Source organism: Rhipicephalus sanguineus, chromosome 11 (genome assembly GCF_013339695.2).
Source record: "Rhipicephalus sanguineus isolate Rsan-2018 chromosome 11, BIME_Rsan_1.4, whole genome shotgun sequence".
Taxonomy (NCBI): domain Eukaryota; kingdom Metazoa; phylum Arthropoda; class Arachnida; order Ixodida; family Ixodidae; genus Rhipicephalus; species Rhipicephalus sanguineus.
Window position 1 is genome coordinate 1824795 of NC_051186.1, and position 72089 is coordinate 1896883.

General features: G+C 45.1%; 2 protein-coding genes across 2 annotated transcripts in view; both read right to left on the minus strand.

Annotated features, from left to right (window-relative positions):
* Positions 1 to 13758: 13758 nt before the first annotated feature.
* LOC119373222 (neurofilament heavy polypeptide) lies at positions 13759 to 41901 on the minus strand. The gene is made up of 6 exons (XM_037643230.2): positions 41773 to 41901; positions 38639 to 38728; positions 32261 to 32374; positions 30601 to 30660; positions 28243 to 28428; positions 13759 to 14095 (listed from the first exon to the last, which is right to left on the minus strand). The coding sequence occupies exons 1-6, from the start codon at positions 41831 to 41833 to the stop codon at positions 14055 to 14057; spliced, it is 552 nt and encodes a 183-aa protein (XP_037499158.1). The 5' UTR covers positions 41834 to 41901; the 3' UTR covers positions 13759 to 14054.
* A 17439-nt stretch (positions 41902 to 59340) lies between these two features.
* LOC119373675 (uncharacterized) overlaps positions 59341 to 72089 on the minus strand; it is a 13374-nt gene continuing 625 nt past the window's right edge. Inside the window, exons 2-4 of the mRNA XM_037643738.2 lie at positions 70725 to 70844; positions 63726 to 63905; positions 59341 to 59492 (exon numbers count right to left, since the gene is read on the minus strand). Coding sequence (XP_037499666.1) covers positions 59401 to 59492; positions 63726 to 63905; positions 70725 to 70844 — 392 coding nt within the window. The 3' untranslated portion in view covers positions 59341 to 59400. The remainder of the gene's footprint in view (positions 59493 to 63725; positions 63906 to 70724; positions 70845 to 72089) is intronic.

The following is a 72089-nucleotide window of genomic DNA, read 5'->3' on the forward strand; positions in this document are numbered from 1 at the left end:
ATACAAAGAAAAGTACGGTACGCCAGCGCGTACCGACAAGAATAGTAAAGTTTGACGTCTGCAGATTTTCATGGGTGCGAGGGTGGGATGGCCGGGTGTCGACGTGATCGCGTGATAGAAAGGGGGGGGGGGGCAATGTTGTGGGTAAGTTTTCGTTATTAAGAATCAGGGTAGTGTATGACAGCGGCCTTACCGTTCATTCTGTAATTTATCTAAACAGGGATTATTACTAGTGTAGCCGGCTGTAAATACACCTCTATCAATTTTGACTGAAGTAAGACGGCAGTTTTGCAAACATAGGTACTGGAGAAAACCCAGAGTACGATGATGTCACAAAAACAAACAAAAAAATAAGGACGGAGGAAAACCGTTCTTTCTTTTCCGTCCAGCGTTCTTTAATTTTAACAATAGTAACACGTTGCACACGCGTTGGATAGGTGGGTGGTGGTAAACCTACAATGTAAGGAAGAAATTAATAAATGTTTTACTATTTTATCTTGAAAGGTCATAAAATACCCTACGGTATTTCTAGAAAGCACGTTTCATGCAAAACATACCTTGTACAATGCATCGTGCGTCAAGATGTACAACAATGCCCTATGTGAATTCGACAAGTACAAGGCCACGTTGAATTTTTCCATTGGTCTGTACAGTCAGTCTTCGGACAATATGTTTTCCTACAATAATATTCGAAGCGAAGCACTATTCGCTTGACGCAAGCAGCATATTCGCTCACAAGGTGAACAAAGAGTATCCGAAACGTGTAACGCTACTTAGGCTACAGGAAAAACATTCTTTTTTTTTCCATAGAGAACTAAACGTAGTATCCCTAAGGTTGCAGATCATCAAAAATATTCTTCAAAATATTTCTTGTAAGAAAAGCTTTTGCAAGAAAAAAAAACAATCCTGTGGATTACTGTTGCGCCAACCAATTTCCAATAATGGAATATCAACATTATTTCCGATTCCGTAATTCGTTAACGAGATGCGCTAGCATAGTCTCACAAAGCAATCACAATGGTGTGAATGGATCTGAGATAATGACAGAAAAAAGTTTCATCAGTTGCACGGATGCCACTATGACGCTGTAGGCAACGGCATTGCGATGAAGCTTTGTGTATTTCGAAGAACAAAAAAAAAACAATACAACCTGCACAAATGCAGCGTAATATAAGTCCGTGCATTAAGATATTTCATATCCATGCCTCAGATTTCAGCACGTTGCAACTTTTTGCTAAATGTACTGATGCAATCTTTCGACGCTGGGAAGGCTAGAAATATCGATGTGACTATGGCTGCGCCCTTTGACCAATGGGACAACTTATCTTCGTGTCAGCTACGTGATGTGGCACATGGAACAAGCATATAAACTATTACTTTGCCTTCTGAAACTATACCAGTGTTTGGTATTGAAAAGCCAAGGACAAAAAAAAAAAGAAAAAGGGAGAGGGCAGGGAAGTTAAACAGACACCTGTCCGATTGGCTAGCCTACGCTGCAAAAGCAAAAATTAATTCGGCACTAGCAGGATCTGTTGTCTTTCCTTTAGATGATCTATACGGCGTGCGTACATCTTCAATACAAATACGTGGAATCAGTCAAGCCCACCAACTACTTATCTGCGCAAACACTCTAACTCACGGCAGAAAGTAGTTCGCGCTAACCTGACATGTTTCATGTAATTTTGATGCACAATGGTAGGTGTGAAGAAATGCCTATAATGGACAGTGACATGTATATAGCTCTGTACTCTAAATGAAAGCGGACATAAGACAGTTAGGGTCTCAGCCTACTTTCTAACAATGTGTTAACTTAAGAGTAGCTAAAAAAAGTATTTCGATAAATTTAATTGAGCCACATGCTTTTAACCGGTATCCCCAAATATAAAGCTAACAGCGTTTCTAAATTATCCGCACTGATATTGCGCAACATCATACTAAAGTTACATCGTATCCCTTGCTGTCTTTCACATTCTTCAAGTATCAAGGGCGTTTCAAGAAATGTGTCTGAAAATCCTCAAAAAAAAAAGAGAAATGAAATATTTGCTCGCAGCCTTCGTAATTATTTTTTCTGTAGTGAGAGACATCTTAATAGGATTATAAATGACAATTTGGCAGTAAATGAAACACATCGTTCAATTAACTTTTTAATTAGTGAAGACAGGCGGTTCGGCCAAATGGGACAATTGCTGTCCTTCTTGCAAAGAGCCCATTGCCGATTTCAGCTATTGAAAAACCGGCCTCTGGTAATCATAGCGGAGTAATGACATTAGACGAAAATCTCCGGTGAAACCGAAGTCAACGCTCCCTTGAGCGCAACTTGCAGACGACAAGAATGACGTCACAGCTCATGACGACAATTGCAGTGGTGCTTAACGTACGTGCGCCATGCGTGCTCTGATCGGAAGCGGAAGCCGCGCAACCATGAAGCGAAGCCGATCGATGGTACATACATGGATACGACGACGCTTGCTCGTTCTTCTAGCCAGAGTGCGGCAGTCGTGCTCCTCCGTGTTTCGCCTTCAGTTTCCCCGGTGGCATGGATCAGATTTCACTACTCGGTAATAACTGCCAGTGGCCGCTTTTGCGAAATCTGAAAGCGGCATGGGCTCTTCTGAGGACCGGCTGCATTTCATCCATTTCATCCAACATCATGTCTCCACTAACTGAAAAGCTAGAGAGAGAATTAAACTTTATTGAGGGACCAGGCGCGCGTGCTCTTCGCCCAGAGGTGGGTGACTTCCTCATTCCAGGTAGCCATGGCTTGCAGCTGACGCTCGAGCCCTGTCCACCAACCGGAGCTGGTCCTGAGGGTTCGCGGACGTCAGCAGCGCCTCCCACTGGTCTTCCGGATTTTCGTCCACGTTCAGTTCGTCTATGGGCGGGATACTTGGGTTGTTGCGACATCCCCATACCATGTGGTACAGGGTGTTAGCAGAGGCCGGGCAGTATGTGCAGTGCCTGTTAAAGTTGACGGGGTACATTGCGTGGAGTAGTGTACCGTGCGGGTAGGTACCCGCCTGTAGCCTTCTCCAAGTCACTGCTTCCTCTCTAGTAAGCCTTTTATGAGCCGCTGGATAGTGGCGTCGTTGCTTCCTGTAGTGCGCGAGTATGTCGGAGTACTTTCTTGGTATTGGTTCCTCTTCGTTTTCGGAGTCTGAATATCGCTGCGGAGTAGCGCGGTGTGTACGCTCTCGGGCTGCGGCATGTGCCGCTCGGTTTCCCGCTAGGGATTCGTGCCCCGGTGTCCAGAGGATACTTGCATCTTTGAACTCGCACTTTAGGAGGATTCGAAGGGTTGATTTACTTATTGATCCTTTTTGAAATCTTCGACATGCTTCTTGCGAATTCGTCACTATGGTTACTGAAGAAGAACTTGTACTTATTGCTAACGCAATGCCAAGTTCTTCTGCGGTAGCTGCGTCATTTGCATGTGTCGAAGCGGCAGCGAGTTCCCTACCTGTTTCATCCACCACGCTAGCTGCATATTTGTTTACCCCACGATACTTAGCAGCATCCGTGTAACGCAAGCTCTCTTTGTTGCTATAGTTCGCGAGCCTCTGCTGTAACAATCGTGCTCGTGCTTGTCGTCTTCCCTTGTCGTGTTCCGGGTGCATGTTCCTGGGTAGTTGACACACAAATATTTTATCTTTTATTTCTTGGGGAATACACTGAGGCAGGTGTGCTGCTTTTTCCACTGTATAGCCAAGATTCTTTAAAAGTGCCTGCCCCGTTTTTGTTAAATAGCTTATTTATTTAATGACTGTTGTCATTGGTGAATCTACTTATTTTAAGATGCCTTCCGCCATAACAAAGCAATTATGAAGGCAGCGTGAGAGCAAGGAATTTTCCTTTTTTTTCAGGATTTTCGGACACATTTCTTGAAACATCGTTTATTGCGCCCGAAGAGTTCAACTTTTGCGGCTTTCATAAAGCATATGAAAATCTCAACAAAGTCTTCGCACATGTTGCCTTGATCTGCCCGATTTAAATCAAAGACATCCAAGTTCCCATACGTCACAGATAAACTTACATTGCAGAACTTTAACGTGTATCCTACTCTCTCATATTTATTCAAAATGCACTCGGAATAGCTTGCCTATTCCATGGGAGAAGGAAGGAAACGTTGAATGAAACTTGTATATCGAATGAAAGCAGGAAAAGTAGGTTTTTAGGTAGACGTTGATGATCATTAGAAGTCATCTAGAAGCATCGCAGTTTCCAACCTGTCATATTTCTGGTGCACCACATTTGCACAAAATATTTGCTCGTTGAGAACTTGAGTTCTCCCACAACATTGCAAAACGTAACCTGAAATTTGCATATATCACTTAAGAGCAATGTTCACTTTTAGGGCGGCGTTGCATTCACACATGTTTTAGTTCACATTAAGAATTGGCGATGCGTCACTAGATATTGAGAAAATTTCACGCCGATGGTAATCACAGTACCCACCCGGAAGTGTGGCATGGTGCGGCATGGAAAACTTTATTAGGACCTGAAGGTCAACGCTGGCTTCATACGGACCCGGAAGACCAAACTTTTTAGAGCGCCGCTGTTAGGTGCCTATTCCTACGTTGAGCGGCGTCGCTGTCTTCGGTGTAACCGATAGAGCGAAAGAGGACGAAAGAGAGCGAACGCGGTGCGCTGCGATCCGCTGTGTTAGCACGTCTGGAATGCCTCATGCCTGTTCATGCTTCTTGTGATAGACGAAGCAACTTAAAGCTTGCGCGCGCGACGCCAGCGTTGGATTTCACGTAGCCACAGGAAAAAAACAGAACACAGCGATAAAAAGTTAAATTATGCCATTGGACAAGGTAGCTAGTATTGCATGCTGCTGGGAAAAGTGCCAAGCAAGGAAGCAGAAATAAAAGGTAGAGAGAAAATAAGCAAACATGCACGCTGATAAACGCAGGATGTGAACAAAATTAAAAATTCAAGGTAAGGGCGAAAGCTCCTTGTCAGTAGTATTTTGAAGGATTATTCGAACGCTTAAAGCAATACAGAAAGCAGACAGGACAATGCCACTATTCTGAATCTCCAAATGTTCACCACCCCTCTACTGAAAGACATGTCGCAAATTTACACAGTTACACCACAGAAATTGTGTTGTGCTATCTATCTTCGTACCGTCTGTTTGTGCGCCGTTTTTTTCCATGCTAAATTTATAGGTGCATTGTTAAGAAATTTCCCACTATTATTTCGATAGAAATATCGAATGAATAGAACATCACTTACCCGCGCAGAATTGGATGCAATTAATACATCATTTAAAACAAGATTTGGGTTTATTCGAATGTTGCAAATCATCACGACGCGGGGCCCTACAATATTTAGTCCCGAGGCAGCACCACTTGTTCCCTGCATTGCGGCTTGTATGTTTTCTTTTTTTTTTTTGAGATAACCGTCTTAAGCTATGCCCACCTGAAACGTTAGAAAGCATATTCTTTACCATTATGTATGCAAGTGCTTCATCTCAATTTATTTTCTGCTCCTCCTTCCAAATCAATATATATAAATGCCTGCTACTGTCGTAGCAGTTATTTGCAACGATTGTACGTCACTACAAAATACTGCACTCTTTAATTATTTATACCATTTAAAACTGGCGTATTTCTTATGGTATACAACAATGAAACGTTACTACAGAAAATGCATGTTCTCAGACTTTTTTACTTTGTACAATATATTGTTGTTGGTGAATTCTTTACAAATGGGAGCCTTACTGGAGAAGAAATACTTTGCGTATTGCGTTTTGCTATATGCAGTGTAAGGGATAATTATCTGGTCAATTCCTATGAGGAAAAGGGGAAAAGAGAAGAATTGCTGCTTCTACACGTCACACATACGGAGCCCAAGTGCAGATGGTTTGGCGGTTAGCCCGCGGCGCCTGGCCATACACATACGAGAAAAGATACATACGACCCGCTCCAGCTTTCGGAAAAATTTGGCTACGATACAAGGCTAAAAGTGCCCCCCTCTTTTATATCGATGGACGCCACGTCAAAAAGAGAGAATTATGCTGAGTCTAAGGAAACAAGTTATGGGGGACAATCTAAATACATCCATCGACGTATACCATAGAATAAACAACTTTGCTCTTTTTATTTCTGAGAACAATGTTCAAATGATTGGCGCTTCAGGCGCCACAGGTGTGGCTTTTTTGGCTGCATGTGGCCTCGAAGATGCTGCGGCACAATTTATGGAAACGAACGGGTGCTACCATAATCTCACTAGGCATATACTGTTGTATTTACTTGTGCTTTTTATTCTGAGTAAATGTAGCTACTGGTCGAACGCGCGGCAAAAAAAAGTACGATTGCCTGCGGTCAGCTGTCGATAGTTGTTATATTTACTTATTTCACATAAGCACGAGCAATGTGAACTGCGCTGCAGCCCTTGCAAAATAATTAGGTTACAAAATGATTGCTTCGTTTTAGGCTTACCAAGAATTCTTGGCGAAATCAGCAGCATTCGACCGCCGAAATCCGGATGTGAATAAGTTGGAAATTTCCAGCCACGCTGGTCGCGGACGGTGTACGAATGGCATGAATTGGAAATATCGGTCATTTTAGGCGCCATATTTTGCGGAGAAGACATATTTTATTCAGTTGTGTAAATCCGTCAATCGACTATCAGCAAATCCAAGTGCCACTCACTGGTCTACACAACATACCAACCGTTGAAAACTTAAAATTTCATCATCACGTGTATGCGCTGGTAGCATCATTTACCCCAACAAAAAATCCATCCATAAAAAACGTCATTTATCATAACTTACCTTCCACTGAAATCACCATGACAACGGTCATCAGGAGAACAACTAATACAAACTTCATTTTAAGGCTGTATTGTTCAGCTGGTATATCTCAGTCGAGAATACGCGCCAATTCCACACCACTTTGCACGCGCGTTCTTGCCAGCAGTATCCCGGTTACCACATCACGAAGTTTCACGATATCTAAGTATGTCTGTTTAGCGAAATTATTCCCAAGTAACCTGTTTTTAGGGGCGAAGCTCCTTAAGGCGGCACCCGTTCGTCCCTCGTAGTCGTCATCGTCGTATTAGTAGTAGTAGTAGTAGTAGTCGTAGTCCGTAACAAGTCTTACGCTTTGACCTCCAAGGTGGTGCCGGTGGGAGATTTTTCCTCTGCGTTGTTCAACAATAAAAAATTCGCAGCGTGCGCGTTAACTAAAAGCCGAATTCTTCTGTCTCTCATTCCCCATTAGCAGCCATTGGCATGTTCCAGTAGGAAACGTTAGTAGAAGTAGAAGTGTAAGTGTTAGCTAAAAGCCGACTTCTTCTGTTTCTCATTCCCATTAGCAGCCATTGTTTACCTCCAAGGTAGTGCCTGGTGAGATTTCTCCTGTGCGTGATTAAACAATAAAAAGTTTGTTCAAAACGCCGTTGATTGATGAAATAAACCAACGAAAGACGCCAGATGTTTTGTATAAGCAAAATGAAAGAACGCTAGATGTTTCTAAAGCAAAACGAAAAGACGCCAACTGCTTAACGAAAGACGCCAGATTTTTCTAAAGCAATGGTTTTCTAAACAATGAAAATTCACAGCGTACATGTAAAATTAAAGTGAGCTGCAAGTCGTCATAACTCATCGAACCTTTAGTATAAACGCGCCCGATCTCACGTCGGTGATGATGTACTGGGCAGAATTCACGGAAGATTCACGGTTTACCGATGAACCTCCGCAGCTTCGCCCACTCATCATCATTGACTCCGTGGACATGCTGTGATTCTTTTTACATAATGCGAAGGTTAGTTCCAGTACATCTTCATAATAATGCAGCGGCGCAGTCTCAGCAGATTAAAATAGCCACTGCAGGCTTTTTAGCACAATGTCTTTAGCACAATAGGATAACAACATTCACGTGAAATGGCTTTAACCGTGCGTTTGCGTCAAGACACTGCCAGGTACCCACACAGCTCACGTGCTTCTGATAAGAGGCTGTTTGCAGCGTATGAGCGCATAATGATTTTGTTGAAATAATAGACAGTTTTACTTTCACGTACGTAGGGACTTCACGTACGCAAACGTGAAAAGTCACGTATGTTACGTGCACGCCATCTGAAACGATTTTAGCTACACGTACGCGACGTGCGCCAAGAGGGACGAACAACATATTGCTTGTTCCTGATGTCGCGAAAACTAAGCGAGAAGCTGTCCACGTGTGCAAGAAACGCATGCAAAGAATCGAATCTCACGTACAACCTTGAGACCAGCGCGCGGCCGCTATGTTCTGCGCATGCGCACTACTTACGCGTAGAAGCTCTACATAGCAAAGCCTCTACGTACGTGAAACTAAAACTGTCTAATATATTGTCACGTTTACGTGATGGAGAAGAAGACTCCAGCAGAACTCAGAAATACGCAACTTTATGTCGCCAAACTTGTGGCAGAAAAATGGAAAGACACAGCAAGGCACGCAGTGTAGTGATGCAAACGAACGGAGCGTCGGCTGTCGATAATGTGATTTGCAGTAAAGGGCGGTGGCATATACACATACGGCATCGAACATTCGAGGCTTATTTCTGGTGGCTGCGTTAGTTAGAGAATAATCTCAACTGCTCGTGTTTGCGCGCTCAAGGCGTCTGCAGGCGTCGTTTCAGTTAAGGAAATACGTCGACTTCAGCCGTTTGCAACTTGAATTGAACGACGCGCTTCGTGAGGCGAGATGGGGTTAGGCGATCCGTGAAAATTTCCTGACGAAGCGTCTGTAATAGGCGCACAAGCCGAGAAGTCGGCGTTCTGGTCGGCGGGCGGCCGGACGTCATCCATGGCAACTGTATTCGGCGGGTCGGAACTCCAGATTTGCTAATGAAGTGGCCCAAGAACAAGGGCTCCTCGTACGCGAAACGGCGCTTTTCTGGCTGCAGGGTGTGTCTGGAGGTCTTGATTGCTTGAAGTACAGCTTCAAGGCGACGGAAGTGTTCGTCAAAGCTTGGCGCGAACACAACAAGGTCGTCCAAGTGCACAAGGCACGTCTGCCACCTCAAGCCAGCCGGCATTGTATCCATAACGCGTTGGAAAGTCGCCGGTGCCGAGCAAAGACCCAAAGGCAAGACCTCTAACTCGAAGAGGCCGTCCGGTGTTATAAAGACAGTATTTTCTCGGTCTCTCTCGTCGATTTCGATTTTGCGAGAGCCGGTCTTGAGGTCCATCGAAGAAAAGTACTTCACGTTGTGGAGTCGATCCAGGGCGTCGTCTGTCCGTGGGACATGGTACACGTCCAGGTAAACGCCGGTATACCGAGGGTTATAGCGGTGACCTGAAGGTGGGCGGGGTGGCGTCGGAGGAGTTTGGCGACTGAACTGCGACGGCGCGGGGCTTTGGTGATTGCTCGGAGTAGTGACAGCATGGCGTGCAACGGCAGCATAGCTCATGGCCTCCGGCTCAGGTTGCCGCGGTACAGAAACAATGCTGTAATTCCTCACGAACGACGGCTGCCATGGAGTGCACCTGGGGTTGTGAGGCAGGAAACATGTTTCGCAGCTCTTCACGCACGACCGCCCTGATGTTCTCTCGCACTTCGTCGGTGTCCAGCGCATGTGCTTCCCCGTAGTTCGCCTTCGGCATACGGCGGTTGTATTTCTAGGGCATTTCTAGGGCATTCTCAATCGTTGTGCCTTCGGAAATGAACTCCGTGACTGCCTTGGACGAGTTGCGTACAAGTCTGGAACTAGCTCTTGCGCCACTTCCCGCATCAACAAGCGTCCTTTGTGCTTGAGCAGCGCGTAGCAAGTTTCTAGCTGCTTGCCGTTCTTCCTGTGGCATTGCAATTTCTTGCTATCGCATTCATTGCTTCGGCCTTGAGGCGTAAGTGCGACTTTTTTGGGAAAATGCGATAACGGCCTGTATTGGTGGTGGCATTTGCACCTGAATTTACGAGTATTGTTCATCGGGCCGTCGTACCCAACATAATGGCGAGCGTGCCCTCTCATAATCAGCCAAGTCAGGTATGCTCCGTGCAGCCGACGTCATAAGCGGCCCCAGCGCTTTACTTTATAAATAATCTGCGATGGGAGAAAGGGCCCGGTTTGCGGAGATGGCTGCTCGCTTCGAGTCTGCAATAATCACGCGCGCATACTCTTGGGAGTGTAAATTATTCAAGTTTCGAAGACGTAAAGAAATCAGGGGCAATGTTATGAATGACTTCTCTCGGCACCGCTCATCTCGCCACCGTTTAATAGCCAGCGTTCGTGGTCATCGAGGTAAATCTATTCATGGTTAGCTACGTGCGCTGTACCCTCTATTCCTAGGAAGACCATGACAACTTCAGCGAGTCCTAGGGCAAACGTTTAGGGGCATCGAACGCAATATTATTTGTGATTATGCGGTGCACAAACCTTATTTTCGCACTGTTTTATTTGAAAACAAGTGGAAGAATGCGTGCAAATGCTTGACCGCACACTCCATATTTCAAATGTATTGAAGCATTTCACCTTTGGTTAGAACACTTTGGTAATCTCACTGTCCGAACGATCATTTTGCACAATGTTTGAACGGTGGTCGCCATATCGCATTAGGAAAGGAACACCATTAGGAAAAGCTTTTCATCTCGTCCACCAACAATACTTCGCGTCATTGTACACTATAAGGCTATTGTAACTTGTAGAGTTGTCACAACCTAATATTTCGCTAAGCCACGCCAAGTAGTATGCGGTGCAGATTACTAAAACTATATTTAGGTTACCAAATTTCCCTAAGAGTAAGATTTCGATCGAAGCCCTTCGTATACTCGCGAATGCCGGCCATGTTTCTCAGGCTACCTTGATCTGGTTTCCCGCCCATATGGGCGAAGTCTGCCCGCACTTCCCCAACCTTAACGAGGCAGTGCACTACGCCACACGCGACGCAACAACCCGTGCGAGAGGAGCTGACCTTGTCGAAGAGTTCGCGGACCTTGATCGACTTACGGGATACAACGAACTGACCAAGACCTTCTACTTGGCCCGGCGATGCTACCCTCCGCCTCGTGGTAATCTATGCAGAGCTCAAGCGATTACCTGGAGACAACTGCAAACTAAAACTTATCCTAATGCACTGGTATATATATCACCGAATATACCCCAAAATCTATAACACCAGCATCTGTAAGGTCTGCCAGACAGACACAGCTACGCTTAAGCATATGCTCTGGGAATGCGAGGCTAAAGCCAAACGTATTAATCCCGATGCTGTCTCGGCGAGGTGGGAAGCCGCTCTGCGGAGCTCCAAGCTCGCCGACCAACTCTGGGCAGTCCAGCAGGCCCGTGAAGCGGCGGAGAGGCAAGGCCTTGACGTCCCGACATGGGAGACCAGAGCCCGGGCCGTTAATCTGCCGGACAAAAAATAAAGTTCTTCCATCCATCCATACGAATATTCAGGTTCTGCGAGGCAGCCCTGATGAGGCGTGCAGAAACTCACTCTTTACTGACTCCCCACATTCAGCACTGCATACAAAGCATGGCCGGATCTCCTGCCTTCGTGGCGTGCGTTGGCTTTCTGGATAACGCCCACGTTCTGTGGGACTGTCCGGGTATTCGTGCATCCATGGGCAAGAGCCTCAGGCACATACCTACCAACCTAAGACTTGTGGCCCTGAAAGATTGGATGGCGGGCCCTTCCCCAGATATCATGAATGCACTACTCGAATATTTTCAACCTCTGGGCCTGTCAAATGGCTAGGCATTGCTTTATTAATGGACCCGGACTGAGATTCGTTTACATTTAATAAAGTTGTTCTCTCCATCTCTCTCTCTATTGAACTATGGACTTCCGAAGAATCACATCATTCATACTAGAGCGAAGCGTTTGGCGGCAGCGTGTATACCATGTACCTCCAATGGTGCGCTCTCTGCTCCATTTTTGATAAAGTGAGCAGTAAAATGACAAGCTCTACCTGAACACTTTCAGCCACACAAGATATACGTAAGAGAGAAATTTCTTTGATAAGCAATTATTACCATGATTGCGTTAAAGAGGTTGTTTTGCGAAAATTCTGGTTTTGCCGTGAATATCGGCGTCGTTGGTTGTGAGCGAAAAAACAGCGTCGTCCGTGAGTGAAAATTTCAGAAAGATGCAGATAAATAAACTGTAAAAAGCTGCCGTTCCAGTGGTAATAAACCCGGGCTTTCTGCGTGGCAAGCATGTGTTCCACCACACAGCCACGCCCTTACTTGGAAATGCTTCCCGAAAAAGAACTCCATACGAATGTCATGTAATCCGAGGAGTTTTCTTAACGCATGTAATGTATGTGAATTGCAGAACGACAAAGAGGATCAGTGGCACACGCATTACACAGTGGTAAAACATATTTAATCACCATCGTCAGCAACAGCATCAACACAGTGAGCAGATGCACAGATTCTCGTATTGCGCGTAGTAGGTGTTTCGCTGATGTGCAACCGGTAGAATTATGGCGTAGCGGCCACTTCACAATTGTGCTTGCAGTAGGCAATATAGGGCAGTTTTAAATAGCAATTGTTCTTCATACAGGCGTTTCTTTCTTTGTGACATCGTTGAGGTGTCCACCGAGAGACGAAGGGAGGCTACCGTTTGAGAAGGCAATGCGAATGGCACCCACTTACACCACCGCGTTCTAGATTTGAAGCGAAGGTCAAGCATCCTCCAACTTTTTAAACTAATATCTCGAATTGGACAACTGATGTTTTAGTGTGCTCCGGCAGAAAACATGTGACGCTAACCAATTTAGTGCATTGCCATCCTCATATACATTTCGGAAGACATTATTGGCGATAAAGTTGAGACTGCGACGGTCAATAGTCTTATTGTGCGCAAGTTCATTAAAGTGGGTTTCTGTGTCAGCGTGTTGATTCGAGAGAGCTCAACAGCCAGATGCATTTTCTCAAGCGACAGTGCTGATACTCATGTGCTCTACACGCACTCAGTGCGCATTTAAATAGACAATGGAATTACTGGACTTACTGAATGTCTATCTGGGTGTCCCAAAGCAACGAATATCCAATGAATGGCTCGCAGATATATTGTGCGCACCAGGTGCGCGTTGTAATGGCGATGGACGGTGGCTTATGTGCATAATGAAAACGCTATAGATAAACTCTGCTTAGACACGAATCCACAACAAAAAACTACGCACCATATACACAGAGATTTTAACGGTACGTGGAGATTCTGCATCCTCATTAGTAGGCAGAAGCTGCGTTGGCGTTTTTATTCTGGGTTAATCTGTGGTGCGATCTTGTACGCATTCCAAATAAACACGGAGGCGTGGCGTCACATCCAGCTGCACGCGAATGGCCCATATGTGAACCGTGACAGACGTCACGGCCCTGCATTGACCAATCGCGTGCGGTCACGTGCGGCTGGATGTATTGCCATGCCTCCGTGCTTATGTTGGAACGCGTACAAGATCGCACCACTGAGCGACTGAACTCTGCAATCAGTGCAGTTTGCAAAGGTTCGAAACAAATAAAACATTGTTGAGGGAAAACTTTTCAGCTCAAGCGAAGAGGACCAGCCATTTGATACGTGATCCTTTCTCTATCACTGAGCACCGCAATGCTACTTCGGATTGTGGAAAAAAAAAGTTGGAAGAATTGCCAAGTGCTTTAATAGATTACCAGAGCTGGTGGCAAGTCTCTGATCACAGCGCTGTTTAGTCCAATAATCAAGACTTTGTGTAATAAAAACCGTAACAATATATTTTCAAGGTAGACGCGATCTTCATTTGGTTTATAACGAGCTTTATTTAAACGTGCACATTGAATTCAGTTTAATTCATATTTTCATCTATTTTGCATTTGCATGGGTATTGTAGGTTACTTTTTTATTCTGATTTTAGGGAGAGCACATTAGGACACTTTTTTATGACGCACACATGCCGTTCGCCTAATGGAATCTTGATGGGTGTCATTCCTGTACTGAACAGGGAAACCTTGTAATGGTACTATCGTTGCCGGAATTAAAGTGATCAATAATATTTTTTACTTGAAATTGTAAAAGATATATGTAAGAAAATACCATCAACAACAGTCATGGCAGTTCAGGTCAAGTATATGTCTCCCCAAAAAATCCTTCTTTATTTAACACCCAAGCAGGCTTTCTTCGCATTTATACGCTCTGTAAAGATAAGGTGAAGAAATACACATATAATCAAGTGACATAAAGACATTACGCATTGCAATAATCGGGCACACAAGAGAGGGAAGGAGTTGATAGATGTTCTAGAGAAGTTACGTGATATAAAGTGTCGGGCCGCTGGATTGAATCTCCGCCGCACCGGCCGCATTTAGATGGAGGCGAAATGCTAGAGGCCCTGTTACTTAGATTTAAGAGCACGTCAAAAAACACCGACGGTCGAATTTTGCGGAGCCCTCCAAAACGGCGTACCTAATTGTCGTATCTTGGTTTTGCGGCTTGGAACCCCAACAAATATTATTATATAAATTTCAGAAATGTGAAAAAAAATATCTTCATGAGAAGATATTTTTGTTCCGCTCCTGTATATCTGTATCCTGCATATCTGTGCGGAGCGGAGCGTAAGCAACGCTAAGCTAAAAGTATCTGTTGACGCATATGTGGACGATGTAGCTGCACTCGCCCTTGTCGGCACTTGTGGCGCAGTTTCAGTTATACTGCCAAACTCTCCAGCTCGATCAAAAAATTACGACGCCGCTATCAAACATATCGATTCGTTCCGCCAGCGCCGACCGCATCACGCCGGCCGCGGCATGTACTGCTCGCTTTGTAATTAGCGGCCTCCTCTACGTCGTCGAATATTAGAGTGCAGCTCTGAGGTGCCCGTTCCTGCGTTAAGTGGTGTTGCGATTGCCGGCGTGACCGATAGAGCGGAACGAGGACGAGAGAGAGCGAAAGAGAGACTGCACCAATGAGTTTTCCACCATGAGAGTCAGTGAGTCGCTGTGTTAGCATCTGAAATGCCCCGTCCCTGCTCGCGCTTCTTGGGACGGCGCGACGTATGCCTCTCGTGCACGAGCCCGAGGATGAGGGTGTACCTACCAGGCTTGGGAAAAGAAGACGTGCGTTAGTGTAAAAGACAATTTGTGTGTGGAACGCTCTCGCAGACTTTTAAGGGCACTTTATGGTACGGCGCACGTTCGCGTCAGCCAGTGGCGGTGGAAGTTAGTGACGCCAGGACCGCCACGTGATGTTGATGCGAAAACCGAGCATCCTCTGGTCCCATGCGCCCTGCGTCGCGTTGCCTTGACGCATGCGCATTTGCTCAACTTATCGCAAAATCAAGACAGCTAAACAGCTGCGCTCAGAATTCGCACTAGGCAGTATCATAATCGTTGGTGATTTTTTTAGTGCTGAATTCTTGTTTTCACGACCTCACCTTGGACTGGGACTTTCTTTCGGTTAATAAGGCCGTCATCGAATGCTCTCGCGTGGAGGTGGCATTTGAAGTGCTTTGCGACGCCCCTTATTCGCCGCTTGTGGAACCTAGGACAAACGATTTGTTGCGGACGACGTTTCAATACCGCCGCACTGCTTTGCCGTTGCAACAGTGTACTTCAGAACTTTCGCCGAATCAAGCACCCTTTTTACGCCATCTGCCATCTTCGTCTCCTGCAAATGTTCCTTGTTGCCTTTGGCCCTTTTTGGAAATTCGCGAAGGCGCCAGGAGACTGCTCGTTGCGAACCTGTGGTCATTTCCTCTTACACTGTTTCGTGGCGAGCACGTCCGGCGTGTCCAGTGTCAACCCTTCTACCATCATTGATATTCTAACTGGTTCTACCACCGAAAACGAAGTCGCCGGTGTCACCTGACTCCTCGCACCAGACGACTACGCCTGATGCACTGAGCAGCTCCGTCGCCGACACGTTAGCCGTTCCTCAACACGCCCAGCCTCTCTTCGACAAGTCCCGTGCTTCATTTGACTGCCAGCGTGCTTCCCGCGGTCGCACGTCAGCTGTACGTCACCGCATCAACAGGCTACCAATTCACCAATGCAACAAAGACCTTATCGTGTGTCCGCGCCAAAGCGCCAAATTATCGACGACAAAGTAGCTGACATGCTCAACGCGGTGGTGTCCAGCCTTCGAATAACCTTTGGGCATCTCCAGTTGTTCTCGTTAAGAAGTATGGCTCGATTCATTTCTGTGTTGACTACCGTCGTCTTAACAAGATAACTCGAAAAGGCACTTACCCCATACCGAGTAATGAATATGCCCCTGACTGCCTCCAAGGCGCGGAGTTGTTCTCTTCTATCAAATTACGGAGCGTCTATTGGCAAGCCCCCATTGCACCTGACGACCAACCTAAAACGGCCTTCATCACACGTGATGACCTTTACGAATTCGGTGTCATGCCTTTTGGTCTTTGCAACGCGCCCGCAACGTTCGAGTGGTGTTGACACCACGCAATCTTTTGAAAAAAAAGGAGGATTACCTTATTTTTAGGTCTGGCGGTTCCATGCCGCCAATTTCACACCGGGTGAGTGCTCTCCCAATCGAATATGAACTTCGTTCCGCCGAGCACCAGGCCGGAAGTGCGTTTTTTCCTATTTTACCGGTAGGTACCCGGCGGCAGCAATTCTCTGCCTCCCACAGCAGCGGCGCATGCTCAAATACTTCACCAAGGCTGTGTTGGGTTAAGGTGCGCCCAGGGACCTTCACAAAAGCTTATGGGGCCACCTTTCGAGATGAGTACCCATTAACAACCGAGCGCCAGGTAGGTGTACTCCTCTACCCCTTGGGAAAATCCTGTGGGTTCCCTGTCGGCACTGGGAATCGAACCCGGTACATCCCGCATTAGAAGCGGACGCTCAACCATGTAGCCACCGCTGCGGTTCAGACCACCATGCCCTTTGTTGGCTATTCACGTTGAAGGACCCATCCGGCTGTTTAGCTCGCTGGACTTTGCGGTTGCAAGGTTTCCACAAGCGTGTTGCCTGTAGGTCAGGCCGACGCCACACTGGTGCCTTTGCCTTATCACGCTCGCCTGTGTCAACCGAAAGCGTTGGCTGCCTATCTGCCGTTGACAAAATACTTTCGTTCCCAGCAGGCTGCAAGATGGCGTCTGAGTAACGCAAGAGTGCCTGGATCAGCGCTTTTCTGGAATGCATTTTCAGCCCGTCGACTTTTCCTTCAGCTTCTAGAGCATTCCCCGTCAAGCTTCTCACTTTAAAATGTGCGATAGCCTCCTCTATCACCTTAACTACATCTCTGACGGCCGCATTGATAACTCGTCAGGTTTGGCGACATTGCGCATATTTGGCTGCTTTTTTTAGGCCGATGGCGGGAGAAAGAATGCCTTGTCTACTTGGATAATTGTGGCGAATTTTGTGTTGCCTCAATTTCAACCTAATTATCAATATCTTGGGACGTCACAGCCGCTGGCCTTGGAGTAGGCGTGTCGAAACATGGCGACGAAGGCGTGCTTCTAGCTCCCAGCACTGAATATGGCGCCGCCATTGCACAAAATAAAATACTTTTGGATGAGTGGCTGTGACACAGGTGGAAAAACTGGCATGGTACCTCATTTCGCAGAGCACCTATTGCTAAAAGTGACATCAAACTGTGATTGTAAATCAATATAGGACAACAAAAAGCGCTCCGTATCCAGGATACTCTGCACTCACTCCATTAGAAATCAGATCTGACGAACGGCTCGCGTCGTTTCTTAGAATTAGATACAGGCTGCTACACGATACTATTAATTGCTGGGATTTGTGATCACGCGAGTAAACGATTGTGGAAGTGAATAAAATTTATGGTACAATCCCAGCAACTGTGATTTGGAGCACACTCATGCAGTAATCATTTTATTTTGTGACTGGTACTTCTAGCCCTTTTAACAAAAGTCACACAAGGCGCGTGAAGAGAATGTCATTTCTGTAACAGTGCAAGAAACTTCGTCGTCGGGCACGAAATGATTGCTAAAGTCAACACTGTATGCTCATATCTTAAAATTATGATATTAAGGGTTTTTGCTGCACTTCTTTACATTTCCTTTCTTGAATTTAGTCAGTTAAATAATACCCGTGCCGCACGGGCAAAGCAATGACATTAACTTCTTAATTTAGGAACGTTTAATGACATTTTCGCGGTACCATACGGGAAGATCTAATGGCATTCGCCTAAATGCCATTAGCCACTTAATGCCTTCGCTAGAACCCATCTGACTGAGAAATGCGTACGTACTCTCGACACCAAAGTACACTACACCTCAAACACTTGAAAAAGCAGTATCGTGTCAAAAATATTATACATGACTTTTAACACATAGCATGTTAGTTCCTATTGCACTAAGCGACTTCACTTCAGAATTACAACGGCTTCCACATGACATACGCTTTGTCGAATTCAAGGACTAGGATTCAACATGAAATGGCCGAAGTTGCTGTGGTCAATTGCAATGTTGTAAAAGACAGGAAAACTCAACCTCATGGTACCATAGTATGCTTACTTCTACAATTCACTATTCGTGAACGCAGAGTAGAGTTGTTAAAAGCGGGTGTGCATATTTTATGATTTGCCCAAAATTGCCCATTTCAAAGTGGCTGTTACGTACATCATCTGGTCAAATGCCACTAATTTATACGGTGACAGCTCGGCCGAGAAAAATGCCAACTTTACTGAATGTCATTTCTTGTGCCCGTGTGGCACGGGTATAGAACGTCTCACGTTTTTTGCACAGGCATGGCTACTTTTGGCTACTTTGCTGCCGTTCGATCAAGTTGGCTGCATTTTGGCTATTTTTTCCGATATCTTGGCTATTTTTTGCCTTTTCGACCTAGCCTCTGGGCCACATCTGGTTACTGGTCATACCTCACCATCTTCGTGCGTTCAGCTTTATACACTGAGTCACAGTGCCAACATGCGTGCGTCTTCAAACATACACCCGACATTGCTTGGTTTTATTTGCGATGTATGTACACCCTTGTGCGCAAGTATATTCGGCATGCCCAGAGTGCCACCAACGCAAAGCTCTTCCTCAGCACACGTCTGGTTCGCTCCAGCCAATCCCCTGCACAGCATGCCCTTTGACCGCCTTGACCTGTATGGTCCCCTTCCTAGCATGGTTTCCGGAAACCCCTCCGTAGTCGTCGCTGTGAACCACTTGACACGATACACAGAAACAGCTCTCTGCCTCCTGCCACAGAGCGTGACATATTATCTTTCCTACTGCGGAACTCATTCTCCGTCAAGGCACACCACATGAACTTCCGAGCGATAGGAGACTGTGTCCCCTATCCGAAGTCGTAAACGAACCCCTTGCCGAATGTCATATCCTTCCTCGTACTACTACCGCCTACCATCCCAAGCTAATGGCTTTATGGAAAGATTCAACAGCACTCTCGGCGACCTGATCTCTAAATTTGTTGCCTCAGGTGACTGATTGGAATCTAATTTTTCCCTTCGTGACGTACGCCTACAAGCTCCTTCACAGACAACTGCAGGCTTTTTTTGCCATTTTTCCTCTTACATGACCGAGAACATTCGGCCACAGTCGATACCATTCTGCCATACCGACACGATTCATGCGAATCTACGCCCATCGCTGAAGCTGCTCGCCGCGCCGAGGAATGCTGTCAGCTCTCCCGGTGGTTCACAGCCGTCGACCATGGAAACAAAAATCTCAGCGTGACGATGGCCACTCGTATCCTCACTTTCTTCTGGACTCCCTTGTATGGCTTTGGGTTTCCAGCTGTCCTTGGCCTCTATTCCAAGCTTATTTCCACATATCGGGGACCCTATGTAGTTGTTGCGCAGACATCTGTGAACTGGTCGGACCAGTTACACCATCTACAGACCAACGGTTTCGGGGTCGTGAACCGTCCACACACAGGTCTTAAGCACTATTACGATCCGCTCATACTATGTTCTCCATGAGCCGCCAGGATGGCTCCTTTTCCGACGGTGGATGCATTGTGGTGAAGAGGAATGCCCAGCTTCGAAGAGACATCGCCAGCCTTGCCCGAAGGCACGAGCTAAACTGCCTTGCCTGTGTTTGCTACAAAGCTGGCCGCACCCGTCCAGTTCGCCGTGCTACTGTTCCGACGCAACCACCGCTTTCCGCCCAGTGTTTACATTTAATAAATGCGAAACATTTCTTAGCGAACCTTTGGCACTTTGAGCGTTTCTCTATCTATCTATCTATCTAGCCGCCTACGTCTGGTGCTCTCATGATTGCCTCCTCGACTTGGTGTAGACCAAAATTGGCATGGGAGGGTAAGGAGATTTGACGAATATGACTGTCGGGTCACGGCATGCATAACGTGAAAATCCTGTCGCGTACGTCGTCAAACCCGTTCCTCCAGACCGTGTGGCACACACCCGTTTACCTCGGCCGCGGTGTACGGGTATGCACCACAGGAGTTGACAGTTTATATCTACCCAGGGACGGCGAGAAGACATCGGTAACTTGAATGCGATAACGTTAAGAAAAGCCGACATCGGCAGCGTTGACCCGACGAATGGAAAGAATGAAAATTAGGATCCCAGCAGGAATCGAACCCAAGCATTCTGCGTGGCAATCAGGTATTCTACCACAGAGCCATGCCAGGTCTATAAACCGGTTTGGAAAAACAGCCTATGCAGGCGTAATGTCGGTGCAACGTCAGTTGTGGTTATGGTGCTAGCTATCTAATTTTGCAAGAAAGCAATAAACACTACGCGATACTCCTGCGATACAGGCGTCATGTCAGATTAATGGCTGTGGTTCTAGTGTTGGCTCCGCTTTTATAGTAGTCTAATAAACATTGCATTGCATTCATATGATTCAGCAAGCTGTATTGAGCATTGTTCGGCTCCGGAGGAATATATTAACGAAAGTTACGTATCATATTCACATCATCGCACCGTAAAGTGCACTTAGTCCGCCAGAACGACGCAGCATTTTCTTCATTTCTCATGAGCTGGACGATGGCCTCATGCTGACCGAGGATGATGCCATATTGATTGACAGCCGCTGTGTAGACTAGGCTACGTAGGCGACATACGCCCAAGTAGTCTACGAATAGGACAGCGCCATCCACTGATGTTGGTCTACGTAGAAATATCCAGGCCTACCAGCCTCGACGACCTATACTTGACCAAGGCGAAGAGTGACTTCAAGTTCCAACGTCTCACCGGCTCTATAGACATACATTTGTCGACGAAATGACCGAGGGCATCCACGATTTAACAGCTGTACTATCTAAAGTGGTTGCTTGGGCGAGTTGGTACGACATACTTCACATAAAAACAGCGCTAAAAACGGCGGACAAGAGAAAGAAGGACACAGACGGCGGCGCTGTGTCCTTCTTTCTCTTGTACGCCGTTTTTAGCGCTGTTTTTTATGTGAGCTGTACTATACCTCATACTTCACTACACATAGACCCCTCGTCACCGCGATCACGAAGGGATCCAATCACAATCATGACCAGCTGCTGGTGCTCACTGGCTGCGGTGATGCTGACCTCGTTCAAGAACTGTCAAGAACCTCTTCCACACATGCAACCGAGTTCGTGAAACGTGCATGCGTTCTCCATCATTAGGGGCAAGTATAAGCACTACATATAAGCTTACCGCTTCTGGTATTGGTAATACCCACGTTGCCGTTGGCAGCATTACTGAACCGTAAACACCTGGTTATATAACACATATGCGGCTCTTCACATATATTGTGCGTATAAAATTTTATACAGATCTTTAGCGGCATTTTGTAACGTTTCGCTCAGTAAAAAAAAACGCCACAGTCATCTACCAGCCGCATGCTTCGCATAATATCGATTTGCACGTAGGTGGGATCTGCCGATTTTTATTTATATATTTATTTATTTATTCAGTCAGTCACTCAGCAGTCAGTAGTTAGTTTTAGTTAGTTAGTTAGGTAGGTAGTTTAGTTAGTTAGTTAGTTAATTATTTAGTTCGTTCGTTCGTTAGTTAGTTAGTTAGTTAGTTAGTTAGTTAGTTATTAGTTAGTTAGTTAGTTAGTTGTTAGTTAGTTGTTAGTTAGTTAGTTAGTTAGTTAGTTTAGTTGAGTTGTTAGTTAGTTAATGTATCTTACACGTTCTTGAGGCTTTGCATAAGGGGCTTTCCTGATACGGCGTTTGACTCTCTGTTTCATGTCGCCGAAAGACACGAGTGGTCCAAATTATTTGATTGCGGTCGTTATTAGAGCTCGTACTAGCTTACAAATCTTCTGTAACTATCACATTATTTCGCCATGTGCCAGGCTTAGGCGCTTCCCTTTCTGCTCCCGCAAACTGTAAACATCGTCCAGGCATAGACGTGCTCTCCCGCACGTATTTTCAGGCGAAAGCCTTTAATGTCATACTCCGGCGTCCGTCCGCCGTGCCCTGGAAGGTGCCAGCTGCGGCCTCGCCCCCTCACACTCTCTCAGCAGTCACATGGTGGCACAGCGGCGGCGTCCGACCATCCGTGCCCCCTCTTGTTGCAGACGTCTTTTTGCAGCAGTCGAGTTAGTCGATGGCTCCTAAGCAGCCCGGTGATGATTCCACGGCAAGTGGTTCGGAGAAGCGCTCCAAAAATGTGAATTCTCCCGATACCATGACATACTCAGTCGAATGGCCACAGGCATTCGACTGAATATGCCATGGTATCGTGATATCCACTATTTTTGAATGTTCTCCAAAGATTGGCCACAGGCCAATGTAGAAATATACAGAAATAATGTGGTAACTTGGTAAGGCAGATTAACGACAAAAGCATGTACAGTTAGCGGCAAATTAGTCGGGACGCGTGACCGGCGTGCGCAATCAGACAAAATAGCATCGCCGCGCTGTCTCAAGTTGAGCATCTGGTGTCGAGGCATAGAAGTCGTGTGTGCGTCTTTTTACGCTCGCAGCCATCTCTTTTTCTCGCTTGAAGTGGACTTGCTGATTTACATGTAGCGTTTTGCGGTGCGGGTCGCTTTCCTTGTTCGATCTGCCCCGCGCTCAATTCGCGGAGGCACGGTGGGCGTGAAACATACGCCGCTCGCTTTGCCCTGCTTGAAGAGATACTATGTCCTATCTCAGTGAAAACCGGTGCCACATACAGCATTCCTTCTGTTTGTGTTTTCTCTTTAGTTAAAACGTAGAATGTGGTGCTGAAAGACGAACGAGACACCGTGAACGAAGAGCGTTGAGAAGAAAAATGCTGCAGTTACTAATTAAAGACGAAAGTTACGGGTGCTATGCGTTATATAGCTGTGATAAGGCAAAGCGAGCAGCGTACGCTTCACGCCCTCCGAGCCCCCGTCAAACTGAGCGCGTGATGAATTCAACAAAGAAAGCAACCCCTAGCGCAAAATGCTACATGTAATCAGACAGTCCGCTGCAAACGAGTAAAAATAGATGGCTGCGAGCGGAAAAGGATGCGCAGGCGCACTGCGATGTCTCGACGCCAGACGCTCAATGTCAGACGCCGCGGCGATGCAGCTTTACCTGATTGCAGACGCTGGTCGCGTGTCCCGACTTATTTTGCCGCCGGTTACACATAGAAAGGTACCACTTCACCTTGGATACACTTACTGGAGCAGACATATACCGCTTGAATACTGTCACGCGGTCGTGACGTCGACGAAGGCAGCAGTCAGCAAGTCGAGATGAAACTGTTTATTAGGCCGAACTTGTGGCCGAGAAACTGAAAGCTACAGCGATACACTGATAGCGGCAGACAGAGCGTCGACCGTCGATTAACTGACAAGCGGTCAAGCGCGTCGGCTTTTATGCAGGCGCTATGGAACTTTCCAGCAATATCGCTGGTGGCGGCGTTATCTCTCGACAAAGCTGGAACATTCGCGTGCGGCACGCAATCTTAACAAAACAATCTACTAAAATCGTGAAGCTTCTCGAACACTGCTTCACGGCCAGCGTCGAGCGTTGATAACCGTCCTTGCTGGTCAAACTCGAACACATCAAATTAAAAGAAGAAGCGGGCGTGGCATTGCCCCCCTCTGAAAAAGCATCGTCCCGATGCTTGCAACAGAACATGCAAAGAAAAAAAACAAGTGCATACACAAATAAATTACAATAACAAAGGGAAAAGTAGAGTTCTCAGGTTCGCTAACGCGCAAAAAACGGCTTAAGGCGCACGACATGGACGACTTCAGGTCGTGTGCGGCGTCCCTGGGAGTTCGTAATGCCGTCCGGGACGACCTCGTAGTCAAGAGCGCCGTGACGTCGAAGCACCTTGTATGGGCCGAAGTATCGCCGAAGAAGTTTTGCACTGAGCCCACGTCGGCGTATCGGCGTCCAGACCCACACGCGGTCACCGGGTTGGTACTCCATGTGGCGTCGTCGAAGATTATAGTGACGGCTGTCGACCCTCTGCTGGTTCTTGATGCGCAGGCGGGCGAGCTGTGGAGCTTCTTCGGCGCGTTGCAAATAGGGGCAACGTCGAGATTGTCTTCGTCGGTGGCGGTTGGTAGCATTGCGTCGAGCGTCGTTGCCGGGCTCCTTCGTAGACCAGCTTGTACGGCGTCATTTGCGTCGTTTCTTGCATGGCCGTGTTGTATGCGAAGGTCACATACGGAAGGATTGCATCCCAGGTCTTGTGTTCGACGTCGACATACATGGCCAGCATGTCGGCGATGGTCTTGTTTAGCCGCTCGGTGAGGCCATTGGTCTGTGGGTGGTACGCTGTGGTCCGGCGGTGGCTGTTGGCTGTATCTCAGTATTGCCTGAGTTAGGTCAGCAGTAAACGCCGTACCTCTGTCGGTGATGAGGACCTCTGGGGCGCCGTGACGCAGGAGGATGTTCTCAACGAAGAACTTTGCTACCTCGGCGGCATTGGCCTCTGGGAGGCCCTTGTCTCGGGCGTAGCGGTGAGGTAGTCGGTAGCTACGACGATCCATTTGTTTCCGGTATTGGACGTCGGGAACGGGCCCAGTAAGTCCATCCCAATTTGCTGGAACGGCCGTTGAGGTGGCTCGATAGGCTGCAGAAGTCCGGCTGGTCCGCTCGCTGTCGTTCGGCGAAGTCTTCGGCACTTATGGTTCCCAAGAAGCAGTCATCCTCCATGTCGTCCTGCGGCGGTGGGTTCGACGGGGGCGCGGGACAGGCAGTCAGCGTCGGAGTGTTTTCTTCCGGACTTGTAAACGACGGTTATGTCAAATTCTTGAAGTCGTAAGCTCCACCGTGCGAGGCGACCTGAAGGGTCCTTCAAGTTAGCTAGCCAACACAAGGCGTGGTGGTCGCTCACAACTTTGAAGGGCCGGCCGTAGAGGTAGGGGCGAAACTTCGATGTAGCCCAGATTATGGCCAGGCACTCCTTTTCTGTTGTGGAGTAGTTGATTTCTGCCTTTGATAGCGACCGGCTTGCATAACTGATGACCCTTTCGAATCCGTCGGTCTTTTGCACAAGGACGGCGCCGAGTCCTACGCTGCTTGCGTCGGTGTGGATTTCCGTATCGGCGTATTCGTCGAAATGCGCAAGTATGGGAGGCGTCTGCAGGCGTCGTTTCAATTCTTGAAATGCTTGAACTTGCGACGTTTCCCACCTGAATTCGACGTCGGCCTTCGTGAGTTGCGTCAGTGGCTCGGCGATCCGTGAAAATTCCTTGACGAAACGTCTGTAATAGGCGCACAAGCCGAGAAAACGGCGTACGGCCTTCTTGTCGGTGGGCGTCGGGAAGTCAGCGATGGCAGCTGTCAGCAAGTCGAGATGAAACTGTTTATTAGGCCGAACTTGTGGCCGAGAAGCTGAAAGCTACAGCGATACACTGATAGCGGCGGACAGAGCGTCGACCGTCGATTAACTGACAAGCGGTCAAGCGCGTCGGCTTTTATACAGGCGCTATGGAACTTTCCAGCAATATCGCTGGTGGCGGCGTTATCTCTCGACAAAGCTGGAACATTCGCGTGCGGCACGCAATCTTAACAAAACGATCTACTAAAATCGTGAAGCTTCTCGAACACTGCTTCACGGCCAGCGTCGAGCGTTGATAACCGTCCTTGCTGGTCAAACTCGAACACATCAAATTAAAAGAAGAAGCGGGCGTGGCAATACTGTGCAATATTGGGAGGTGATGTTAACGCAATCTTTAAGTGGGATTCCGTATTTATCAGATTTCTACAACATTTTTCAAGCAACTACCTTTCCAAAGCAAAAGTTTGCTGGCACTTATCCTCAGGTAGACTTTTCAATGTATAAAATACTATTTCGACTCATCCTAGAAAACACACCAATGCTTTGGATCCCGCACAAAAATTACATGACTGATGTATTCCAAAGAAAAAAAACTCGAGATAGGGCTCTTAGATTTGTTTCTTTAATGTACGCCTGGCAGGGGAGCGTTTTCGCGCCACGTATGCAAGCAAGTGTCGCAGCTCTCGCTAGCCGACGATAACTAGCTTGTCTGAAGTTCCCTATTCTTTTTTGACAACTGTTGGTAAATATAAACATGGACGAAAACCTAAAAGCTCCGAGACGAATCTCTCGTAGAAATAATAATGTGGTATGCATAGCCCACATGGCCGTTTTATTTCTTTTTTTTTTCTCTTCAGATATAGAGTTGTGGATAGACCTGCTCAATGATATCGCTAGAGCTGAATCAGCTGATTCATTTTTGCCACTGGTAGAAATCAATTAACACACACTGCAATAGCATTACTCGCATTTGTGCGCGATGAAATGCGAAAACAATGTGTTGCGCGTGTACTTGCAAGTTCTTAAACGTCTTCATCTGTTTTCGTTTTATTTGTTCTTCATGTTTTTGTATTCACAAGGTGGATAACATTTTAAATGCGAAACAGTTCTTAGCGAGCCTAAGGTACCTTGGCTGTTTCTATCTATCTATCTATCTATCTATCTATCTATCTATCTATCTATCTATCTATCTATCTATCTATCTATCTATCTATCTATCTATCTATCTATCTATCTATCTATCTATCTATCTATCTATCTATCTATCTATCTATCTAACCGACTGCGTCTGGGCGATGTCCTTGTCGTCCCACATAACTTGCAAGGTACCAAAATCGGCATGGCATGGGATCAAACTATGACAAACACGATTCACTGGTGATGACATAAATAAATCAAAATGCCTTTCGCGTACGTCATGAAACCCTTTCCCTCAGCCACGTGTAGCCCATACCCGCATACCACAGTTCATCATGCGGGTATGCGCCCCAGGTGATTCACAGGCTAGATAAAGACAGTAACAGCTTATATACACATTACAAATCCGGCAGATGCCACGCATTGTGAGAATAGATATCATGATCATTCACCGAGCATAACAGCTGTAGTGTAACGTCAGCTGTACTTGTAGCGATAGCTATACGTTCTTACAACATCTCGGAGTTAGCTATCTTGATCAATAAAAAGAATGTCCAGATACATACTTGAATAAAGAATAATACATAAATAGCATTCACCACGTGCGATGACCCGTCGGTCGGAGTTCGTGAACACGAACACCTGGCATGTGGTCTCTCGACATTCCAACTCTTGATGCCATGCATACGGTCAGCCTATACGAGGCGATGTTCTCTTCATTTGTTACAAGGCTCGGCGATGGCCTCATGCAGGCCGAGGATGACGTTATATTGACTTAGGGCTGCTTTGTAGGCGTAGACTACCTGGACCGCATACGGCCATGTAGTCTAGGAATACGATAACCATCCACTGAAGTTGGTCAACGTAGCACTATCCAGGGTTACCAGCCTCGACGACCATATGTCACCAACGCTAAGGCTCACCTAAGGTTCCGACATGTCGCCAGCTCAATCGGCAGACAATTTGTCGACGAAATGACTGGGCTAGCAACAGGACTCTAGACACTTTTTTAGACCATACTACCACCTTCAGTCGGTGCGACAACAACAATCACCGTACGCCCACCCCGCCGCATTTTGCATAACATCGATTTGCACGGTACCGAATTTTTTTCCTACATCATTTGTCTTCAACACGTACGCTAGTTTTATATATGCCTATTGAAATATCCAATTGCAGAGTTCATTTATTGCTGTTTTTTGTTGTGCGTTGCTATGGTTGCTTTCTACTTCAGTCTTTCTTTTGTTTTTCTTCCCATTTTGAAGTCTCCTTTTTCTCGTATGCCCTCCCTTGTGCATGCCTCAACAGGCCTACAATATTAAATTGGTCAATAGGCTGTGTACTGCAACAGTGTGTAAAATTGGGCTAGTTGGTTTAACTTCATTGTTTAAACAGCGCAAAAAGACGAAGACACGAGAATGTCCTGTGTGGTCCTCATTCTCGTGTCTTCGTCTTTTTGCGCTGTTTAAACAATGAGGCTGTGTACTTTACGGAAAACCATGCTGATTACGAAAACGTTTACTTACTGTTACACCAATTCGTGCATTCGGTGCAAAACACGAATCCTCCAATTAGTTTGGGACATCCTCCCACTTTGTGACGTTCACAAAGCTGTGATGATGCGTTGTAATACCATAGTTTGAAGTTGCCTTTGCCAATGCAATTAGACTTTGTTGGAGACAAACGGCATCTCCTGGGCCCTCGTTTTCCACCTGCAAATGATGCATTTCTGGAACTCTATTCACTAGAGACAAAATTGCAAATATTCTATTTTATATTCCAACATGCTACATATACGCACACACACGCGCAAACACACACACACACACACAGAGAAGAGAGATCATACGTAGAGACTATATGCCCGAAAGACTTCGTATTGGATTTTTGAGACCATGGCATCGCGGCTACAGTACCATGTCTTATATACAAATAACGTGCACAGTATAGTCGTAAGGGCGGTGCAGTGAGCGCTATAACAAAAAGTTGAAATGTTACCCGACGTGAGGCTAGCGGCTCTTAACATCCCACATAGCGTAAGTAAAGTACATTCTGGCGTACGGAAACGTACACGCTGTAGCGAGTAAATCGACCTTTTTTCATCGAAGTAAAAAAAAAATGAAGGGAGCAGGTGTTATCACCGTTTGTTGGCGACGGTTAGCCCTTGCCACTTGGCTGTTCGGATCAAAAATAAAGAAATGAACAAAAAATTATACGTACAATACAGTGCCGGATTTCCTCAGTTCACAGGTTCACGTTTTAGCACTACATGTACGGTGCACACTTTCTATTTAGTTCGCTGAATACACATCACGTATAATAGCGCCGTCAAAAAATGTTGAAGCAGTTTTTATTGCTTGCTTACTTATCCGTGATGTAGTACATCCGCCTAGTATTTTTCGCCAATGAGAACGTTCGCTCTAAGCCCAGCAAGTGGAGTTACTGTTCGAGTCGCTGCTTATGGTGATGGGTTTGCGACAGTCGATGGACAGATGGTGCACAAGGTCGACCACATCCAAGCTTAACACCTCATAAGTATTCAAGCAGGTTAAACTAGAGCGCTTATTCTACTTTTAGGGTGATTGTGCGTTATATGACGTGTAATCATGGTGTCGAGAAACACTAATAATTTCAGAATTATGTGTCAACATTAGCTATTATGATGTCCTGAATACTAATGAGCTGTTCGCCTTAGATGTGGACAACCGTGAACAAGCTCTTTTCGTGGCCCGCACGAATACGCTCACGGTCCGAATCTTAGGCGACGAATGAGTGTGTCGATACGTCGTGGGACCTGAGGCTCTAATGGGAACTCCACATGGGTGTCAAGAGCGTATATGGCTGACACCTTTGTGCTGTCTGACGAGCAGGTGGACAAACGCATTTCAAGTATTAGTCCTCGCAATATGCGGCGTATATCGCATTATGTCACGGTAGTCAGGCTTTGGTGCTGTCGATCTCTTCTGCTAAATCGATCACTGCAAATTCAGCTATGACAACACAGCCTGTTACAACAGTTGAGCCGTCCGCTGATCGCTGTCACAAAAGAGATGCACTATGGCGCCTGGCCTATCAAAGATAGCGGTTCCTGCAGATCCACGCACACCCTTCTTTCGCCCCCGCTCCGGGACGCCCCTCAGACCTTTAGTGCGATGCAAGACGGCTTACGTGTTTTCATTCGGCTTGACCAGTATTGGTCGGATGCCCTGTCATGCTTTCACTCGCACATAGAACATGCGACGGACGGGACGATGTTGTCGCCCTTAGGTTTCATACGGAATATCACTGCGACGGTGATAGTGGTAGTGCGCCTGAACTTTCCATGCAACTGTTGCCGAAATACACTCGGACCTTGGATCAGTAGCTCACAATTTTAAGAGGCTCTCCACTGCGAAAATTCAGCAATGTGTCACGAAGAAATTGAAACAAAGATAATCAAGATGTTCTACGCACATCTGGGCACATCTTTAGTAGTTGGGAACACTTTTAGCAGTAATTGCCTTTGTTGAATCTATATAGAAGTTACTGCGTCAGGCACAGCGAATATATCGAACTAAAAGGTATTCAAGTGGAATTTGCCATAGTCGGAATGTCCTGCTTTGTCTTTTGTATATATGTTTTCATAGGACATTTAGTAAGTATGCCATGTTTTAGACTCCATGTGTTCTATTGATATCAATATTTTTATGAATATCTTTGAGGCTCGGTTTGGTCACTGAAACGTTCAAATATACGCTTTGTTTTAAATGCACAGGCGCACATTCAATACTGTGTTTTTATTCACATGAACGCAATTCACTATCACGTACTTCAGCTGCCTTAGAAATTTTATGTATAATGTCGTAGTATGACACAATTTAAAAAGAATTCCTCAAAAGGCTTACCTTTTTTCGGGCCTTTGCTTTCAACCCCAGTCCCTTGCTCCTCTGGCGTGCTACCGCCACCTGACAACGAAGCGAAACGATAGGTAATTATCGAATTTTTTATTTAGCCGAAGCTCTTCATTCATCAAGCTTCATGCATTTCATTTGTGCTAGTAATACAACCCCTGAACCAAATAAAAACGCTTTCTGCAATGTATAGTGTATGTGAATAGTCGGATTAAGCAAAATAGTATAACGGCAAGAGCAATATTTATCTCCTTAAAATAAGTACTTGAAGATCGCCTTCACCGACGAACAGTTCTGGTAGACGGCGACACTTCCATTCTGTTTTGTTGAACCACATTATGATGCTACAGGTTCCTTTATATGTAGCCTAATATTTCTTTCACTAAGATGACATTCAGTGCAACATAGATTTGGTCGCACAATATGCTGCGGGAAGCATATTCAGAGGGAAGGGCACACTCGCGCTAGCAGTTTTCTTTTAATTATCAATGAATAGCTGCTGCTGGCTTTGCTGAAGATACCTAAGCCCTGATGTTGCCTACCATCACTCGTTGCTCATAGAACCAGATACTGTAAGGGATTCTTTCTTTTAAACAAATACTCAGGCTCTACAATACGTGTCTTGTACTTCTGCATGAACTGCATCACAGGCGTTCTATTTCAATACCCCAACACACACACATTTACTTCCTTTTGCTGTAGGACTTCTTGTGCTGAAAAATAGTGTCAACTTCATTATAACGGCAGTCACAACACAAATGAAAGGTGGCAATGAAGGTGGGAGGCACTGACTTCAATATTATTTTCCTAATTCTTTGTCGTGGCTTATGACAATACATGTGTAATGAAAACGATTTATTAATAAAATTGCAAGCGTAAATTCCCATTTTCTGTCCGTGAAACAGAGCTGGTAAGTTTCCTAAGAACATTTCAGCACGACATACACATGATCTGAATCAAGATTCCATAAGCTGGTAATTTATTAATGGAGACAATGTATTGATGCATATGACGAGCATTACTGCATGCGGTTAATTATGGACATGTGTAACGCATGCGGCATAAAGGGGCAGCTTCTCTCCTACGTTGCGATTCCATATTTTAGCGAAAAATGCGCATTTTAAGTGCAACGGGACGGTTTTACGAAATTCAGAGGATGGATGAACTAGAGCACTCAGAATAGCTTCAAAGCCTTCGCCAAGCATCTCAATAGTGACGATAGTGCGACTCATCGATTGTTATTTGGTTCACAGAAACAAAACCCGTGGCAAACTTTTGTGGTTATACATCATTCAACGTCCATCCGCTTACCGAAAATGGTGAATTGCTGCATATGGAATTCGTTTGGCATCTCGGGGGACGCTCTTACGCTCTCCCAATTGACTCGATGCACACCTGCCCCTCGCGTAAAAATAAACAATTCTGCCAACTACATGAGTGACTCTATGGAAGCTTCCGTCATGGCTCTCAAGTGAAATATACATTTCACTTGAGAGCGTCTACTATCTACTCCCCTGGTTAGCGATCGAGTGCGAACCAATGCGTTCTCAAGAAAATATACAATCACGTAAATACCAAGAAAATAGCAAGTAAATATACAATCATTCTATACTACCCACGGCATATAAAGATGTCAGTGGTGATTGGTATGTACCGCTTGGTGGCTTTGTCGGTGGCGCGGTCGGTGCCGGAGCTGTTGTAGTCTTTCCTGTTGTCGGGGTCGCAGATCCACCTGCTTGTTCCTCCTCTTCTTCTTCTCCTTCTCCTCCTATATTCAATGAAACAACGAGAAACTAACTTTTGAACCTTAACTGAATAAGAGCTAACTATGCACTGCATTGCGGAAAAAGAATACGCTGTCAGTGGCGCTACGGCTTCCATTAGGGCCATGTAATATATGCGCCGTCGTACAGAAACAAAATGAGCAGCTAATATAAAGAAGGCGCACAGATATTCGTTTCGTAATACACACCAACAAATTCACAACTTGCAAGTACTGGTGGGACACACCAAGTTCCTTAAAACTGCACCTATTTCTACACGTAGGGCAGACAGCCCGTTTTCCTAATCACATAATAAAGGACCGCAGAAGGTCGTTAACCAGAGGTTCACCGTCTCAATTCCCGCATTGTCACGCGTGAATACGCTCGAAACGTTATTGAACACGCAGTTTGATATAGGCACAACAATGAAGAAAAGAAACGAGTCTAATGGTTCTGAGGTGAGGTGTTGTATAAGATATCGCCAATATGGGTCGCGGCGCTGCTCATCTGTGACGAGTGGCACGTCGCTGAGCGACAAAACACAAGTTTCCGGGTCAGTTTTTGTGGTGTCAGGTGGATCCACAGAATAGCGGAGAAGCAGTCGACGTCCTGTGTAGCCGTTCAGAGTTGTATGACACACAAAATTGTATTCTTGCAGGCGTAAAGCCAGCTACCGAAGCATCCCGTAGGGTCTTAGAGTGAGGAGAGCCAACATACTGCATGATAATCTGTTACTACGGGAAATGTCGACCGAACAAATATGGGCGAAACTTGGCAATGGCCCAAACAAGGGCGAAGTATTCACGTTCTGTGATCGAGTAAATGCGCTCTGAGGACGAAAGCAGGCGGCTAGCATAAGCGATTACATGATTCGTGTTCCGCTGTCGTTGGCACCGAGTGGCGTCAATGCCACGGCCACTTGCATGTGTTAGAGCTTCCGTGTAAGCAGGAGCACCAAAAATGACCCAAACGGTTGTATTTACCAGGCGACTCGTAAGCGCTGAAAATGTCTGACCTTTCTCTTGTCCCCTATTGAAGGGGATGTCCTTTTAGAGAATATCAGTGAGAGGACGAGTGATTTCGGAGACGTTCTCAATGAAGCATCTAAACTAGGAATACAGTCACAGGAAAACTTCGGACATCAGCAGACGTACGATGATGCGGAAACTCGCGGACTGCGCACACTTTGTCAGGATCAGGCTCTATGCCAGTAGCGTCTACCAACTGACCGAGAACTCGTATTAACAACAGTCGAAAAGACACTTTGCAGAATTCAGCTGTACGCCTGCTCGCCAAAAGAAGTCAAGGATGGCCGAGTGCCGTGGAGATGGCTCTCACACAGCAGTGAAAGGACAGTTACGCCACAAACGTAACATGAGCATGCGGACCAATTACAACCGCGTGGAACAGAGTCCATCATGTTTTTCAAGGAAGCCGGGGCATTGCATAGTCCGAAAGGCATCCCTTTGAGTCGGTAGAGGCCATCTTTTCATCGACTGCGATTTGCCAGTAGCCAGAAAGTAAATCGATCGAAAAGAAATAGCTCGCACCGGGTAAGCAGTCCAGCACGTCATCAATACGCGCGTACATGTCCTTTTCGTAATCTTGTTCAGGTGACGATATTTATGCAGAACTTCCAAGTATTCTTCTTTTTTACAAAACGACAGGTGATGCCCACGGACCGCACGAGGGCTCTTAATTTCATTGGATAGTATTTTCTCCATCTCTGTTTGCGACGTTCTGCCGCGAACACATGGTAGGGCCGCCTATGGAGGGGTGGAGCATCACCTGCGTGGATCGAATGGGTGACGATGTCGGTTCGACCTAGCGGGCGATTTTCTAAATCAGTATATCTTCGTAAGATATCAAACCGCAGCGGAGGGCGTCGGCATAAGGTCGTAGGTCGGGAGTCATCATTTTGGTAAACTTGTCCTTAGATAGTATCATAGGAGCCGAAAGCTGAGCAAACTCATGACGATTGTTCATAGTTTAGAGCAGATACTCCGGATTCTTCCAAAAGGGACAACACATCGGGAAATAGACCCTCAGGGAGCACTTGTAGAGACGAACCAAAGCTCAGGAGAGGAAGCCACGCTCGATTGTTAATGAGCGTGGTGATGAAGCTGCGTTGATGCATTTGGCGCGCTAGCAGGAGGTCGTAATGGGTGGTCCGACGTAATGACCATCACGAAGTGCTGGGAAAGGTGACACGAGGACACAGGTCACAGCAACTGGTTTGCAGGTCGTCCATATTCAGCACAGCGAAGTCGAGGCTGGATGTTTGCGGAGGTGTCGGTACAGCTCTGGGGCAGCTAAACTTATGCTGAATGAACAGCCAGCAAGTCCATCCGAGAATCACCTCGCGAGGACACTCTGGGAGTACAGTGAAGAGAACTAATGTTGAGCGGTTGGCAGTGGTAACACGGGCGGTGTGCTTTCCCATGGCGGCTGTTGTGCTGCCATGTCTACTCGAAGGGATGTGACATGAAGGTGACGTTTTCTAAGACGGCTACGAAGATAGGAGCGCATGCCCAACACATGTGCTCGAGTGTCGATAAAGGCTTTCAGGGCACATGATCAACAAATCTTTCATTAGGTTTCGTTTAGCAGCAAGGGTCAACAGAGGATTTACAGTCATAGTGTCCACGCGGCCTCACCTCCGGGAGTTCCATTGGTTAGTTTCCCGAGAAGCGGCCCTGAGTAGGAAGTGGCGAGGGACGCCGAGATGTAGGCGAACGGTACTGACGGCGCTGCGGTGAGGGCGAATGGCTAGTGGTGATTGATGAGTGGCAGGGCCAGCACTAGACGGTTTAGCGTGAGGTGATATAGAACGAGAGTCGCGTTCGTAATAGCGGTCAGCATATGGTCGAGGCGAGAAATTCTAGCGGTTGAGGCAGCGGCGAGAGGTATGGCCAATCCGGTAGCACAGGAAACAAATTGTTCTGTCGTCGGTGTCCCCATTCAGAAGAGTCTGGTACCGATTTGCGAAATCCTCTCGAGGTTCAGCAGAGGAATTATTGGAGGGGTAGGGTTGGGAGAGGACTAACGGCGGATGCGATGTCCATATCCAAAATTTCTTGGCGGCCAGCAAGAATGAACGCGTTGGTCAAGTTGTCATGCTTATCGGTACTAAGAGAGCTGGGAGCCATCACCTGAAGTTTGCGGCCTATGACCTGCGTCACACTTGGTGATTCTGGTTGATGCAACGGCACAGGTTCGTTGCAGAAAGACGGTCGAAACGTTGCACGATGCGCTTGCTTTTGGCTTGCTCAATGTGGCGGCACTTTTCAATAAGAGAATGAACCGTTGTGCTGTTCGTGCAAAGCGAGAAGTTGAATGCGTTATCGGCGATGCCCATCACGATGTGTCCTACCTTATCTCTCTCCGGAATGTAGTCGTCCGCTTTCGACAAAGCGCTAGGACGTGCTCAATGTAGGAGATGTACGATTCGGTGGACGTCTGGGCACGGACGTGAGCTCTTTGTGAGCTCTATTGGGCGTCTAATTGGTCTCCCTAAAAAGATGGTGTAGCTTCTTTTTGCTGATGTCCCAACTTGTGAGCTCGGATTCGGTAGTCTCAAACCATTATTTTGCGGTTTCCCCCAATAAAAATATTACGTTCACCAGCATAAGTACAGGATCCCACTTGTTACAATGGCCGACGCACTGCCATGATGTATTGCGGTGGTGCCTGAGCAGCCAGGACACTGTCGGTAGTCACAGCAGCGCAACCGATGTGACGTCCACTGCGGAGATCTAGGTCCGGTTTTCGTAGAGACTATCCGCAGCTCCACCACCATGTTACGAGTATACTTGCAGTACATCTAAAACAGGTGGGTGCGCTGTCACCAGAGCAGCACCATCGATCGCAGCCCGAGGCACCTCAACTTCTTTTTGCCTTGTAGCGTCTTTCGTCTACGGTGGCAGAAAACACCCATCTGGCAATATCAAGACAAAGTAATTACTGTAAGGTGGCATGCTAAATAGATGAAAATTTACAGGATACCCGTGATACCTTCACGAAAAGAGGATATTGCTGCAAAACTACAATTCGGCCTAGTTTGAACAAATTCATCGTTCATTTACTCGCGCAAAACACACAGGGACAAGAAGAGTCTCTTCTTGTCCCTGTGTGTTTTGCGCCAGTAAGTGAAGGATGAAGGATTTTGATCTCGCTTTTTTCATAATCTAACGTGCTGATTTAAACTTGCCCTTAACCCGACCAGATCGCTGTGCATACAATGCAGTGCTCCATACCGGTTCTCGATCCTATATAGTAAGCCACATTGTTGCGTAGTGACCATTTCTATCACTCAGTGTGCCAGTGAGCTGCAAGCAAGTTCATGTACCTCTTTACATGCATTTCATTTCTGCTTGAAACTATACACATGTGCATTGATAATTGCAAACCATACTGTTCATGGGACATTATCATCATCATTACCAACCGGACTGCGTCCCCTGCAGGGCAAATGGCACACCAGTGTTCCGCCAATCAACCAGGTCCTGTGCATGCTGAGGCCATGCTATACCCGCAAACTTCTGTCATTTGCCCATTCAACTTTCTGTCTTCCGTCGCGCGTTTGCTTTCTTTCAAAACCGGTCAGTTAGTCTTAATGACCAGCGGTTATCTTCATTATGCGCTACGTGTCCTGCCCATGTCCATTTCTTCTTTTTGATTTCGATTAAGATGTCCTTAACACTCGTTTGTTCCCTGACCCACTCCATCCTCTTCATGAGCCTTAAGATTACACCTGTAATTTTACTTTCCATTGATCGCTGCGTCATCCTCAGTTTAAGTTGAACCCTCTTTGTAAGCCTCCAGGTTTCCGCTTCGTAGGTAAGTATCAGTAAGATGGCAGCTGTTGTATACCGTCCTCTTGAGTGATAAAGGTAAACTACCATTCATGATTTGAAAATTCTTGCCGAATGTGTTCCATCCCATCCTTATTGTTCTAGTCGCTTCAGTCTCATGGTTTGCTCCGCCGTTACTACCTGTCCTAAGTAGACGTATTCTTTTACAATTTCCAGTGCCTCACTACCTATATCAACGCGATGTTCTCTTCCGAAACTGCCTTACATTAGTTTTCTGAATATTAATTTTCAATCGCAACCTTCTGCTGTTCTTGTCCAATTCAGTAGTCATGAGTGGAATTCCTCGCCTGAGTAACTCATCAATGCAACGTCATCAGTGAATCACAGGTTACCAAGGTAACCCTCCATCACCTCTTATGCTTAACTCTTCCCAATTTGCGGCCCTGAGAACCTCCTTTCAGCATGCGGAGAATAGCACTGGAGATATCATGTCTCCCTGCCTTATACCCTTCTTTATTGGGATTTTGTCATTCTCTTTATGGATGAATATGGTGGCTGTGGAGCCGCTGTAGATTTCTTCCAGTATGTTTCTACATGTTTCATCGACACCCTGATTTCGCAGTTTCTGCATGACTGCTTATATCTCGACCGAATGAAATAGCCTTCTCGTAATCTATGAAGGCTATATGTAGAGGTTGGTTGTATTACTTTCATTCCTCTATCACCTTACTGATAGTGTGAATATGGTGGTATTGTCGATTAGCCTGTACAAATCTTCCTTTGTCCTTTGGTTGATTGAATTCTAATGTCTTAATTTTATTAGCTATTAACTTCGTAAATAGCTTGTAGCCAACGGAAAATAAGCAGATTGGCCTGTAATTTCTCAAGTTGTTCACGTCTCCTTTCTTCTGGATTAAGATAATATTAGCATTCTTCCAAGAATCTGGTACACTCACCCTCAAAGTCACTTCGTATACAGGATGGCCAGTTTTTCTAACACAATTTCTCGCCGTTCTTTAACAAACATGATGTTACCTGAGCCTCACCAGTGGCTTCGCTCTTCGCATTCCCTCTAAGGCTTTCTTTATTCCTCATGTCGTTACTGGTGGGGTGTCCTTTCCGATGGCCTATTACTACTCATATTCTCGTCCTCGTTGTCCCGGCTACTGTACAGATATCTGTAAAACTCCTCAGCTACTTTAACAGTCCTATCGATATTGGCAGTGAGTTGTGACTCTGCCTTAGTATTGGCAGTGATTCTGCCTCTTTTGGTAGTGACTCTGCATGTCTCATCTACTACGCATATACGCCCACATTACCACACTTACTGCCGTTAAATATCGTACACTGATTTTTCTGATGTAAGTTAGCCAGAAAATGTCTGCTGTTTTGGCGACAGCAGGCATAACGCTCCCGCTAACGGATGCAATGAAAGTGAGTATTCCAAGGCCTCACCTTTCTGTCCGTCCACCTTTGGCCCACGGGGAGCCGTCTCAGTCTCATTCCCATTAGGGGCGGCTTCCTCTTCACCCCCATCTTCTTCCTCTATGCGAACCATAAAATGAGGAGGTCCTTTCAATAAAGAACGTTTTCGAAAAGTATTGAAAGAAATACATGCTCACAGGAAACAGGAGCCATGGTTGTCAGTCCTGTTGCTTTGGCGCAACCTTTTATTCCAAACAGAGATCTCTTGAAAACTGCTAGTACAGTTTCATAGAGGGAATTATTATGTATGAGACACTGGGTGTAATATCTTTGCGTAGTGGCCGCTCGTCGCGAGTACCAGCTGAAGTTGGCACGAGAGCACTTCGCTGTTTCGACAGCTTTCATTGCGTGGTGTTGTCTTTACTTTTACTCGTGATATTCCTTACTAATTAAAACACTACTTACCATAGATAAGGTAGCGGGTGTGGCATTAGTCTTGTCACCTCTATGTTGTCCAGCCTCACAACTCAATATTACACGCGTTCACATATATATATATATATATATATATATATATATATATATATATATGATATTATATATAGTATAGTATATATATATATATATATAGTATGTATGTATGTAGGTATGTTCATAAAAATACAAATTCCTGGCGTATTTTATTTTTCAGCCAATGCTTTTTTTACACCAGCAAACAAGCGCACAAAGCGGGGACTTCATTCATACCACCACGTCTTTACGCATATATGTATTCCGGGAATACAAAGTCGTTTCTGGTATGGACAGCATAAGTTTCGCGGTCCCTACCATAAAGCTCTCTAATACCCAGCTAGACCGAGACCACACATTTTCAGAATATACTTAGCAGCCGTCAATCTTACATTGCAGCTGTTCCTACTTGTATTACACGCATAATCTGCGCGCTGACGCCTTGAAAGATTGTCGACAAGCACGAAAGTATATGTGATACGTAGTATATGAGCACAATGCTCTTTAATCTTTGTCAAGCACATCTTTCAAATCGATTGTCTCTACAACATCAAAATGGTTGCAAAAATGCTTTCCTTGAGACATTCTTCCATCAATACCTGTATTGCGAAATTTATAGCGCGTTTTGTGCAGTCTTTCCAGAATCTGTTTTTTTCCTTCTTTCCGAAGAGCCCTCGTCTAGTGCGCGTGAAATCACAGAGTGGAAAAATAAGTGGCCACAGTTAGAAAAGATATAAAAGGCGATAACTGTAATACACATGTGTTTTAAACCAGGAAATCGTTATCATATAGCTGTCGTTTCTATTAATAGCTTCTATTAATAGCGCTGTCTTGTGTAGGAGGGAAGAAAATGACGTCGCCTAGTAATTTATTGCTTAAGTTAGGTGGTTGTCATCACTGTTAAATCGTACTGGCTCATTCTCATTCAGGAACTCACGCTGTTTAGTCAGCTTAAACTGCGTAGTGGTCACTTTTATAATGAAGGCATGCTTTGGGACTAATGACGACCCGTCAGAAAGCATACTTCTTGCGCGGGCCATGTTAAGCCTCAATAAATTTCTACTTAGGGAGAAAAATTTGTGTAAATTTATCGATAAACTATTCTAGAAACGACATCACAAGTTTACGTTTCCAGGCACTCTTAAAGCTTACTTAACAATGTGACAACAAAAGGCTCCCGGAGTAGTTTTTGCGTAGGCTGGAGGGCGAATCGGAGGACATACTTCGGTATTTACAGAAGAAAATACACTAGCTTCTATCTTTCTTGAGCGACAGTTCTAAGCACGAAATTCTTTCAGTTCTCGTTGTCGGAAGCCTTCAAGTGGTTTTGAGCAAAATGCTAACGCCGTTATCCGGGCACTTCAAATGAGGCATGCGGTATCTCAACAAGAACATACGTGTACTCAGACGAGATCACGAGGCATCACTGCAACACAGAATCGAGGCATGTGGACAATCAGCCTAAAGGTTAAAAACGTGCGGTATATGGCAGTCAACAATTCGTACAGGACCGAATTACAAACCCCAGCAGCGTTCCAAACCAGTTACAAATATATTGCGTCACAGTTCCAAGTGATTGTTCACGCTATCACTTAGGGTTTAATTGTGCGCTCGGCCGCATTTTGATAGCGGTGAAATGTTACAGACCAGCGAAGTTAGATTTAGCTGCACGTTAAGGAGCCCGAGTTGGTCGAAATTTCCGAAGCCCTCCACTCTAGCGTCCCTCATAATCACATCGTTGTTTTAGGATATAAAACTCCAATAGTTGTTACATATTACTTCTTTTTACTCTGAAACATTTGTTATGATTTAAAATAGGGACACTCCAAAGGCTTATAGGGCATCATACACTTGCTGTGTTAAATGCCACCGCCTGGCCTATGCTCTTTTGGACGCCAGAAGTGGGAGATCAAACGGAACGCTCCCAGAGGTAGTCTTGTAGACGGTGGTTACGCGGCACAAGTTACCGCATTCTGTCAGACATGGCGCCACGCAGCGTGGCGAGAAATAGCCGCATGCCGCGTCGTTGCTGCATCGACCACAGACGCTAAGCAAAGCCCAATATCATCTTGGCCAGTGGCAGTAAACAATGACGTGGATGTAGATGAGTGCGTGGTGTAGTGTGCTTGGGTGTGCTCCTGCAAACGTGCACAAGATTACGCCTAGTATAACCTCCCAGCAATCTGCATTGCCAGTAGATAGTTCATGCTTACATCTAGATTAATCTCTGTTACAGCAGAGCGAGCCGTTTTTTTTCTCCGGGGCAATAATGTCGGTATAATATCTCAACCTCAGCATGCCACTACAAGTATTGCGACCTCTGAGCTCCGAGTAAATGTTCCACCTGAAGTTTCAACAATGGAACAGTGGCATATAGCAATAATTGTATCAGAGGCGCAGCTGGTGCTACTGCGGGAAATACTAACGTTCGGAAGTTACAAAATTTTCTATAACCGTGATGTTTCTCCAGGTATTGATATTCTTCCGACCAAAAGTTACGTCGTACATTTGAAATCACACCCGCAAGTATAATAATGAACATAATAGAATCCCTATATGTTTGAAATATGTCAACTCCTATGTACTCGGATATCGCACGACATGCACGTAACTTTACAAATAATGAGCTTGTTTTGAAAAATATTAGCACTTACCTCCTGCCGTAACCAGGGAGATCAAAAAACAGAACACGGCTGCATAAAGTAACAGCTTCATATCTGAAGTTTCCTTTAGCAAAACCCCTTTCAATGTGAACAGTCTCTCTTTCGATCGAGCCTTTATGTAGACTTGTTTTTTTTTTAATCATTTTTACTGGCTAGTTACGTCAGAACTTTTTTCTCTCATGGCAAATGGGCATCTTGTTAGCTTTGGAAAGCTAAAGCCAGGTGCAAATCGGAGCTGTTCTAGATTCAGCTGCACATGACAGATGTTTCCAGGTATGCATAATAAGAATGTCTATGCACGGGTTAGCAACGAAAACCGTTACATTTAACCGTTTTACTGTTTCAGGCTACGACGCCTGTAACGAGTGCAAAAACGAAATTGCGCATTCCTTTTTAAAGTAGAACATAAACCAATAAAATTTACAAAATGTAGGCGTGAAATTGCACACATAAACTAAATTTCGAAAATATGATGGAAGCACGTAATGCATTGTTTAAGAACCTTCTTCGTGAAATTTTCGTGGCGCTTCTAATATTCATAAAGGAAAGAAGATGGCTTTCAAGGGCTCGTTTTTCTTTGTTACACACAATATTAATGAGAACTAACATACAATAATGCCAAGGAAAGTTATCTTTTCGTCCACTTCAGTTCCTTCACATTTATATTCCAATTAATACACATAACATCTCCCATACTTTCCTTGGCATTATTGTATGTTAGTTCTCATTAATATTCTAATACTCATAGTTATATGAAACATAGCTTCTTAGAATTTTACGTTTTTGTAAAATACTTGTTTGGTGCAGTGAACAAACTTGTATTTCAAAACATCGCGTCCAGCTTTATCACCGGCCCTGAGTTGTTCCTTTCATGCAGGACATAGTCTAGGAAAACTTCCTTTATTATGGAAATCAGCATGCAGTTGTAAAAATTACGAAAATGTTCTCACTGCTTTTCAGCCTACAATTTCTTTAAATTTTTGTGGATGTGTCGTTTTCGTTCTGTACTCACTTTTACTGAATAATTTCTAAATATGTATTTTAGCTTATAAATTTGTCCTTTAGATGATTTTCAGCCTACCAACAATACCCTGGAGTACTGCAGCTTTCGATCGCTAAGATGAATGAGTAGGGTGACTCGGTGGAATATTAGTTATATATCATCGTGAGGTCACAGCGAAGACGCTAACAAAGAGTTGGAGGTAAAACACAGAGACACGTGAACAATACCATGTGAATGTTTTATGAAAGCGTTATTTATGCTCATATGGGGATGGCTGAAAGAGAATGAATAAAAACACCGCCAGAACTTGCAAATTTGGGTCACCAAATAAAACCACAAATTTGCAACTAATACGCGAGGTAAATGAAATGTGAGTCGTTTTCGTTCATCACGGCTTGATTGTGTCACTGTCACTGTGTTCTCTACCGTTTAGGTATTTGTATCATGCATTTTACTACATTTATATTGTTAATATCAGCCACACAATTATGATGTTCGTTTGTCACGCTTTCGTGCTTTTCTTCACTTAATTCCCATCAGAGGATACAATTTAGGCCCATGCACTAACGCACCTCCTCTGGATAATAGATCACGAGAAAAGGACACAATCATAGATGACTCAAAACACACTCCATTGCTCAGAATGTTATTTGATAAGCTGGCGATTTGCTCTGCTTTACGCACTTCTTTGCGTCATTATCATTTCTGAGAAAGCAACTCAGTAACAATTAAAACAAAGAACAAGACAATACGAATATGAATTTTGAAATAACCAGAAATTGTTGAACAGGGAAAGTTGCTGAGTCAGTTTCCGACTACACTTGACAGTGCAAGCGACATTGGCTGAAGTGCCATTCGCGACTCATCAATTTCTGAGCGATAACTGAAGAACATTTAAACAACAAAACAAACTGAAAAAAGCATCGCTGATCTCTCCTCATAGGAATCGGTATAACACGAAATTTAAACGTGTCTTCACACAGGTAGTTGAGCGTTTATTGTGCATTGTTTCGCCGCAACGGCGAAGCAACGAATGCGATAACAACAAAATGGAATGTCACGTCAACGACGGCAAGCAGCTGGTGACTTGTAGCGCGCTGCTCAAGCACAAAGGACGCACGAATAGAATACACACAGTACGAGCGTCAACTAACTGTCACAGTTATAACTTTCTGTTTGAGCAGCGGGATCCTTCAGCAAAAGCGGCCGCTGCAGCGAGCGAAGTGACCTTCGTGCACTCTGTGGCTTCAACGTAAACTTGCGGTGAAAGCACAAGTACAAAACGTCCCCATCACGAGATAAGCGTGCGCGCACGGGCGACAACGCCCAGTAGTGCAAAGTGCAGGTGGGGGCACACGTCCATCGCAGCGAGCAGGGCGAGGACTTTAAATTGCGCATTTCGCGCCCTTCGCACCATCTCGCTGGTTATAACGAAAACAAGTTCATCCGAGCTCTGCGTACCGCCAGCGCTAAATGGTGTATATAAACAGTTCACCGTTAGTACCCTGAACAACGTAGGCTGTGTGGCCGAGTCGTTTCGTGCCACGCGCTGCGGAGCGAGGGGTCGTGGGCTCGATACCCGGCGATCAAACGTTTTCTTCTAGTTTTTCTTTGTGATCTATTAGTGTATACTTTACAACGTCATATCCGTGACGGAAATACGTCAGTGAAGGTATATTAACACTTTCGTGTTAATATAATTGTATGTATTAGATACACTTCCCATGAGGAGTGTATCTAAGAAATGCTGCTCTATGCCAGCGTCGCCAGCCGCTCACGCGTGGGGAAGGAAAGGCCCAGCCAAATCGCCGTGGGTTCTCTGGACAACCCAGTGTTGTAGTGAAGATCTGTGCTTAACATCAACGAGCTCCACTTGTATTGAGCGACGTACTTGTCCGCCTATAACGTGGGACATCGACAGAGCATGTGTTCTATATGGCTCGTATCACCACAGCTTAAGCCAGGAGAGTTCAGCGCAACCGGAGAGATGAAGTGCATAAAGTGCAGACTAGGGTAGGAGCTAGTCTGTAGCATTCTAGGGCAATGGCTTGTTGCGAAAGCAATTAGAAGGACGCTCTCGAAGGCTTTTTACCGTCGCCGTTGCCGTCGTCGTCGACGTCAATTTCCGCATAAAGTCCGGACTGATGATGTCCCTCCGCACGTTTTATGTTCTACCTGTATTGTTCATGAAAACAAAATCTATCTATTCTATCTTCTATCTATCTATCTATCTATCTATCTATCTATCTATCTATCTATCTATCTATCTATCTATCTATCTATCATCTATCTATCTATCTACTCGCATAGAAAGCTCCCAAGCGCTGGCGACGACGCGGCTGAAGCGGAGATAAAACGAGCCGGCCTTCTCCGTCACACGAAGGGCACATGCGATAACGACACCCGGAGTGCGAGGCCTGCCAGCCATTGCTCTTAAAGCAGAGATGAAACGAACAGCCTGACTTTAATAAGGATCATGAAGGGATGCCACAGATAGGGATCGGGGGCTGCGTCCCTCGAAAGGCGTGATCGCTTGCGTAAGTGATCGCTAGGCGCTCCTGGTACTTTTTTGAACCGTCATCAGGTGCCGCTGGTCCCTCAGCTCACAATTTTTTACATCATCAAATCGCACCCCTGTGCACCGCGGTGCCGGTGAGCCTCATCATCCAATTATCGCAGAGACTAGGCTCCCAGGTGGTCACGACTTTAATTCGAAGATGGCATTTCATGCTACGGCTCGTGGGCATGGGATAATACGTCAATTGTAGGCGGCGCCAGTGTTATACTTGTTACAGTCAAATGGGAATATACACATTCTATGTTGGCACAGACTATATTTAGGAAAAATATTTTGTGTTACAACACTAAAATAGACACAATGAACCGCGTACACCAGTAAAATTGATTTTGTTTTGCCGCGTCGGGCACCAAGTAATATTCGCGGCTTTAGCAAAAAAAAAAGATAAAATTGGCAGATCCCATGGCTCGGGGAAACGGTTTCATGAGAAACAGCCGACGAGTAGTTCCATGCTGCATATTTTGGCTTTGAGTCAAGTGTTTCGAGGTGGATGCACGTGTTTTTGCAAGTGTACACTCTAAAAAAAAAGGGAGCGAGAATGGAGCAACGGGCTCCGTTCCTCCTTCGGAGCAGCGACTTTCTCCTTTGCGGACGATTTACTCGTCGCGCCCTCTTGCGGCAAGCGCCAAGGGAGAAACGTTTCTCCTCAACCACGTGACTTGAGCGCGCGCGCATGCGCACGCCGAGTTACATCGTGATTCCGTGCGACGGAGAGCGGATGCTTTTTCGCGCTCGCTCGGCAGTCTCAGACCAGATTATCCAGTGCTACCGATCTCGGCCAGTCGCGTGCAATTACTTGTACCTAGGATTGATGCGAGCAACACACGTACGAGTGACGTTCATTGTTTTTGTTCTATGTGATGAGTAACGTGTGTGGCGTTTTTTTCCCCTTTTTTATAGGCTCGGCGTGTGCGCGATGCGCCGCATACTTTCGTGTGTCTCGTGTTGTTTGTATACGTTTGCGCACGATCTGCTTGTCATAAATACAGTAAGTCCCGCTTCACAAAACAGTCTTGCTTTAATGAACACCTTAGACCGTACACCAATAATTCAATTTTTTTCGGCGTTACTATACTTGGCAAGAGCACGCGTTCTTAGTTTTACACAGCACTTACAAGCAATATAAAGAAGCATGAAAGTTAATTTTTACAACATTTTAGCAAACGTGATACCACTGGACAGCGCATGCGTGAAAGTACGATAACTTATAATTGCTGGAGTTTGACGTGTCGAAACCACCATATGATTATGAGGCACGCCGTAGTGTGGGACTACGGATTAATTTCAATCAACTGGGGTTCTTTAACGTGCATCCCACCATAAGCACATGGGTGTTCTTTGCCTTTCGCCCCCATTGAAATGTGGCCGCCGTGGCCGCATTTTAACGTTAACCTACATCATAATTGCACATATCTGAAAAATAAGTCAATGACTTCTGTCAATTAAGCCAAAATTCTCAATCACATGCGTTTTGGAATACGCATGCCATCACTGAGAATTAGGACGGACTTATGCACGCGTGCAGTATGTATCTCTCGTTCTCAGGATTTTGCTTTGGCGTGCGAAACACAACACAAAATGCGCTTCTAATGACAGCTGTGCACAGTAGGTAATCACTAACACTGTCACTCACCTTTGTGAAAAGAGTATTCCAAATCCAACGCAAGACTAACCACCGCCACAACGACAACTACACAGTTGTCGCACAATGACCGCAATTTCACACGCCAGGCGAATACCGTGACGTAACAGTAGCAGAGCAGCATGTAGGTACAGCGTACTGAAATATTACAGAACACGTAGTGTGGGTAGCGTTCTTTTCCATAATTCGCGCGGTGTAGCGCCAGTTTCTCTACTCAAGTAATCGAGCTGCCGCGGCGCCAAGAGCCACTGACATCGCTCTCGAAAGACCACCGTCCAGTGCGAGGCCATCTTGTCTTGTTTCTTCGCACGACCCGCGTTGTAATCTACGTATACACAAATGAGACGGCCGTACCGCATCAGAAGCATTGTAACTGAAGGGCTAGCAGTTGAACGAATCCATGGCCCATCGTCATACTTGTGGTCAACGCATAAATAGAATGTGAGCCAATGTCAACGCCAAACGACTCAACGAAGTCGACGCGACGAAGGCGACGGAGGAGGAGTCGAGCACCTTAGCCACGAGTACACCATGGCGGGTCAAGGCGACGGAGTCTGAACGGCATGTTGCTGATCTTGCGCCCTCCCACAGTAACTATTGAAAATAAAGAAATATCAGAGAGAGAAATTTCATCTGTGGCCGCTGTCGGAAGATGGCGCTACTTCAAAATGTCATCGGAATGGTATGAACGGCTCTCAATGTGGTCGTTTTCGCACTAACTTATTTAACTCTATAATTATATCGTTCATTATTATGCGGCTTTAGATTAACTGGTGCGCTGGCTAAGCCATAGCTACTATTTAATAATGTCGGCGTATATTGTGACGCAGCCATGGAATCGTGAAGAGTTGAATAAAAATGACGCACATTTGTGCCACCATGGTCCACTGTAATTCAGTGACTATATAAGGGCCAGCGCTTCATAGAGGGGTATGTGTAAGCGTCTGTACGTGTGCGTCTGTAGTGAATGGTTTTATACATGCGAATGAAGTGTGTATGTATTGAATTCAGTTGTGTGTACTATGTATCTGCCTAGTGAACGTGTGTGTATTAATAAAAGCTGTATCAACTTCCCGGTGTCCTTGAGTAATCCATGAATGGGCCTACCTTCTCGAAATGCCGTGTGCAGTATCAACGTACGCCGCCTCTGACAGAAACAACTTTTTTTTAGTATTGTTTAATCCCTCTAGATGGCGCCAGCTACCACCTACTTCACGGTCGCGGCGCCCTCACAGCTCCACCTACTTATATGAAGTTGAACATCTATCTATCAAAACTATGCTCTGCTGCGCCGGGATTGTTTTGATGCTACAGAATGTATATTTTGGAGGCACAAACGCGTCGATAACGTCGCTACACCGTGTGACGCTTCGACAAATAAAGACAGCAAGCCTAACGTACAGTCTCCGGGTGAGAGCCCCTTTGCAGTATCCGTCTTTTTTAAAGTGAACGCCGTCTCGCTGGCCGAGCGAAACGTACGAGTTCCGTCGTTCCGTTTCGCGAGGTTTTCATCACTACAGGTTTGTCTCCTTGATTTTATTATCATATCGTTCGATATTAAGCTCAGCGGGACCGTTTTTTGTGATTGCCAGTGCCGCATACTCTTTATCAGTCGAGAATCGATGCACTCGCTAGGCCTAAATCTATTGCTCGCTTCGCTGGCTTGGCGTCAGCCATCTTGATTTTGACGGTTTCTCCATTGAAAAGGAAGGAATGGTTTCTCCATTTGAAGACGAACATTGGGGACATCGCCGTTTCTCCCTTAAAGGAAAGAGGGTCACTCCATTTTTTTTTAAGAGTGTAGTAGTTGTGTACACATCGGACGCTTGCCAGGCACGTCGACAACACTGGCTTTTAAAATGTAACATATGGTCTGACGTAAGAACAGCGCTCACATTAGAGCTCATACGTTAGTATCTTCGAAACGATCGAAGTGCACTTTACGGTGCGATAATGTGAATGTCATACGTCTCTTTCGTTAGCCTATTTCTCCGGTGTCGAACAACGCTTGAATATAGCTTGCTGAATCATAGAAATAAAAATGTAATGTTTACTACACTGCTGTAATAGAGGAGCCGACATTGGAACCACAGTCGTTAACCTGAAATGAAGCTTGTATCGTAGGAGTACATATGTAGTGTTAATCACTTTGTTAAATGCGAAGCATTAATTAGCGAACCTCTGGCACTTTCAGCGTTTCTATCTACGTATCTACCTATCAGCCGCCTACGTCTAGGTGCTCTCATGATCATCTCCTTAACATGGCATAGGCCAAAATTGGCATGGGAAAGTAAGAGGATTTGGCGAATATGACTGTCGGGTCATGTCATGAATAACGTGAAAATCCTGTCGCGTACGCCGTCAAACTACTCCAGACCCGTGTGACATGTACCCGTATACCACAAGCCGTGTTATACGGGTATGCGCCACAGGTGATTCACAGTTTGTGTCTACCCAGGAACGGCGAGAACAGACACTAGTGATTTGAATGCGAGTGCGTTAAGAGAAAAAACGGCATCGGCAGCGTTGACCCGACGAATGTACAGATTAAATATCAGGATTCCAGCTGGAATCGAACCCAGGCATTCTGCGTGGCAATCAGGTATTCCACCACAGAAGTACGCCACGCCTGTAAACTGGTTTGGAAAAACAGCCTATGCAGGCGCAATGTCGGTGCAACGTCAACTGCGGTTGTGGTGCTGGCTATCTAATCTGACAAGAAAGCAATAAACACTACATAAGTACTCCTACGATACAGACGTCATATCAGATTAACGTCTGTGGTTCCAGTGTTGGCTTCGCTTTTATAGCAGTCTAATAAATATTACATTCATATTCCTATGATTCAGCAAGCTTTACTGAAGCATTGCTCGTCCCCAGAGGAATACATTAACGAAAATTACGTATGATATTCACGCAATGGCACCATAAAGTGCACTTATCTTTGATAACACGGACGTACGTACTTCAACGTGAGGGACTGACGTTACGTCGCACCATAAGATAAACGCCAGTGTTGCCGACGTGCCGGGTAAGCCGACGATGTGCACGCAGGTACTACACTTACAAAAACACGTCGATGCACTTCGTAAGGCTTGGCTCAAAGCCATAAAGAGAGAGAGAGAATGTAGGAAAGGTAGGGAGGTTAACTGGACTATGCGTCGAGTTTCCTACCCTACACATGGGGAGGGGAAGTAAGGGAGTAAAAGTACTCGCTGACTGCTTCGCATGAAACCGATTCCCCCAACGCCTCGGGATCTGGCGAATTTTATAAAATTTGATAGCCAGCTATCACGACCACAGTTGTCGACACTACGCATGCTAGGGTGTTTTTCCATATCACTTTCTAGACTTGAAGTGGCTCGGTGGTAGAATACCTGACTGCCACGCAGCTTACTTGGGTCCGATTCCAGCTGGGATCCTCATTTTTATTATTTGCATTCGTCTGGTCAACACTGCTTATGTAGATTTTTGTAATGCTCTCACATTTAAATTACCAATGTCGGTTCTCGCCGTTCCTGGGTAGATTTAAAGTGTCAATCACCTGTGGCGCATACCCGTACGCCGCGGCCCGTGGTAAACTGGTATCTGCCACAGGTGTGTGGATGAAAGGGTTTCACGACGTACACGACGTGATTTTCACGTTATTAATATCATGATCAGACAGTCATATTCGTCAAATCCTCTTACACTCCCATGGAAATGTGGTCCTACACCAAGTTGAGAAGGCGATCACGAGAGCAGCTAGATGTAGGTGGCTAGATAGATAGATAGATAGATAGATAGATAGATAGATAGATAGATAGATAGATAGATAGATAGATAGATAGATAGATAGATAGATAGATAGATAGATAGATAGATAGATAGATAGATTTATTGAAACGCTTATTGCGCCTTTGGTTCGCTAAAAATGCACCGCACTTAATGAAAAAATACAAGTCCTGCTGTAATGAGTAAGAATAGGACTCGTTTTAGCCAATAATATTGACGATCTGTCCATTGCGGGGGTTACCTTAATTTGTGTTCTGAGCGGTGTTTGCTTTAGGTTCAACAAAAATTAGTTTTGAAGCGTATATATTATTTGGCAGAATTTTTTTTTCTAAGGAAGCACATCTAGCTGATATGGCGCACTGTTGATAAACTTCGCTGTTGAAGTCATGAAGATAGGCTCTTGAATAGTGGTCATCACTAAAAGCGCCAATGAATGGTTGCAATTTTAACAGTGGTAAGACGAAGCTCCCTAGAAGCTACCACCGATTACTTTGATTTGCAGCGAACATGTGGCACTTGTTATTTGGAAACAAGATTTATAGAACTAGGAAATACATGCGCGTGGGGGACATCAGACCGTTTGGTTACGATAGCAATTATACGAATACTACAGGTGCATTTTCTGCCGGAACATTGAGCCGCAGCGCCAGCGCGAGCTTTCATATAATCTTTAAGGGTGATAATAACGCCCCGGATGTCGCATATTCTATGTGCGACTGCAAGCGTGCGAGGGAAGCCGACGCTACAGCTCAAGCAGAGTGGAAACGCACCGGCCGTCTTGGGTTGCGCGAAAGGCCGATGGGCAGTACAGAAAGGAGGAATCAAATTTATCTACATATATGGCGCGGTCCTTAGGGTGGCTCCGCGTGGGCAGAATACTGTTTGGTTGCTGCAGCAACTGCGTGTTTTCGGCGGCCGGGCGGAGTCATGCGCCCCGTACCGTGAGAGGGATCAACAGATGGCCAATATATTTGTAAATGCTGTTCTCACAGCTCACTTGCCTTGAAGCGATAGACTGCACGAATATTGTTTCGTCCGCTCCAGCCGTTACAAAGCAGTAAGACATATTTAATCATCATCGACAGCAAAACCGTCAACAAAGTGAACAGTTGCGTAGGTTTGCGTGTTGCCTTACGGACGCGTAGTGTGCCCTTCGCTGATTCGCAAAAGGAATAATTATGACGTAGTGAGTACTTAACAACTGTACTTACAAGACATTCTAGAAAACTCTGAAACGGCCAATGTAACGCCCAATGTCGTTCACTTCCTTACGGCACAGTTGAGGTATGCAGCAAGAACCGAAGCGAGGCTAACAATTAAGAAGGCGACGCGCACGGGACCCGATTACGCTATCGCATTCTACTCCTGAAGGCGAAGCACAAGCGTCCTCCCAAATTTTCTTACGCTAGAATTTTTGTTGAGTTACAAAAGGTCGAATGCTAAAGCACGCTGCCAGACTTACTTCGCATGATATTTCTATTTGTTCATAGAACATTCATTTTTAGCCTTTACGGCAGAACTGCAGCTTTATTTCTTCGTGTTTCTGTAGCTTCATCTCGCGCCCAAGAAGAATAACGTAAAGTGGTCCAGTCCCTCTTGTAGAACAAGCATGAGGAACCAATACCTACATATATGCATAAAAAATTGCACCTGTTATATTGAAAGTATTGGCAGTACAAAAGTAAGGCGAAGAGCTTAGAGCGCCCTACAAATTTATTTGTCTAGGCTAATTTGTATAAAGAGGACTCTCAAAACTGCAATCTACTGGGTGAAATTACAGGTCTCAATGTAATAAAACAGGCTAAAATTGCAATACGCATGAGTGGTCTGTCCTTTGGAACTATTACAAAATATGCGTCGTCAATGTTAAAAGTACGCAATGGCGGACACAAAGAAAAAGATGGCTGATCCCTCCGTCATAAGAAATGGTGTAACACGAAAGTGAAACGTGTCGCCGCAGAAGTAGTTGATTCTTTATATTGCATTGATAAATCAGAGCTCGTACAATGTATATTACTGTTTGGTAGATATAGCACCGCTTGATCTGGACACGCCCAGGCTGACGCCCAGCTGCTGGCACATGTCCGTACCGACGACTTACACCCATGATCGTGATTTAACCCTTGCGGTAGCTGAGTTGTCGAAGATATACCTGAACACCGCATATCGTGGATCCCAGCGCAAAGATGGCATCAACAAGCACATAGTAAACACTGATACTCGATATGCAATCCTTCAAACCGTCGTGAAACGTCCGTGTCATGTCTTCAGTCTGGCTGTCCTTTAATTCTCACAGGGCGACAGGGGAACCCGGTGCGACAGCCAGGCGAACGTCGGAGACCTGTAAGCACATAGTAAACACTGATACTCTATATGTACTCATTCAAAGCGTCGTGAAACGCTAAGAGAAACTGCAACGAGCGTCGTGTCTTCCCTCTAGCCTGGCCGTGGATTCTCACAACGCGGTGTGAGAGCCTGGCGAGCGTAGGAGAGCTATTTTTCGATATGGATGGATGCTATGAACGAGGCTTGTGCTAAAGCCGCCACCTCGCGATGTGTTAGAGCGTTGACGAAATTACACTTCTCCCATTCGAAACGCGCCGAACGGGATGGTCATAGCAACGGCGCGTTGCCGGTTGTAATTGCGGAGGCAATGCAGTTTTTGTTTTCGAGCCTTGTGGCACAAATGTCACCGCCCCATTATAAAGGTGACTCTCATAGCGCCTAGCCATCCATCCAAGAGCACCGTGAGAAGAAAGTTTGAAAGATAAAAGGCGCGTTCATGTAGCCTGCGTTTGGTGTTTGGCGCAAGCTCAGTGGTCTAAACGCCCGCGTGCTATCGCCGTGGACCAAGCGGTGGTGGGTTCGACTCCTGAAAAACCGACTTTCTTTCTTAGTTTTTTTTTTCTTTGCCATCTGATGGCGTTCATTTTGCTGTTGCATTTTCGTGACGGAAATACGTCATGAAAGTCTTGGTGGTCCCGGGCATAAAACACTTTCAATGTTAAAAAAGCGAAAACCAATATTCACACGCGCTGTGCTCTTTACAGCGTGACTGTATGTCTGACAATCCTACACATCCTGGCCTATTCTTCTACACTACTGAACCGCAAACGCTGTGCACGAAACTCAGCTGAAACATTGAAAAAAAAAAAGAGCTGTTGCAACGTCACAAAAGCGAAAAAATTCGGGCGTTTAAAAGAAGTGCCAAGATTCTCAGATGACCTGATTATCAAGTAAATGCATGTTTTATCCAAAATAAAAAAAATACTGTATCGAAGAACAAATAATGGGCACGTGGGAAACCTTCTTCGTAGCTGCCAGTTTTCAAAAAATACTCCAAATTGAAATATCCAGAAAGGTTTACCTAAAACCAAATAAGCAATTCGATGAAGGTTATTGGATTTTCACGGAAATTTATTATCTCATAGAAGATAAAGAGAGTCTCTATGTAAACAAACGTAGGAGAGCGAGGCCAATAAAGAGTTAAGCGAATGCCTCTCAATTAAGTAAACAGGTAAATGGTGCCTGCTGTTTCTATCTCCCGGACAGGGTGTAATAATGGGTATGCAGTTAGATGTTGAGTAGCAATTTAAACTTTCATTTTTGTAAAAGGTTCCTTAAATGATGAAGCCTATAAGCTTGGGCTGCACGTTTACTACATTTATCTTGTTTTGTAAGACGGTATTGCGCTCCAAGGCATGCGATAAAGAATCAATTGCGATCGCCAACAAAGCAGAATACGAAATTTCGTAAAAAAAAAAAAAAACTGGACGCTTGTTCGTCATGTTTTTTCCTCTGTATAAAATTTTCACGCATTCTCTTGGAAAAAAAAAACCGCTAGACATAATATAATAACGGTCTTGTCAGCATTGTCTACATCAAACGCATTATCATACATCAACACCACGGAGTGTATTATTAACCACCGTGAGGCACCCTTCGGGGTTCTCACTTTCAAAAGGCAGCTAAAAGAATTCGAACTTGTTTTTCAGGTATGATATGGCAGAGCTTGTTCAATAGACAATGCCCCACAAAATTACCACATTTTATGCAGGTAGAAACTGCTCAGCCAGAATTATAAAGGTTTGCTTCGCTTTCTTCATTGGTAGTATAGCCCATCTTTTTTGTCTTTGATTATAATGCACAGTTGTTTTCGCGGAAGTTGCGTCATCGAAACTCAGACTGCAAGTTGCACTGAAGTTTTCTGCGACAGCCTTGTTGGCGCACGTGTAATGTACGATGTGGTTGGAACACAAAAAGGAGAAAAGGAAAGAAGTCAGGCACAATGTTTTGTCTGACATGCAGATGCGGCTAGTTTTTCCCTATCATTATATTCACGAGATTGGCGATGTGAAATTCCGGCATGAAAAATTGCTCGCCTATTCTTCGATGGTGCCGGAATAACTAGCACATATTCACGAAGCATGGAACAAAAACAAAGGATATTCTTGTATTCTTTCGTAATGTAACACAGCAGCTGGTTTTCAAGAAAAAAATATTGGCGATTTCGAAAGCACGGTTGCATCGCAATCGGAAATAAAATATTTATTAAACTTCCTGCAAGGAATATATCTTACAAAGTTTTTGAGCACTAAATAAATCGAATATTGTAATGAAAACTAGGGCGCGTTCAGATGAAAAGGTCGGTTTATGTCCGCGGACCCCTTTAATTTCCCTGAAAAAATTGCTGTTAGAATCCCCGGGGTCACAAAACCAATCTTGGTTTTGCGAAAACGAATTTTACCTTAGTAAAAAAAAAATTCGGAAGTCTCCACTCAGCAGAATCGCTTTTTGTGAATCGCGCGAAAATGGCATTTTGACGACGTCCTACGAAATAACTATTACAGCTGTGAATCTGCAAATTTTTCTTAGCATACTATCACTACAGCATACTAGAACATGAAGTGCTAGGAGCGACCTTCAAAAATTGCATTCAAAGCTTCACGACTCCTATTTGGAGTAGTATGGAAGAAGATACTTCGAATAATAGCATGACAGTGTCGAGGGTGTTCGTTTAACAGATATATCGCAAAAGCAGTTTATGAAATCCACATCAATTGTGAGGTTCGCTCGCGTATACCTTCTCAAGTGAGAAAAGAACTCTCTAAGAAATATCTACAGGCATATTCACTATGTGCGCTCAGTAGGTGGCTTGTTATTTCGCTCGCAGAATTGTTTTGAGCTATGTCTGTCTCCTTTATACGTCATCACGGCGGATGAAGCACAATAGCCACACAATGATTGTTTTCCTTTTGGGAGGCATAGAACGAACATAATGAAGAACATCATCATATATTACCCGGACTATTCCATACCATTAAATATCATTAACGTGCATCAGCTCAAGAAAAATAACGATGACCTTGCCCTGAATATTTCATCTTGGAACTGAAGTGCCTGTTCTGATTTTAGCACAATGTCGTCAAGCGTTGAAGCTTCTCTAGTACCGTCAAATTTTCTCAAAGCCTGCCTGAACGCGGTTTCGCGGCGCCATCACCCGCAGCGGCCAATGGTGTGACGGCAACCGCTATTGCTTTTGTTCTACACGCTCGGTCTACGCTACGCAGCGATCCACTAGAAACCAGCTTCTAACAGCTCGGCTGTAAAATTCATGGTGTTTACTTTGAAGGGCGCAGCCTCCTATAACCTAGGTGCACTAGGCGACAATGAAAAATATACTTTATTGCAAGACATAGCAATCTGCTGACAGCCTTACTGACCTGCGATTAAAACATTTGCGGAGAAAGATATGTATGTAGTGCAAAAGGAAATAACATATTCTGCCTCATCACATGCATTGCCCTAACGGTCAAACGTTCGGTGATTGAAAGAAAGTACATTGCATGAGAAAATGAAATTCTTCACCACCTTATACAGAGCGGCCTAACATAAACACATATGGCGACAGAAAGACCATATATTGCGCTAGGATATTTTTAGCAGCCTCACATACAATGACTTGCAATTAAAACGTTCGATGACAAAAGGAAATACCGCATGCATTGCACGAGGAAACAACCATTTAATGAGCCTTACATACTTCCTCAAGAGTGGCTTCTTCGGGAAATATTTACAGGCATCCGGCTTGTCTCCCTCGTTAGACGCATAGTGGCATGATAAATATCATCAGCATGATATATATATCAAGCTGATGAGTGGAAAGCCAGGTGGGAAGAACAGCGCTTGTGTTTGCGTATTTTATGTGGGCGTGATCGTGTCCTTTTGTGCGCTGCTTTATAGCTGACCAACTAGCGCATCAGTACTACATAGTAAGTAAGATGAAACTAAGAGGTCTGCATGGATAACGTTGCCGCCGTTAGCACTGGACCGGGTTAATTGGAGAAACATGCAAGAGGCCACCACTCTGCAGTGGCGTGGGCTGGCTGATGATGAAGTCTCATATTCACGAGCGCCTGGTTGCAGACCGGCTTCGAGCACAGAGAGCCACAGCTTTCGCAGTGAACTTTCTCACAAGAATACATGGGCCATTAAGCCGCCACATTCATGTTTGAAAGCATGACATGTATCGAGGCAACAGAGAAGCAGTCATATTTTGCAAAATGACAACTGCCTTTTGCAGTAGGGATGCCATTTGGGCACCTGTGTTGACAGTTGAAGAAGGAAGCAGCACGTAGGAAGTACAGGGTGGCTGTGAGCTCGAAGCATTGTCTGGAAGGGGCAGCGACGCAATATTCTCAACATGAGCAATATTTGATTCAAACACTGACTGCTGTAATTATATTCTTCCGATTCAGAAAGGCCGGTGTGGCTGCACCGAACAAGCAAACCTAACCCTCTCAACAAAGCGCTGCGAAGCGGTACAGGCGAGCGGGTGAAACGCTAGCACGGGAGGGCCTCGAGTGTGTTCTATCAGACACTGAGAGTCGCTAGTAGAGTACAAGTGACAGAGCGACAAGGCGTTGTTCCAACACCAAACCGCCACCCACAGTTAAGTTTTGCTTTATGAAGCGGATAGCCTTAGATGTAGCATCAAACGCGAAAAGCGACCATCGGCCGTGTTGGCGTCAGCATGAAATGATGCACAAATTCCCCATGTGGTGTCGTCATCATAAAACGTCATTATGACGACGCAGATCGCCAAAATTTCTCACCTTATTATGACGTCTTAATGACGTTACAATTGTCAGATAATGTGCCGTGGCATGATGACGTCGTCAGTTCGTCAAAAGTCTGTCCATCGATGAGGCACTGCAATACCACCTGTAGTGCAGAAGGTTCGCACCGCATTCGATGCCGGGGCAGCGCAAAACAACATTAGGTGCAGAAAACTTCTCAGTTGATAAAATAATCAACTGAGAAGTAAAAGAAGATGGCTTTCGCCTTCGAGTCGGCTTAGACGAAAGCGTAAGGAGCAGTGGGAATTTTCATTCGCTCCCAGCGCCATCATAGCTCTTCTGCCGCTCGAGGCATCGCGGGACCTCTTCCTTCATAGTGTTATCGCATCGATGTTGATGGTAGAATATATTTAGTAAAATAATTACGAAAGAAAGACATCTTACCAAAAGGTGCGATGTTATTTGTGCTAACCAATATCTTAAAGCCTGGAAAATGTACAGGTTTACCTAATTTAACAAAAGGACGAATGTATGCCTCTAAAACTACTTAGATATTTTCCGAGGAAAAAATGAAAAGTTACTATATGTTGTTCCCATAGTACGACAGAGTAGACGTTTGGGTTGAACGTAAACAATTATAGCAAATATAAGAATGTACTCAAAAAATATTGCCCTGACATATAGGAAAAATACTACCTAAGTCAGTCACTTCTGCAAGAAAACACTTTTGACAAAGTCCGCTATGTTTTGTTATTTGTGACCTTAGATATTACTTACCGCCAGAACATAGAGCATACTTACAAACCAGAGCATCGGAGATAACTGTAATTATAGGAGCATGTAACGAAGGCGGCTAGAGCAACAACAAAACACCACGTTGATCACACGAACTGGTAATGCTTGGAATAGAAACACAGAAAAGTGTTTCACAGCAACAGAAGCAATTAGCTTCTCTCAAATTTGGTGAAGAGTTGGGCTTTCACGCGGAGGTAGGCAAATTAAAAAAAAAAATTCACAGGGTGCTTTATGCATTCACCTAAGACGACTCCAAGGCTAAAGTCAATTTTTTCTTCTTAGTCGATGCAGTGATCCGGCCCCGCCATCCTCTGAAAGCTTTGTGGACCTAGCTTGGTTTTGCACTGCCTTAAAGATCGGAGGCGCCTCACCTGGTTTTGCACTGCTTCCGCGATCTGCCCACATTTGACCACGCTACGATGTCATGTGATGACGGCCTAATGTGACGTCTCGTGACTTGGCGTCACGTCATGCCAGAATTTGCAAAGCCATGTTGACGACACAATTTTTGGCGATATGTGACTTAATGAAGTCATATGATGACGTCATCAAGTGATGATCATTTTTCGCGTCACTCGTCCTCGACGCCGCGGGGCGCCGACGCCGACTATCAAATTTCGCGCTTTATGAGCCATTTGAGGATATTGCCTTATCATTACATGAAAAACAAACACAGCTTTAAGGTGGAAATTCTCGCAATGCTTTATTTGTACAATCTCTGTTTGCAATATACAAGGGACAGCAGATGTCAGTTCAAGCTATGTTTTTTGAGATGTTTAGTCATACTTTTGTGGCAGTGTTGTTGTATCCATTTGCTCTTTTCTGGGCCATCTTTATGGTCTAAAACAAAGAAAAAAAATGTTTCAGCGGGAAATCATGGATAACCCAATAACACAAAAATCAATCAATCAATCAATCAATCAATCAATTTTCTGTTATTTTCTGAAGCAACACGCAGAAATTGAAGCTAGTTTTAGGAAACACAGGAAGAAGAATACAGTTATAAAATGTGACACAGAATAAAAAACCCACCATCTAGAGCTGCGATTTGAACCCGGGCCTTTTGAGGGGGAAGTGGGCATTCTACCCCTGCACCACTTTGGAGGAGCCGCGCCCATCTCTCAGACGAAGACACATTGCAGACTACCGATGGCAGCGCCAGAAGCGGATTTACCCTGTTTGGGCTTCACTTTCGAAATCTCGTTCCGAGCACTCCCCTGTTCTGTACACTGTACCCTAACCAAGTTGCACCACCGGCCTTCCTCGCGTTTTAGATATTCATCCTGTCGAATCATTCTAAACTTCTAATACTAGCTATTCAAAAGTCGAATGGAATTATTCGATTAGGTATTATTCTATTATAATCCGAAAGTCCAATGTTCGCACACCACTAGCTATATCCAATCAGTGCTCGACCCCGGAGGAGTAGGCTAACGAATGATAGGTATAAAATTCATATTACCGTAACGAAAAGTGCACTTCGTTTCGATAATACTGACGTCTTGGCTCTAACGTCAGTGCTGGCGTTACGTCAGACGATTTAAACGGCGATGTATTCGACGCGCCAGGTAAGCCCCCGATGTGCGCACAACTACTACACTTACAAAGACACGTCGATCAACCTCGTAAAGCTTGGCTCAAAGCCAAGAAATGTCGGAGGAACAACTCACTGTCTATTTCGCATGGAACCGATTCCCACAAGGCGTGGGATCTGCCGAACTTTTCGTGGTGATGTCATCCGTCGCCAGTGTCCAATGAAGGTAGCGCGTATAATGAGAACAAAACCTGTCTTTTAGCCGCAATAAAACTGTGAGACTCAAAGCGAGAGTCGACTGTTCTACCAGTTAGCCACACCAATGCATGAAACTCCATCAGAATAAAGTCGCAGTTTCGCCGCAACGGCGAAGCAATGAATGCGATAGCAACAAATTGCAATGTAACCAGAAAAACGGAAAGCAGCTCGAAATTGTCACCGCGTCGCTCGAGCCCAAAGGACGCACGAAAAGAACGCACACATGGCGAGCGCGAACTATCATGCGTCACAGCTCGATACTGGAAGCGCACTGCTGAAACATAAAGCAGGACGCACGAAACGAACGAACAGGCATACACAGGATGAGCGCGAACTAAACCTCGCAGTTGTTACTTATTTCTGTTTGAACAGCGCGCTCCTTTCGTAAAGGCGGCCGCTGGAGCGAGCGAAGTGACCGTCGTACGCTCTGTGACTTCAGCGCGACCATCGTGGGGAGAGCACAAGACATACAACCCCCTGCTCTAGCCCACGCCCGCCCCCCTTCTTTCCTTGAGATAAGCGCACGAAGGCGACCACGCCCTGTCGGGCAAAGAGCATCGGCTTGCTCCTCGCGCCATCTCGCTGCTAATGAAGAAACGCTTATAGGCGCCTGCCGTCTCTGAGTCCGGCCAGCGATAAAGGGTGTGTATATAACGCTCGCCATTCGCTGCGTGGACGATCTGCGTTCCGTGGCGTAGTGGCTAGCGCTACGCGCTGCCGAGCGAGAGGTCCCTGGTTCGATTCCGCTCTTCGGAAGCGTTCTTTTTAAATATTTTTCTTTGGGGTGTTTATATATATATATATATATATATATATATATATATATATATATATATATATATATAAATTTACATACATACATACTTATACATATACGGTGCATGACGGCGGCGACGGGGACGGACAAATACCAGCCGAGACTGTCCATATGTTTGCTATCGCAATAATATACCTTACAGCGGCATCCAATGGGGAAAAGTAGCCTTGCGTTCATCCATGGCAAAATTTGTGTGGCACACGCATGGTACTGCACCAGGCGTCACGCCATGTGAATCGCATAACGAGTGGATGCTCACCCGCAACAAAGGGCTGACTCATGAATAATAATAATAATAATAATAATAATAATATTAATAACAACCAGCCCAAGCATCAGTCACGTGTGCAGCCACGTCGTGCACGCACGGCCTTGAAATTACATGGGAAACTCCAGGAAAGATAGAAAGACGAAAGAAAGACAGATGACACAGAAAGACTCAACGATGCAGCGCTGTGTGCTGTGCATGTTCTGTCTTTTTTTTTTTGCGCTGTTGTATCTTTCGTAAGTAGGAACCAGCTCGCCCAAGCATTCGTTTGCTTAAACTCCGGGTGTCACGCGACGTACACTGCGTGACAGGAGGGAGCTTGCTTACCTCTTTCTTGATTCTTGGCTCCGACCCGCTATGGGACATTTGCCATGAAACTGTTGGTCACTATCAGGGGAAAACTTTCGAAATGAGGCGAAGTACGAGTAATAAATCGGTCGCCTAGGGCATAGAATGCTGAGGAACCATAACGAAGGGCTGTTCCACATTAAATCATCATCAGGAGGGGCAGGAGCATCAACAGCAGCCTTATGAATTACATGATGTTGTAGCGCGAAAATCCTGAAAAGAGTTACTAATCTGTAGGCAAATTCGAGAAGAGTAGTCTTTATTTAGGAATTTGTGCATTAGGATATCATGCTCAGCAAGCACCAGCTATTGGCACGGACGTTGTTGTACAGAAGTCTTTCCTTTTTACCAAAGTAAAAAAAAAAATTGGAGTTGTCTCCATTTTGTGGCGACAGTTGCCTATTTAATAATAATAATAATAATAATAATAATAATAATAATAATAATAATAATAATAATAATAATAATATAATAATAATAATAATAATAATAATAATAATAATAATAATAATAATAATAATAATAATAATAATAATAATAATAATAATTTCTTTATTTCCATCAACGATGGAGGTTTTTATTTGGTTGCTACATTTGGTTGCTACATCTGGTTTACGTTTGGTTGCTAGGAAAAAATTTTAAAAATTCAGTCACCTTCTATCTCGCGACGAGCCACGTATATAGCAACGTAGCGTCCTTTTCGGCGCGTTTCCAACCGTAGAAGTGTAATTTTGTTAACTCCTTAACATGCCGGGAGATGGCGACGTTAACCTATGTTAAGTATAGCAGCAGGTCTCGTATCATTGGAGTTGTGTATATTTGGTGCTTTGGCTGCTCGCCCTTACCAATGAGGTCCGCCACGATTCATTGACATTGTTATCACCAGCAGAACTAAGAACGTTGCCTTGGCTCCGCCTAGCATAACTCCATGACTCATCAAATAAATTGCGTAATACCTGTCTGCATTAACGCATCCCGACTGACACGAAGCGGTATGACACAATCCGTCGTCAGCAGCCTGGTTATACTTATTCCCTGGCCCGGTTAACGCGATCGTTTTAAAGCTACCTACCCATTACAGGATATACCACAATTTATCCTAATCAGCATCAGGATCCAGCTTTCGTTGTGGCCCAGGTACCATGGGCACTTTCTTAGCTTCAAGTGCGGTGATCAGATTGCGGTGACTTTTCTTCGGCACAGTCATGCCATGTTCTTACAACAAGACGGCGAGATGGGCTAGTTGGTGAACATTCATGTTTAAAGCAAAAGCGTTTTAAGCGCACATTAAACGAGGACAAAAGAACTAAGATTTTGACAGGACAGCGCTTAGCCCTCGTTTTATGTGCGCTGATAAAGCTTTTGCTTTAAACATGCATGTTCTTACGTGGTGTTTGTGTCTATAAATAAAAAAACTGCACGTAGTTTTAAATTAGCATTCCTTCGCTATGTACTTTTCGGATCACAAAGCTGGCCTGACAGTCCTTTGATAAATGCATGCTCATCAGGCTTGTAGTTTTCATGCTCAGGACTTACATGGAGCACTTTAAACGAGTTTACTACAGGCGCCTACAAGTTCGATTCTCACGATTGAGTTTTATGCGACTGAGTTCTATGCATCGCGCAGGCATGTAGCTTCACTCTCAAGCCATGACAAAACTGCGTGTGACGGATTTACGTAACCAAGACTTCTTATTGAAAAGTCTTCGCTTTTGTCGTCAACTAGTGGGACGGGCAGAAGGTACACAAAACCAACCTGACTTCGGGCTTGTAACTCCTATAGCCCTAGTACTGATTTCATTTAGTGAAACACCTAGATTACACGCCTACGTTGAGAACGATACTTACTTTTTATGCACGTGTTCATACAGGCCGTGCATGTCAAAAAAACTCCCCTTTTTTCCCAACAGGTAGGAAAATTGATGGAGTCGCAGGTATTGCTCTCTTCATTATAGGTCCACCTCTGAAGAAAAATTGTAACTGTGCAGTTCGTTTGAACTATTTTCAATCTGCATCTTTGGCGTCGTCCTGAAATAAGAGAGCAAGTGTTCTTAGCTCGTTTCACGTCGCACAAATAATGGCTTCTCACGGTAACCATTCAGCATCAAAATGTAGAAATACACAGTCTGTGGTAGCCAATAATTTTACGCTTCAATTTTTTAGATTACTTCCCTTCCGACGTTGAGTTATTCGGCGGCGATGACACACAAAAAATGGCTGGCTCTCCCGTAATCGAGAGTAGATGTAAGCATGAAATGGCTATCGGCAATGCAGATTGGTGGAGACTATGCTAGCCGCAATCTTGTGCATATTCGCAAGGGCACGCGCCACCGAACTGTGCGCTCGTCCATATGGTGGCTTATGTCACTGTGGGAAATGAACATTGGGCTTCGCCAAGCGTATGTGGCCGATACGGCCACGACACGTCAGCAGGCTGGTCAGCCAAACGCTATGATTGATCGATCTATCGAAGAATGCATCTCATGACAGGCCAAGATGATAGCAGCTACATCCCCTCAAACATACGAAAATAGCACACGAATGTATGGAAAGGTATCGCCTTCAGGAGAGGATTATGATGGGCTGTCTCTAAGAGCGTCAAATTCACAGAACATAATTTAAAGGCAATCGATAATACATTGCAAAAACGAAAATGAAGTGATATGTAGTTTTCTTTGAGTTTTAGTAATTCATCTTCATTAGGGTGCAGCTGTGTGTTCAGTTATTTTTCAGTCAACCGCGTTCTATTTTTACAAAAAAAAGTGGAATTGCAGGCTCAAAATGCATGCGCAACTTCTTCTTCGTTGTATTCATTTCGAGCTAAAGAAAACAAGATGTGTGACGTTGGTCCTGAAGCGCTGGAATGTCGAACAACCCGCCGGACATCGTAGTGCACTATCGAGCGTGATTGTTTGCCGTCAAAAGCCACGCAATAATGTAATGTCAAGGCGCATTAACTATGCGAAAGATTGAATTCATCGTATGCGCAATATATCTTGCTATTTCTCAGTCAGCAGTACACAGAACTAACGAAAACTCCAGCAGGTCGCACGCATTGTGGGAATGAATATTATACGACGCCGTCAGAAAGGAGCTGCGTGCAACGCATTATTTTCTTTGAGGCAAATGAAGGCCTTCATGTTATGACATGTAGTTCACTTTTGCATGTTTGTCATGCATGCATGTAGAATCTCGTGTATACCATATTATGAAGCGTTTAATCCCGTATGTACAATCGATGGTCTATCATTTATGTTCGTCATGCACTTATGTGATGTCCTACCAATTTTGGTATATACATTTATCAAAACGGCTGGAAGCGCACCATGAGCGTGGCATGTAAGTCATGCCGTACATGACATTCATATCATATTTGTATGCTACAACCTGCCGCTTATGCTCGTCATACCGTCATGCCCCACCATACGAATTTTGGTATATATCAAGCTAACGAAACGTCTTCGAGTGCATCATGAGTGTGGCAAGTCATGTCATACGTGACATGCATGTCACGATTTTGAATTAAAGACGATGACGCCGACCACAAGAGGACAAACAATGCACTGACGTTTCGGCTTCATAAGGGAGCCTTGTTCACCATCTTGAAAAAGATTGTGGCGAAGGCCCCCGTTATACACTGTTTAAGCCGTTATACACAAGCCGAAACGTCAATACACCGTTTATTCTTTTGTCGTTGGCGTCCACGTCTTCTAATTCAGTCATTTTTCCTGACCAGGCGGGTGTCCGTCGCAGCCTTGATTTGATATCACGATTTTTATGTTACGACTTTTCATTTAGGTTCGTCATACAGTCAATTCGCGCAATGCCACTTTCATATATATAACAATAATGAAACCGCTAGGAGAGCACTAAGTCGTAGGCGGCTAGATAGATAGATACGCTCAAAGTGGCGGAAGTTTGGTAAATGCTTCCCATTTAAAACAAATTGCGGCCAGTTACATGGACATTGCGCTTTAGGGGGATATGCACACAGCGGATGACAAGAACACAAACATACACACTAATTAAAACGGAATGAAAGCCTTGAAAAACACCTATCTTTATTTTTTTTTCGGTCAAACACCCCCCTCCCTCAAATTTTGGAGAGTGGGGGAGGCCGGGCCCTTGCTCCCCCCCCATTTACGGGCCTGGTTCCAAAATTACTCTGTATCTCATGAACTCTCTCTATTCTGCATCAACTATATGCAAGGCGCATTAAATTTATTATAATTTATTATTTTATTTGCCGCCTATTGGGGCTAAAAGACCCAACAAAAGAGAAAAGCTTAGCTCTTACTTCTATGGTCTTCCGTAGTCAGAATGACATTATTCATTGTTCAGTAATAAACCTTTGCTCATATTAGCGCTTCTGTTCAGTTTGGCTACAAGTCTGGCGATAAAGATAAATGACATGGCTACTTTGGCTACCTTTAGCTTTACGTCTGGCTACTTTTCAAATCTACCGAACCGCAGCCCTGCTCTCATGACAGCTAAATGAAGCAGACTAACGGACATGATCCTGCTATACGCACGTGCGACTGAAGCCATATGCCATATATGCCATGCCTATACACAATCTTATTGTATTGCAAAAAAAAAGTCGTGTACAGGAAAACATGTACGAAGAAACCTGGCGAGGACTGTATGATCATCATTTTAATGATATTAACAATAAAAAAATTACACCATCTCCCGTTAAAGGGGACCATGAGGCGATGCGAAGCCGGAGCACTTGCACGATCGCGTTCCGTTGGCGTTCGTTGGGCATGCTACCGACCTCGCGTCGTGGAACGCGAAGAGGGACGCTACGCGCGTCGTATCTTCCATCTAGCCTGGCCGTTAATTCTCACAGGGCGAGCGGAGAACGCGGTCGACAGGCGGGCGAGAGGGGGGCAGCGTGGGAGAGGAGAGAGAAGCGGAGGGGACGCGCATGCCGTCGAGCTCATCGCGGCGTTGCGCAGGAGAGAATCTCGGCATGTCTAGCCCGCGTTTCAGAGGAAGAGTGGAAAGGGGGAGGGGAGAGGGAAAGTGGAGAGGGGAAGGGGAGAGGGTGAGTGGAGAGGAGGTGTGTGGAGAGCGGATGCGCATACGCAGTAAGGTTGGTCACGCCGCACACCACCACCACCGGATTGAGCTCCGCCTTAAGATACTTCGCATCTAAAAGCTTAGAGGACGCTTGAGCTTCGCTTTCAAGAGTACAACGCGATCGGACAGTGTTCGCATCGCTTTTCCCATCGCTAGCCTGCCTTCTCGTCTTGGTGAACTCTATGCAGCAAAGACAGCCAAAGTGCGGACATCCTCGTCCTCCTACATCCATGTATGCGGCGCGCCGAAACACAGCGAGGCGAGCGCGCCTTTTGGCCCTCTGCGCCATCTGGCGGGCTTATAGTCGAGCTTCTGCCACGCACCTCCGAGATGTGTGTACAACCAACGGTAAATAGTGTATATAAATAGCTCGCCGTTGGTATGGCAGGGAAAGTGTGCGTGGTAGTTGAGCTGCTCAACGAATCGCGCAACGGAGCGAGGGGTCGGAGGGTTCTAATCCACGGTCGCACTCACACCGAAGATTTTAAGAACGAGGCTCCTAAATCTCGAGGTGAAACGTCCGCCATCTGCAAAAACAAACCCTCCGCGCCGTTCGCCTAGCAACGCATGCGCCGAGGAGCAGCCGCTGCCCAGCCACGCTCGCCGACGCAGACAGCCCGCGCTGCCGCCGCTCCGAGTTTGCCCCGGCGTAGTGCGAGACGAGTGCGAGTGTCAAAATACAATCGCTTCTACCGGGGGTGCCACACCCAGGCTTGCACGTTAGTTTGTGGTGTTGGAGTTTGGACATTCGTGCAAGGTCCGTGGCAGGCTGCGGATTGACTCTACTCTGTCTGCGCCAAGGAAAGACCTAGCATAAGCCAAGAAGGGCACGTTAAGCCCCTATGATCGACCAGCTTTGCTGTTTCTAAAGATTTACACGGCTAGTGTAAATTTTTTCATTTTTTATAGTTCTTTAAATGCATCTGCCTTGAATTTTCGCTCCCGGCCCACGTTGATTTTTCGCTCGCAACCAATGACGCCGCCACCGACGCCACCTACACCGCCACCAGAATTTCTCGAAAACAAACTCTTTAACGCTATCGCGTTTATAATAACGAGGGTCACTAAAGTACCAGAGTGAACGTCGTACAATCGTGTTTTGTGCCTTGTGACTGCATGTGGTGCCTTCAGTTTTATTTTGTCGCTCGACGTAATTGCCTAGATCGTCCGTAATTTCTTGCAAATGAAGTGATGTTATGCCATATATCAATAAAATTAGGGAAATATCAAATATATATAGGCATGTAATATAATGAGCTGGGTGGGTGTCTTAGAGAAAAGTGATTAGGTAAAATATAAGTAGCAAGTAAACTTTCGCTTAGCTTAGCCAGCGGCGTAGCTTCTAGGATTTTCACTACATTAGCTTCCACATAAGAATGACTGATAAAGTAATAATCTTATTACATTAAGTTGTGTGTCACTGGTCAAGGGAGTACAAACCTATGATGCTGTGCATGACTAAAACGCCCATCCGAGTATGTGTTTTCTATTGTGACTTCTGAAATGTATTTATTTCTTATAAAAACGTATTTTTAAGGCAGCGTGCTGTACAAAAGTCTCAGACTAAAAATACATGACACTTATAGACATCACCTATAAAGCAATAACTTATCAATAGTATAATTTCCGCCACGGTGCCCAGCGCTTACGGTGCTTGGCTGCTGACTAAGAAGCCGCTGGTTCGACCCCGGCCTCAGCGGTAACATTTCAATGGAGGCCTACTGCCAGAAGCTCGTGTACTGAGCGATATCAGTGCACGTTAAAAAACGCCAGGTGGTCGAAATTCTTCGGAGCGCTCCACTATCACATGTTTCATTGTGTCACGTGGTTCAGACGGTGCAGAAACCAAAACGGAACCGGTGAAGATGAAACTTTATTGGGCAAACGTGTGCCCGGTAAAAGGAGTAGCACTCAAAGTGCAGCTAACACGGCATGCACAGACGTCGATCGTCGGTGATCTGATCAGCGATAAGGCACGCTGATATTTATACACTGTGTTCAAGTTTAAGCGTTATGGTTTTCCTAATAGTCAGCACTGCGAGGTACGTGAAAACCACCTTTGCAGATAAGTTTTTACAGCGAAAGCTGTTATGAGATCACAACAACGGCCGTTTTTGGCGCCGTAGTTGTCCGCCACCGCCGGTGTCCGTAATCGCTATTGCGCGAAATGAGAAAAAAGTATGGTGGATCCCTCTATCATAGGAACTGGTATAACACGAAAGTGAAACGTATCTTCACAGACGTATTTGAGCGTTTGTTGTGCATTGTTGCGAAGCAATGAATGCTATAGCCACAAATTGTAATGTCACGCGAAGAACGACAAGCAGCTCTAAACTCGCAACGCGTTGCTCGAGCACATAGGAGGCAAGTAAACACACAGGATGAGCTCGAAGTAACAACTGTCACAGCTCGACTGTTAAAGCGCGTTGCTCAGACACAAAGGAGGACACACGAAACGAACGTACAAATATACACAGGATGACCGCGAACTAACTGTCACATTTGTAGCCTATTTGTGTGTGAGCAGCGCACTCCTTTCGCGATAGCAGCCGCTGCAGTGAGCGAAGTGACTCTGTGCTCTCTGCAACTTCAACGCAAATTTGCAGTTAGAGCACAAGCCGCAGAAACCACCACCCATCCCGGGATAAGCGCGCGCGCACGAGCGACCACGCCTTGTGGAGGCGCGGTCGCAAAGGTGACTTATCTGCAAAGGTGGTTTTCACGTTCTTTACAGTGCTGAATTTTAACAAAACCATAAAGCTTTACTCTGAATACCCGGTATATGTGGCACCCACGATTCCGGTCTTATCGCTGATGGGCACGTTAGTTCAAGAATAAACTGCACGGTTCGCGTTGCGCGGTCAAGCTTATCATACCAATCTTAAGTAATTGTGAACATTCGACATTCCGGCGCGGCGCGCACAAGGCAGTGATCACATGTGTAACGAGTCGGCTACATGAAGATAGAAAAAGAAGCGCTTGTGGCAATAGCCTGAGTCGCTTTTCGAGGTTAATCCCATAAACCAACCTACTAACATTATTATCAATAACTGTTATCAGTACTATCAATAACAATATTATCGATAACTGAAATGATAGATGACACAGTAAGAGAAATAAAACAGGTATTTTAGGCCTGCGTAGTACCTATTCGCAAAGCGAAGATTTGAGACGTGAAGTAGACAGAGCTTTGATGTTAAAAAAAAGCGAGCTTCCCAGTTCTACACCAGAAAGAACAATGGTTGTTTTTCAAGTTTTTGTGTGTTTTTAGGTATTTTTTAGGTTACCCCAAATTTAATTATTTCGATTTGCAATTAGAGGTGTTTACGCAGGGTGCTCCAACGATGTTGTATAGATTTAAAAACCCCGGACACCATTACACGTGAGACTTAATGCTGGTTCTTCAGTATCGTGTCCAATAGCATTCAATTAGTCTCTCCAATGCATTTGGTACACACTGAAATAACTAGCATTTGTTCCTGTCTTTGAGGCGCATGCAGTGGCGGCGCCTTGCGGCATCCGCATCACAGAAAACAAGGCACATGGCCGGATGGTGCCAGGGCAGAGGGCCGAACGGGACCAACACGCGTTACCGTTTTTCTTGGCAAGCGAAACGGCGGCAATTTCCTTGCCGATACAAGATGCAGCAAACATAAGAGTTGGTGCGCAGGCGCGTGACGTCATTACGTAATCACGTCACAGCAAATATCGGAGTTTCAACTCCTAGATGTTTCTTGCACCGCGGTAGTGATAGACACTCACTGTCTTGTCCTCCTCGATTCTTATCCACAGCAGGCCTTCTCGCTGCAGGCCTCCCGCTTGGTACACGTGCTTGTGTAGGCCTTTTGCGCACACCAGGACCCTCGTCATTTCCCTGGTACGCTGCATTCAAAACAAACGAGTCAAATTTATCTCGTTGGGTCTTAATATATAGGGCAGCATAAAAGCTCGTGATACGGTACATAAATTAGGCTTTATAAACTTGGTGTCATTATGATATTTCGAGTGCATATGCATGCTGATTTGAAGATTTAGTCCATTAGCCAGAGACTGTTATGTTTACTTATAATACATGTCTCGCAGTTACGCTAAATTTGTGTCCTTTGTTTTACATATCTACTCAAAGGGGGTGCAACTGCTGCCTTTGTTATTCTAAGATTATGGCCAGCTCCAGCCTACAGGATCAGCTAAGGATTGTTGCGATGGCTCAGGACGCGGGGCGATTTCAAGGCATCTTGGACTAAGGACGCCTCTCTTAAGCTAACTTCTGAAATAAAAATAAGTTTATTATGTCTTCATCAGGTACAGTTTCTTTACGCGAGGGTAGACTTACCGTCCCTATTCAATTGAAAACGCGCTGTCCTTCGTGATCATATTAATACACTACCTGAAAATATCGACACGGATATACCATTATTGGCGGTTGTTACTATCGTGAATTTCGTAAGATAGACCTATATACTTCTACATTATGCTATTAGGCACATGTTCAAACACGATATTGCATTTAAGTAACAAGTAGCAAAACTTCCTCAATATTAAAGAATTAAAAGCAAGTGCAACATAAGTCAACATGACCATGAGCTAGAGATAGGAGTTCCAATTGCACAGAGTCTCGACTTTGAGAATTTAAAGTTCCGCTACATATCTGAAATATTATTTTGAAAGCGAATTTCTCCAAAGTGCATTTAAATAAGTGCAGAATAAAACAAGGGGTAATTGTTGTCATTATATGATGGTTTATTTACAGTATATTAAAAGAAAAGCCACGTGGATGATCAGGGTCAGCATCAGTAGCGAGTTTTTTTTTTTTTTGCTTAAGTAAATAACACACATATTTACAGTACAAAGCATTCATCCTTGTACTCGAAACTTGTAAATTACAAAACAATAGAGGCTGTTACACATCACCACAGGATACATATAACCAAACGGTCATGTGTATCAGGGCACTACTCCTCAAGGAAGCATTTGTGGACATGAAGACAGCAGCGGCCTGTCGGCTCATCTTTCCAGCAGTATTTCTAATAATAATAATAATAATAATAATAATAATAATAATAATAATAATAATAATAATAATAATAATAATAATAATAATAATAATAATATCTGGGGTTTAACGTC

Coding starts and splice junctions, on each gene's coding strand:
- LOC119373222 (XM_037643230.2), bottom strand. CDS start 41,833: ATGAAGCTGTTACTTTATGCAGCCGTGTTCTGTTTTTTGATCTCCCTG. Junction 38,729..41,772: donor CTCCCTGGTTACGGCAGGAG/GTAAGTGCTAAT, acceptor TGGTTCGCATAG/AGGAAGAAGATGGGGGTGAA. Junction 32,375..38,638: donor AAAGGTGGACGGACAGAAAG/GTGAGGCCTTGG, acceptor CATTGAATATAG/GAGGAGAAGGAGAAGAAGAA.